Consider the following 72,089-nt stretch of genomic DNA (forward strand, 5'->3'; position numbering starts at 1 on the left):
TTCTATGCTGTACACGCTATGTAATACTCAAAGATGATGTAACACTTCACTAGGTTGCATTTACTCCATATTCCAATTCTATACACGGGAAGATTTTTTATGTTTGTATCAAAATCATGAATACAATTCAAATCAAGGACAATTAGGGTTGGGCAATTAATGCTGGCATAATGATGCTCACATCCATAGCTTTTTTTTTAAAAGAAATCCTACTTCTGATTTCATCACAAGTAGTAAGGAGAGGATATGCCTTACCACTTACAACTTTAAAATCTCAACTCTCACACCCATGGGGAAAATTTAGCCTGTGGTGAGGCACCTCCTCATCAGCAGGGAGGGAAAACCAGAAGATTCACTTCAGGCAGCTCTTCCACACCTTATACTCAGCATTAGTGAGTGAGGAGGCCTGGCAATAAGCCTTCCATCTGTCCTCTTGGCTGAAGAAATTGCGTGGAGTAGGAGCTATGAGAAAAAATGGTTTGTCTCAATTAATAAAAGCTAATAAAAAGCAGAATGGTGACAACTGTTGCACATAAAGTGTATGCCCTCTGCATTCAGAATTCAATTTGCTGATTGAAATTTAAATGTAGATCCAGGGCTTTGATTCATTACAGTTCGTGTGACAGGATGGGTATGAGAAGGGGACAGAGAGAAGACTCACCCAAACTTCCAATCTTGTTTTCACTATTTGGTCTGGCATTTTCCGCCTGGGCATGTCATGTCAAGAAGGCAAAGATACAGACAGGGGTGAGACTGTTTCTCCATAAATAACCTGAGTGACATCAGGCCACATAAACCCAAAAGACAAGTGGATTACGTAGCTTAATATCAAGACGTGGCTTATTTATAGGTTGGCGACTGCGACCAAGTTCTGTATCATCACTGTTATTATATATATTTAACATTAGATTGATGCCTTTAAAAAGTAAAATATTATTTATTTTTAGCACAGCCAACAGGATGGCTGGTGTTTTAATAGGCTGGTGGAATTCTGTGTTGCAGACCATGCCAGCTGAGTGGAATGCTGGGCCTCATTCTGTGTCTGCTACCTTCCCTGTTCATGTCTGGTGTGCTGCAAAGCAGTTGCTTCAGCTGTCAGCTCCAGAATCTTTGGCTTCAGTTTTGCTGTAATTTGTCTTTCAGAGATGGAAAGAATGGTTGTGTACAGACATTTCTGAGCATTTTCAACACGAATACGAATGAAATATGTAAGAAAAGTACAAATAAAGAGATTTAGACATGTAGTAAGAGAGAGAGAAAGAGACAGAGCAATAGGTCAAGTCAAAGACAAGTTCTGCTAAGAATAAGAAAAAGTGAATTGGAAAAAGAGAAATAGCCGTGAGAATGAGAAAGGAAGAAAAACAGGATGGGACTGAGACAGAGAATGAGAGGAAAGGACATTAAGGATTTAAGATCAGGCTAGACTGATGACAAGTTAGAATAGAATGGAACAGAGAAGGGAAGTGTTGGTCAGTGCCAAGAGGGTCTGATAGTTCCAAAAGCAAGTGAAGCAAGATGGGTAAAGTAATGCAGTGACAAAATTGAGAATGACAGTGAAGAAGAAATATGATCAGCATTTGAAATGAAAAACAAGTTGAGGAAAAGGAATAGAGACAAGAGCAAAGCTGTCAAAACAAGCAAGACCCAGTGAGTGAGAAATAATAGCAAAAGTTATGGGCAGAAAAATATAGATTCAATCTAAGGGGTTATGAAGGTAGGAAACAATTCCTGAGACTTGTGCTGGACCGAAGGCAGCCGAAGGTCAGACAATAGATGTGTGAGGGCTTAAAATAGAACTTCCGATTGCAGATATTTGGTCATCAGATAGGTAGATAGCTATAAAGTCAGTGAGTGGTGAGAGCAATGGGGTTCAAGCACAAGCATTACCTTTTGGAAATAAAACGCACTTGTGTTGTGCCAAATGTTCCTTGCATTGTGGCACTGGTACATCGCGATAGTTCATGCAAAGACAATAACGAAGGATATTTTGCTATCTGTTCATTTCAACAAGAAGCTGAGCTCTTTCAGAAATCTCTCACATGTGTTTTTAGGCACTTGGCTTGGTGTCTGTTCTCCAGAGAGTACACACAAAAATAACAAGTGAAATCATGAGCAAAATATAAATAAAGCATGGCTTCTTTGCGTTCCATTGAAATGAATGAGTAATGAAACATCAGAAGAGCTGTCATTCCAATGGAATGACATCAGCGGCAAAATCCATCACTGTATTACCAGTGCATAACCCGCTTATACAGCCAGATGTTTGAATTCTATTGTTAACACTAAAGTGTTCATCTAATTTTGCTGTGATTAGTTTTACTTGTGGTCATCTGGATTGTGATGTAAAGCAATGGGTAGTTTAAGTGAGAGCAGCAGTGAGATTCTACATGTGAATCCGAGACATTTTGTGATCTAATTTTATTTTCCCCATGAGATCATTAATTCAAAATTTATGTTGTTTTGTCCCTCTAAAGTTGTTTTTATTTTGTGGGAGCAGAGAAAAGCATTTCAATCAGCATCAGATATGAACTATGTAGAACGGTCTCTCACTGGGACCATTTTAATTCATTTTTTGTTCACTTTTTTCCCCCATCCTCTCCAAGGGATATATTTCCACCAATTTATGCTGGCACTGACCTTTGCTAGCATTAAAAATGGAGCAAAATATTCTCAACTGAAGTTATGGACGCATAGCAGAATAACCACTCTTCATGAGTAAGCCTACGAAAATAAATGTTGCCAGGCTTTTTGAATATGGGTACTGCAATCAAACATGATCCTGCACAAACCTGGGAACTCATGACTCCACACATGCACTCTGCATAATCTAATCAGAAAGCATGCAACAGAGCACTGGGAGTGACATTGCCGGAGTGAGACACAACTAAAGTGTGTATATTTGGGAATTTGGAGCAAAGTGGAAATTGAACTGGTGAGTCTCTTTTAAGCTTTTTTTGAGATTAGTAGCCTCCTTCAAAGGTTACAAAGGTAGTGACTCAGTTGACTGAGTGACAGTTAACTGTCAATTACCTGAAGCTTGAATAGGGCCCCAAAAGATTCTGATCACTGTTGAAGCAAAACTAATGAGTGACTCATCTCAGCTCTCTATAAAAAAAGGACTGTTTCAAGTAGAGAAAGAGGTGCATGAGCAATTGGGAGAGAGCATGTCACCTGAGTGAAACACAGCCAGAATGAGTATGCTTGGGAAGTTGGAGCAGAGGGGAGAAAGGTGTCCTTTTCTTTTTTTTCACTTTCTAATTTTTTTCATCTTCAGAAAGTGGTCTTGTTCTGCTGAAGGAGTAGAAGCTACAAGGGAGAGAGCTAATTAATAGATAGTGGGTAAGTTGTTCTTCTAAGAGTTCTAGCTTTTCAAAACAAAACTTAAATAATTTTCTACTTGGAATGAATTTAATATAAGTCTTTTAACTAGGCTCAGCCCATATTTTGCATGGTGTGCAGCATGTGGGAATTTCTAGGTGCTCCTTGAGTTTGGATGACCACATTTACAAGAAGTACCACTGATTTGACCAGATTGAGAGCTGGACTTTGGAGTCTGAGCATCAGCTGGAGATACAGTGGTGTATCTGTGAGGTTGAGAGGTTCTTGGATAGCAGGTTTTTCAGATGGGTTCACCCCTCCAGCTTAAGGAAGTACAGTCTGGTAGGCTGGTAGAAGTAGGGAACCCTGGATGACTTGTGATATTGAGGCCCTGGTCAAGAAGAAGGAGGCACATGACATGAATAGGTAGCTGGGATCAAGTGGATTCCTTGGAGAGTACAGAGGGTGTAGGGTGGAGTTAAGAGAGAAATCAGAAGGGCAAAAAGGGGACATAAGATTGTTTTGGCAGATAAGGCAAAGGAGAATCCAAAGAGTTTTTACAAATACATAAAGGGCAAAAGAGTAACAAGGGAGAGAGTGCGTCCTCTTAAGGATGAATGTGCAGATCCACAAGAGATGAAAGAGATCCTAAATGAATAGATCTCACCAGTATTTACTGTTGAGAAAAGTGTGGATGTTCAGAACTTGGGGAAATAAATAGTGATGTCTTGAGGAGTATACATATTACAGAGAAGGAAGTACTGGAAGTCTTAAAGCGCATCAAGGTAGATGAATCCCCGGGACTTGATGAAGTGTATCCTAGGATGTAGTGGGAAGCTATGGAAGAAATTGTGGGTCCCCAGTAAAGATGTTTGAATCAGCGATATCACGGGTGAGGTGCCTGAAGATTGGAGAGTGCCTTTGTTTAAGAAAGGCTGCAGGGGAAAGCCTGGGAACTATAGGTCGGTGAGCCTCACATCTGTAGTGGGTAAGTTGTTGGAAGGTATTTTGAGAGACAGGATCTACAGACATTTAGAGATGCAAGGACTGATTAGAGGTAGTCAGCATGGCTTTGTGAGTGGAAAATCATGTCTCACAAATTTGAGTTTTTTGAAGAGGTAACCAAGAAGGTAGATGAAGGCAGTGCAATTGATGTTGTCTACATGGACTTTAGCAAGACCTCTGACAAGGTACCACCTGGTAGGTTGTTGCATAAGATTACATCTCATGGGATTCAGGGTGAGGTATCTAAATAGATACAAAATTGGCTTGATGACAGAAGACAGAGGATGGTTGTAGAGGGTTGTTTTTCAAACTGGAGGCCTGTGACCAGCGGTGTGCCTCAGGGATTGGTGCTAGGTCCACTTTATCTGTTATTTATATTAATGATTTGGATGAGAACATAGGAAGCATGGTTAGTAAGTTTGCAAATGACATCAAGATTTGGTGGTGTAGTGGACAGTGAAGAAAGACATCTAGGATTGCAACGGAATCTTGATCAATTGGGCCAGTGGGTTGATGAATGGCAGGTGGAGTTTAATTTAGATAAATGTGAGGTGATGCATTTTGGTAGATTGAACCAGAGCAGGACTTACTTAGTTAATGGTAGGGCGCTGGGGAGAATTATAGAACAAAGAGGTACATGTTCATAGCTCCTTGAAAGTGGAGTCACAGTTGGATACGGTGGTGAAGAAAGAATTCAGCATGCTGTCTGTGCTTTATATGCTCTGTCTGAGGCCAGAACTCTCCATTCACCTGACGAAGGGGGTAACCCCGAAAGCTAGTGAGTATATTATCAAATAAATAGGTTGGACTAAAACCTGGTGTTGTCAGACTTTTTACTGTGTTTACGCCAGTCCAACGCCGGCATACCCACATCATGGTTTTATTGGCCAGAACATTGAATACAAGAGTTGGGACATCTTGTTTAACTTGTACAAGACATTGGTAAGGCCACACTTGGAATACTATGTACAGTTCTGGTCACCCTATTATAGAAAGGATATTATTAAACTAGAAAGAGTGCAAAAAAGATTTACTAGAGTGCTACCAGGATTTGATGGTTTGAGTTATAAGGACAGACTGGGTGGACTGGGACATTTTTCCCTGGAGCTTAGGAGGCTGAGAGGCAATCTTACAAAGGTATATAAAATAATGAGGGGCATTGATTACCTAGATAGTCAATATCTTTTCTCAAAGGTAGGGGAGTCTAAAACTAGAGGGCATAGGTTTAAGGTGAGAGGGGACAGATACAACAGGGTGCAGAGGGGAAATTTGTTCACACAGAGGATGGTGAGTGTCTGGAACAAGCTGCCAGAGGTAGTAGTATAGGTGGGTACAATTTTGTCTTTTAAAAAGCATTTAGACAGTTACATGGGTAAGATGGGTGTAGAGGGAGGTGGGCCAAATGCGGGCAATTGGGACTAGATTAGAGGTTTAAAGAAACAGGGCGGCATGGACAAGTTGGGCCAAAGGGCCTGTTTCCATGCTGTAAACATCTATGACTCTTTGACTATGAATGGGTGACCAAGGTCTTATTTTCCACAAGATCCCAGAATCCCCTGTTCCACACTAACTTTACAATGCAGTGCCCAATGTAAGACCAATCTCCATTTAAAAGCCTTGTTTATTTTCACATTCGTGCTGGGTTCCAGCAAATGACATTTTCAGCAAGCAGTTAGATTTTAAACTAGTGAATCTATCTCAAATGTGGGAGATTTTGTTTGCACCCAGAGCCACAGGCAGGAAAGCACATGACATTTCATTGAGAGATTTCAGCCACAGTTCAACCAAACCTATCTGCAGCCATCCTCAGCACTAATTGGTGTTTAACTGATAGGCATCGTCTAGCTACCTCTTCAACAGTGGCTTGCAGTTGATGGGCACCACTGTCAATCCTCTGACATCACTTGGAGGCTGACTCCCTCCCACAACCAAGGTGGTCATGGTACTTCCATGATTTCCTATAAATTACCCCAATATACTCTATAAACTACCCCAATGCCCTTTGTAATTCAGCGCTGCCTCTGCTCACCTCCAGCTCTCCACCACTGGTCCCCGGCTCTCCACCACTGGTCCCCGGCTCTCCACCACTGGTCCCCGGCTCTCCACCACTGGTCCCCGGCTCTCCACCACTGGGCCCTGGCTCTCCACCACTGGCCTCCTGCTGTCACCCACTAGCCTCCTCATGGAAAATCAGAGAATTCTGACAGAATAGTCAATCAGAGCACAGAAAAGCAAACCAACCAGAATGCAAGAACAAAGAGGACAGTGAGAACCAAAGCACCAGGAAGGCAAGTGGATCGTTGACCTTTATTGCATGGGAATTGGCATACGGGATTAAATAAGTCTTGTTAGAATTGTACCTGGAGGAAATCCACAAAGACAGTGTGAGAATGTGCAAACTCCACACAGACAGTCAATCAAGGCCGGAATTGAACCCAGATCTCTGTAAGGCAGCAGTGCTAACCGCTGTGCCACTATGCCTCTCCAGCAGTATGTCTCCTGCTCTGACCAAGACCACAAGAAACTACCAAGGGTTGTGAAGGCAGTGCAGACCATCACACAAACCAGTCTCCCTTCCAATTACTCTGTCTACACTTCCCACTGCCTCAGAAAAGCAGCCAGCATAAAAAAGGACCCATGTACTCCCACCTTCTCCCATTGGGAAAAAGATATAGAAACCTGAAAGCATGTATCAACTGACCCAAGAACAGCTTCTTCCCTGCTGCCATCAGACTTTTAAATGGTGCTATCAGATATTAAGTTGATCTTTCTCCTCACCCTATCTGTAACTGCAACATTGTATTCTGCACCCTATCCATTCCTCCCCCCCATGTACTCTATGAATGGCATGCTCAAGAAACAATACTTTTTATTGTATCCCGATACATGTGACAATAAATCAAATCAAATCATATGTCCCAGCCATTAGTTGGCAGGCCGGGAAGCCTCTGATCAATGAAAACGAAGATCTCCAGACATGATCAGGAAATGCTTTGCTTGCAACATTTCTTCTCAAAGCTACTTCGATTTCACAATTATCCGAGGACAAAGAGGATAGTCAAGGGTAATATGAGCCCATTCAAAAACAGATAATGGCGATATTGATGATGAAAATAAAGAAATGACTGATACTTTGAATTATTACTGTGCATTGGTATTTACAGTGAGGACAAGGTTGGACATCCTAACCCAAGGCAGTTAGTAATGTATCAGGGATATTGAACTCATGTAAAATATCAGTGATGAAGAAAGTAATGCAACTAAATTGTAACAAGTCCCCTAGACAGATGTTTTTAAAGGAAGTAGGTGAGGACATTACACATGCTGTCTTTCGAAACTCTCTCATTTTGAGGACCATTTCTTTCAATTTGAAAATTGTGCATGTCACTCTACATTTTAAGGAAGGTGGAAGAGGGAAACAACAGCATAATCGACCAATTGCCCTAATCCTTGTTGTTAGCACATTACTAAAATCTACAGTTAAGGAGTGACTGAGCACATCGCAATTTTCAGTTGAGCAAGAGTGTGAATGGAAGGCCATACCTGACAAACCTGATTGAGGTGACTAAAATGGTTCTGGAAATGTCTACAGATACTGTTTATATGGATTTCCAAAAGGTATTTTCTGAAGTCCCATTTAAAAGATGATTAAGTATGACTTGATCGAAGTTTTCAAGACATAAGGGGGAGAAATAGGATGGATGGAGGGAAGTCATTTCTGATGGTTGGGACACAATTTAAAAATTGGAGTCATACATTTCAGGAATGAGGTTGGAAACCACTTCTATGTGCAAAGGGTGGTGGAAGCTTGGAAATCTCTTCTGCAAATGGCAGTTAATGCTAGGTCAATGCTTTATTTTGTAAACCAAATGTACAGATGGATATGAGGACAAGATTGATATGCAGAGCTAGGTTACAAAGCAGTTATGACCTTGATGAATAGTGGAACAGACTTGAAGATCTCACACTTCCATGTTCCTATTTCCTATGTAACTTTAGTTGGATTGTTATATAGGCATATTTGTTTAAAATTGTCAACCCAAGTTAAAACTTTCCTTCTGAAAAAAATGTTCTGTATGAGTTTCAATTGGCTTAAAAGATAAGAAGAGCATTAATAAAACATTTGATAAGCATAGAATTGGAAGTGAATGAGTCAGAGTTCACAAGCCTTTAAAAGTTCAAAGAGGCAGCGGATGACATAATTGTCCATGTGTCAAGATGTGAACATCATTCAGAAACTCAGAACTGAATGTCAAGAAGTGACCTTTAAAGCTTTGAAATACTCAGAGATCATGATCTAACCAAAATGAAAGTGACTGAAGCTGTTCCCTGAGTTTCATAAGGTTGGAATGGATGCGAGTGTGTCGCAGCAGCTTTGGGGTATAATTACGAAACTCCTCCTGCTTTAGCCTACAAAGCATGAAGAAACATTTTCTATCCCAGGTGAATAACCACAATGATATTGGTACATTAGGAATCATTTGATGGGGCAGAATATTCCTCTATCTTCAGCAATAGTTTAGCTATTTAAAATAAATACTGCTATTATGACTTTACTTCTTCATTCTACTATTTGTCATTAAATGACAGAACATGCAATCCTTTACTAGGAAGGTGAATATTTATCTCACTGAGAATGCTATTTTTGATACAGATTACTTCTAATTGAAGACCTGCACCTGAATGTTTCTAATTGGCCAGGAGTTGTATGTTTTATGCATTGCAGTTGTTACTGCATTTCCTTATTTTCAATGTGCTGGTACTGTTTGGAATATAGGAACATATGAGCCTTTGAGTCTTCAGTCTTTGAATGCCTTCGAATCATTTGCAGAATTCCTTTACCTTGTACACAATTACAATCAGAGGCTATTCTTGTTCATTCATGGATTTTAAAGCTATGAAGTTCCATTGAACTTTGAATTTTGATGGTACAGGACCCCCCATGTTAGGCGTTCATTGACACTTAACTGCTTATTATCATTATCATAGCTGACAGGCTGTCACAATAAATCAGATAGTTCCACTGCTCCACAACTGGCAACCTGCACTTACAGGAACAAAGGTTTTGTGCTTTTGAGCTCTGTTTCTTCAGTGAGATCATCCTAAGGACTGGGACAGACTTCATATTATTTCATGATATCATAATGTAATGGACTTCAGTTTATGCAATAATTGGAAACCAATGGTAACTACAAAGGTTTCAATACTGTTTATATGTAAGATATGATTTCACTTTGTTTCTAATCTGCAGAATAGAACTAAACTGAATTCATTTTCCTTAGCTTAAAGTAAATCAAGAACAAATGACGTGTAACTGGAGAACAGGAGATGAATGAGAGTTACACAGACCTGTCTTTGTACAAGACATTGGGACCCATTCTTTGTGGAGATTTTCAGTGCAGCATAAGCTTATGTGCCATGAGCTGGGGCCCTTAATCTTACTCAATCTTAAAGTGATGATCCTAAATCATATTAACTTTGCAATGAACATCAGTTATATTTTGTCTTTTTTTTACATTTGAAAATAAATTGGCTAATGTACCTCAACCTACATTCATCAACTAGAAAGAACTGATCTCAATCAGTAAGTCTTCACTTTTGTTTGAAGCCAGTAAGGGAACCATCCTTCCTGTGTTTGCATAGGTTCTACCAACCTTTAAATTATTGGTACAAAGGACAATGCAACTGTAACTCTCCATTCACCCCAATGTTCATAGGCCATCAGTACTGTGCTGATGGTTAGAATGTGAGGATTCAATTGAACACACCAGGGAGGTCTAGCGGTCACCATACATAAATGTCAAAACAATGCTATTCAATTTTAGTCCGTGGTATTGTGAGTCAAATCTGAAGGAGCAGACAGGGCCAAAACTGTATTGGCACACAGGTGCCAAGCGTAAGGCCAGCAATAAAATATTTGCACACTCCCCTTTCCCTAGCATATCATTCTTCTTCCAAATTCCCAGTACTTTGGAAAATACAGCACCTAGTTGTGCTCTTGGAGATGTGGATATCCACCACAGTCAAGACAGGAATCATCTTTTATTTCCCCAACCCTTTAAATTTGGTTAAGGAACAAAATTCCAGGCAGAAAAATGTTTCCATTCACTTTATCCCCACTGGTTAATTTTAGGCCAAAGATGAATTGTGTCAGGGAAATACATGGCATTGTTTTCTGTCTGGCCCCTGATCCATTCTTGATAATGAATGACCATAAGATTTCAGAACAGAAGTAGGCTGTTTGGCCCATTAAATCTTGGTATCAGGTGAAAACTGAAAAATGGCAGACTTGTTGCTGAAAAACCGTATTTTGCCATTTTTGTACAGGCTACGATTTTGATCAGGCTGTTATTTTCCAGCATGCCAACTGGAAACAGGAAAAAGCTGAATAAATGTATTTAAATTAGGGCTAATCATAGATTGAACAACACTGTTCCTTCCAGATCATTGTGAATTTGTACACTATGTTTCCAGTGTTCTTGTATTCTTTGCTTTCCGACTACAACTGTTCGGGATCTTACCATTCACACATCCTCTAGCAACATCTTGGGCTGGATTCTCCAAACTTGCCAGTCCCATGGCCTGTGAACAGAGATTTGGCTGAGTGCCAAATTCTCCGTTCTGGCTGGCGGCAGTGGAAGGACGTACAAGACCAGAGAACTCCAGCCCTTATCTTTCTTGTCCCATTACCACCTTGCTCCATGAAACCGTTTGTCATTTAATCTCTTCTGCCCCCGGTATCACAGACCTTCCCTTATATTCTTTTTATCCCACCTCCCCCTTTCTTTATTCTTGAAACCAATGGTACCTCCTTTTCCAGTTCTGATGGAAGCTCACAGACTGAAACGTTGAGTTGGAACCTTCCCATGCCTGTAATCTTTCTGGAAATTAGGTCAAAGTGGCTGCAGGCAATGCGCCTGACAGAGGAAAGCAGGTAGTCAAGTCATTAATTGGAGTAAGTAGCAGTTATTTATTAAAGAGTCTGATATTTCACTGAGGGTGCACGGGACCTCATATTGCAGCTTGCCTTCTCATGGGAAGCGAGTGCAGAACATTAGGGTGCAGTGAGATGTGCATGAAATTTTAATGATAAAATAAAGAAATCTTTATATCATCAGCCAGCAAAGGCTTGTAAATTTCCCTTCCCCTGCAGACTGACTGCCCTTCATTTTGGGGACTCTGATTGCCCCTTTGCCTGTGTAACACGGAGGCAGCTTGTCGAATGGCCACCCGCATAAATATTGTGCAAATACCACTGGGGTCAGGACAGAAAACAAGAGCGGGGATGCACTCCTGAGGGTGTTCAAGGCTCTGGTCAGCCCCATTTGGAGTATTGTGAGCAGTTTTGGACCCTGTATCTAAGGAAGGTTGTAACGGCCTTGGAAAGGGTCCAGAGGAGGTTCACAAGAATGATTCCTGGAATAAAGAGCTTGTTGTATGAGGAACAGTTTGAGGACTCTGGGTCTGTACTCATTGGAGTTTAGAAGAATGACGAGGGATCTTATTGAAACTTATAGGATACTGCAAGGCCTGGATAGAATGGATGTGGAGAGAATGTTTCCACTAGTAGGAAAAACTAGAACCAGAGGGCACAACCTCAGGCTAAAGGGTCAATCCTTTAAAACAGAGACAAGGAGGAATTTCTTCAGCCAGAGAGTGGTTAATCTATGGAACTCTTTGCCGCAGAAGGCTGTGGAGGCCAGGTTATTGAGTGTCTTTAAGATAAAGATAGATAGGTTCTTGATTAATAAGGGGATCGGGGTTATGGGGAAAAGGCAGGAGAATGGGGATGAGAAAAATATCAGCCATGATTGAATGGCAGAGTAGACTCGATGGGCCTAGTGGCCTAATTCTGCTCCTATGTCTTATGGTCTTATGGTCCTATGGACACCTGGACACTTTAAAGGGTAGACGATCGAACCTGTTAATTCTAGGCTGAATTTTTACAGAGGACTGGATGAGACTGACTGCTCATCCGTCCAGAAGAGAAGTCTGACAGAAACCAATCTCAATAAAAAGCTGAGGGTCAGACCTCTGCACTTCCATCCTGCCTCCAAGCCTTGCAATCCCAGCAGCACCAGAACTGAGTAGTGGGTGTTCTTGGGACCGTGAAAGGGCCTTGGAATGTGGAGAAAATACTGGGATTTTGGACATGGTGTAATCAGGGAAACTGGGAGTGAGGGGGTGAGAGGGTGATGTTTGAAGGAAAAACACACCCTTCCTTCCCACCCTTTCCCAAAATTTAGTGAAAAAAAACCGCTTGACCACTCTGGTCCGCCTTCCATAATGATATAAAAAGATATTACGCTGGATAAACTCAATGGGTACGGCAGCACCTATGGAGAGAAACAAAGTTAACATTTTAGATCTAAATGATTCTTCTGCCTGCCAGTGAATTATGACAGTGGAGGCAGACTTAGGCCATTAAGCGTCCAATAATTGGCAGCTTAAGGAATTCTGTGGGCATGCACCTATCCCTCCTTAATATGGAGACTAAGTCAGTTGGTGGACAGGAAGGCAGTGGGCTAGCCACCTGACATATCTTCTGTACTCCCCCTGCCTTCAAATACACCTGGCATGGACTGTAAAATCCAGCCCTCTGCCTCTCACTCCACAGATGCTTCCTGACCTGTTTAATAATTCCAGAATTTTCTTTTTTAATTCACTGTCAATGGTTGAGGTCCTTCTAACCTTCATGGTGCCCCTATGAGCACGGGCTAATGAAGCACACTTCTGTTTCTAAGTGCTACTTGCATTGCCCATTTCAATTCCTCAACCAAAAATGACAGTGACCTTTATATCAATGGGAACAGGGCAGTAAGTGCTGCCATGCTATTACAATCGTGCTCCTACCTATTCCTTTCTGGAAGAGGGATTGGAAGCAAGACATCTGATTCAACGAATTGGCAAAGTATGACAGTGATGACTAAATAGGTAGCACTGTACGCAGATGAGAAATAAATAGCTGAAGATTATGTACAATTTATGGTGAATTACAGTAGTTCTATAACCAATGGAAGGGCTATGAGTCACGAGAATGAACATTGGTGAGAAAGCTTATGAGGTAGCCTGCAGAGTTGAAAGATCATCAGTAACAAATTGATATAATACATTACAAAAATCATTTCAGTGACCAGGTAATTGGATCATTAGCTGAAAATTCACTGCAATGAGTAATCCTTATTTAATGTTATCATGTATACAAGAATTGGCTAGCAATGCCACATGTCTCACATGATATGTAGAATCCATTAGGTTATGCTGAAGTATTGGCTGTATTATATTTTCATTTGCGTCAGTGTATCTCTCCTGTGGTTAGTGTGCAACTAAATCATAGTAACAGAAGTTGGCAATGTAATGTTGATTTTTAAAAATTCAATATTTTAAAGAATACAAGACGTTGATGGAAATTTAGTTACACACTGCTAATTTGACATCAGTGGTTTCCTGATATTCATGAGCTGTTCAGATTTTCTTCTCCAGCTTTTTAACACAATGAAAGTTGTCTGATTGGATTAGGGCCTTCTCAATGCCTTCCAAATTTCAGCATTCTATATTTAATTTCATATCTGTGAACAATCAGTTCTAATCTTACTGCAGCAACTTGTCAGGTTTCTGGGCAGAGAAATTACCATTAAGATATTTTCTTTAATTTTCCCTGCCTCCAACTGTGGGTTGGCATTACTTTCTTCATGTGGAATTACTCTATCTGTTCATTTCTCCCCTCTTCCTTCCTAAATGCTGCCCCACTTTTCTCAGTCATTCAGAAGTTCAGAAAGATCTTTCCATCATGAGTTTCTAATTGCTGCTGGAGCTGAATATGGGCAAGTATCTAAGAAGAGGAGGCACAGTGGTTAGCACTACTGCCTCACACTGCCAGGGACCTGGGTTCGATTCCTGGCTTGGGTCATTGTGTGAACGGAGTCTGTATGTTCTCCCAGTGGTCTGTGTGGGTTTCCTTCGGGTGCTCTGGTTTCCTCCCACAGTCCCAAAGATGTGCTGGTTAGGTGCATTGGCCATGCTAAATTCTCCCTCAGATGAACCCAAACAGATGCTGGAGTGCGGCAACTGGAGAATTTTCACAGTGACTTCACTGCAGTGTGAATGTAAACCTCCTCATGACAGTAATAAAAACACTTTAACAATAACAAGCCTCAAATGACAGACAGCTAATCAGTGATCACAAGAAAAATAATGTTCAGAAAGACCATGTGGACCATCTTAAACATTCAAGTGATACCAATGTGACATTCATTTGAGTTATCGTGTCCAACATTCTGGGCGCTATTTTACCATTTTGATTCTAAGTTCTGGGCCAACTTGAAACTGGGAATGTTTCAGGTCCGACTTTTAGACTTGTTCTCAGGCACCTCCATTAGCATTCTGACTGAAAAATATCAGCAATTCTGAATCACGCTGTAGAAGCCTACGGACGGGGTTTAATGTGCCCAAAATCCAATTGGCACCTCCAACTACGCATGCACAGGAAAAAAGATACAATGCAGCTCCCATGCCACATTGCTCCTAGGCCGGATAATGCCTCCCCCTGACTGCCAAGACATTGCCCCACCCCCACAACATTACTGACCCCCTTATCCCCGCATCCCCTCAAAACCCAGATTGATCACAGGGCCTCACCGGCACCAACACCCACCCCGCCTCCCCCCCCCCCCCCACCCCGCCCCCGCACCCCACCGATCTCAAGCAAAGTGGCAGCAGACCTCCCTTCCCTCCCACTGATCACAAGCAGATCGGTGGTGGACCCCCCCACCCCCCCACCTCCCTGGCACTGATCTCAGGCAGAATGGCAGTGGACCCCGCCTTCCCGCTCAACATCCCCCCCCCCCTCCCCTCCCCACTACTGATCTCAAGCACAGAGCAGTCGAATGCTTGGCACTTATCTCCTCACTAATTAGACTTTTACTAACTAACTAACCAAATCCGACTTTTGAGAAGCATGTCTGTTTCGTGCCAATTTTGGATGGGTGAACATGGTGGTAAAAGGGGAAGTGCTGGTAGGGTTGGGTGTGCAGCCCATTAAGTCAATTTAAATGCATGCAAATGTCATCACTCCTGTTTTGGGCACAATCCCAATTGTGGCCATTTTCGGACATTGCTAAAGGGGGAATTGACACAGAGGCAGGCGCAGATCGCGCTCACTTGCCTCACATCTGACTTTACGAAGTTTTCGCACCCGAAAACAGGTGCAGCTTAATGGTAAAATCTTGCCTTCTGTGTGGAAAATCATTTTTTGTATTAATGGCTATTTAGGTGAAAAAGAGCTTTTGCCAACAGCCTTAAATTTTCTTTTTTATCATTTAGATAAACTGCACAGAGCACTCAAGATGCGAGTTCATCACTTTGCACATCACTTTTTAGTTAGGAATGGTGTAATATCATGTTTCTAATTGAGGTGCGACACATACAAAGCTATTCCTGGTCTATTCCACCTGTTATCATTTGATTGGGACCTTTGAAATGTTGACTAATATTCTGGTGGTGCTAGGGCTAGTAATGCAGAGACCCTTGGTCATCCTCTGGGGACCCAGGTTTGAATCCTACCACAGTAGATGGTGGAATTTAAACACAATAAAACATCTGGAATTAAAAATCTTAGGAAGACCATGAAACCATTATTGTAAAAACCCAACCGGTCACTCAATTCCTTCAGCGAAGGGAACCTGCTGCAATTACCTGGTTTGGTCTACATATGACTACAGACCTACAGCAATGTGGTTGACTCTTAAAAGGCCAAGCAAGTCATTCAGTTGTATTCAACCACTAAAAAGAAAACACAAAAGAATCAACATAGGCACAGGAAATGACAACGGCAAACCCAGCACTGTCAAGCCTGCAAAGTCCTCCTTACCAACTTCTGGAGGCTTGTGCCAAATTTGGGAGAGATCTGTCTCACAGACTAGTCAAGCAGCAGTCTGATATAGTGGCACTCATAGAATCAAGCCTTAGAGATAATGTTCCAGACACCACCATCACCTCATCCTCGCCAGCCACCGATGCTTCTGTGCATGACTGTATTGATAGAAGTGACCACTGCAGAGTCCTTGTAGAAACTAAGTCTCGACTTCACACTGAGCATACCTATCACTGTGTTTGGTGGCACTACCGCCGTGCTAAAATGGGATAGACTTTGAATAGATCTAGCAACTCAAGTTTCCATGACACACTGTGGGTCATCAGCAGCAGAACTGTACTCAACCATAGTCCATAATCTCATGGCCCGGCATACCTCCCACTCTACCATTACCACCAAAACAGCGTATCAACCCTGACTCAATGTAGAGTACAGGATGGCATGCCAGGAGCAACGCCTAGCATACCTAAAAATAAGGTGACAACCTGGTGAAGCTATAACACAGGACTTCTTGTGTGCCAAACAACAGAAGCAGTAACGAGTTAAGCAATCCCACAAACAACAAATCAAATCTAGGTTCTGCAGCCCAGCTATATTCAGTCATGAATGGTAGTGGACAATTAAACAACTTACTAGAGGAGGAGGCTCCACCAATATCCCCATCCTCAAAGATGGAAAAGGCCTACACATCTTTGCAAAAGACAAGGCTAAACCATTCTCAACAACCTTCAACCAACAATGATGAGTTGATTATCCATCTAGGCCTCTTCCAGTGATCCCCTGCATCACAGATGCCAATCTTCAGCCAATTTGATTCACTCCACACGGTATCAAGAAACAGCTGAAGGCAGTGGGCACTGCAAAGGCTATAGACCCTGACAATAGTCCCGAAGATTTGTACTCCAGAACTCGACATGCACCTAGCCAAGCTGTTCCAGCACAGCTTCAATACTGGTATCTACCCAACAATGTGGAAAACTGCTCAGATATGTCCTGTACGTAAGGTACTGAACAAATCCAACCTGACTAATTACTGCCCTATCAGTCAATGCTCGAACATAATAGAGAAATGGAAGGGGTTATAACACTATCAAACAGCATTTACACAGCAATAACCCGCTCATGATGCTCAGCTCTTGACCTCATTGCAGCCTTGGTTCAAACATGGACAATTGAGCTGAATGCCAGAGGTGAGATTAGAGTGACTGCCCTTAGATAGCAAGGCAACATTTGACCAAGTATGGTATCAAAGAGCCCGAATAAAACCGAAGTCAATGGGAATTGGAAAACTCTCCACTGGTTAAAATCAAAGAAAAAAGAGACTGAAAAACAAAGAAAAGTACAGCATAGGAACAGGCCCTTTGGCCCTCCAAGCCTGCACTGATCATGATGCCCTAACTAAAAAAAAAACCTCTGCCCTTGCTTGGTCTGTATGTCTCTATTTTCTCCCTATTCATGTAGCCATTCAGATGCCTCTTGGATGTTACTAACATGCTTACTTCCACCACATCCTCTGGCAGCACGTTCCAGGCACTCACCATCCTCTGCATGGAAAAGTTCCCCCGCACATCTCCCTTAAACTTTCCACCTCTCACCTTGAACATGTGCCCCTTTGAAATTGACACTTCCACCCTTAGAAAGAGCCTCTGACTATTCACACTGTCTATGCTCCTCATAACTTCGTATACCTCCATCAGGTTTCCCCTCAGCCTTCAACTTTCCAGTGAAAACAATCGTAGTTTGTTCAACCTGTCTTCATAGCCAACACCCTTGAAACCAGGCAACATCCTGGTGAACCTTCTTTGCACTCTCTCCAAAGCTTCCACGTCCTTCTGCTCGTGTGGTGACCAGAACTGCACACAATGTTCCAAATGTGGCCTAATCAAGGTTCAGACAACTGCAATATGATTTCCAAACTCCTGTACTCAATGACCCAGCTAATTAAGGTGAGCATGCCTCCTTAATCATCTTGGCACCTCTGTTGCCACTTTTATAGAACAGTGGACCTGCACACCCAGTTCCCTCTGTATGTTAATGCTCCTAAAAGTTCTGCCATTTACAGTATAATTCACACCTAAATTTAATGCTCCAAAATGCATCACCTCCCATTAGTCTGGATTAAACTCCATGTGCCATTTCTGCGCCCAAATCTCCAATCTATCTATATCCTGTTGTACCCTCTGACAATCCTTGGCACTATCAGCAACTCCACCAATCTTCGTGTCTCCACAAACTTACTAATCAAACCACCCACATTTTCCTCCATAAGTCAAACCTTTCTTCCTACCCTTCTGCTGCCATAGATATCACCCTCTACAAATTCCTGACCCCCCCCCCCCCCCGCCCCCCCCAACTCCCTAACCTACAACCATTCATGGATGGGGGTGGGTCAGCGTGAAGTGTGTTGGTTTCATACTGACTTTGCTTTGGGGAGGTGGGGGGGTTTACATTAAGCCTAATGTCTCAGATTAGGTGATTAAACGCCACTAAATCCATTTTGAATGCATAATCTAGATTGATACTTGGTGTAGTACTGAAGAAATGTTACTTTTTCAAAGTGTTATCTATTTGAAATGACCTGTCTGCCAGCGCAGATGAATGTGAAGGATCCCATGGCACTTATTGGTTTGATGGTCAATATCCTGCCCTCAGCCAATACCATGGAAACAATTTACCTAGTCATGGATTTACTTGTGATTCTGGCTCTTTACATTTATATTGGCTGGCAAAATTTGTCGACATAGAAATAGTTACTGTACTTCAAATAAAATCAGTTGTCTTTGAAATGTTTTGAAGATCCCCAAGGATGCACAAAAATGTGCACAAATACAAGACTTTTTTTTAATTTCTTCTACCTTTTTAGTATCCTTCAGTCATTCATTCCTGAAATTTAAATTGAATCTCTGTGGTTTTGAGGACATGAAGGAGGCACAAGTATTATTTTTTTTTGAGAGTAGCTTCAAACAGGATTTGCGCAATATGACTAATGGCTGGCAAATGTAATGAACCAGTTAGTCTTGCTTTAGCCATGGACAAGTTTCCAGAGACCATAAAGAAACAACATTAATTCACAAAAGCATATTTGACTAATTTAACTTGAATTTTTCAAGGCAATCACAGGATGCATAGAGAGGGAATCAGGTCACGATGAATAAGGATTTCACCTATTTGATAAGGTGGTATATAAGAGAATTGTGATGAAAATTAGTCCACTTGGCATTCCAAGTTGTGCAGCTGCAAAGGTAGAGAGATCGCTATGGGAGATTAGGGATACATGAATATTTTTAGGATTGATGGTGTGTGAGTACAAGTGTGTCCAGGGATTTGCACTGGGATTTCTTTTGTTTTCCATTTATATAAATGATTTGAACATAGGCACAAGAAAAATGAAATCAATGTTTGCTGATAATACAATTTTCTGTATATATCTTCTCTTGGGAAGCAGATGACAGTGACAAGGCAGTATTTATTGCTCATTTCTAGTTGCCCTCAGTGCATTAAGAGCCAAGGAGATAATATGGGACTGGAGATGCAGAGAAGTCAAACCAGGGATGGGTGATAGGTCCATCCCAAAAGGAGTATGTAATGAAATAATTGGATTTTTACAACAACCTGACAGAGGGGGTACAGAGGAGGTTGCCTGGGATGGAACATTTAAGCTGGAAGATGAGATGAGTTAAGTTTGGATAGTTCTCTTTCGAGCAGAGAAAGCTGAGGTTGAACATGATTGAAGAGTATGGATAAGGTGAACAGGGAGTAGCTGCTCCCTTCGGTTGAGGGGTCAATCACAAGGGAGAATAGTTTTAGGATAAGGGGCAGGAGATTCAGAGGGGATTTGAGAAAAAAAATCACCCACAGGAATCTGGAATGCACTGCCCGGGAAGGTGGTGGTGGAGGCCAGAAACCTTACAACCATTGAAAAATATTTGGATGACCGCTTGAAACATTATTGTTCAAAGATATGGTACAAAGGCAGGAAAATAGGATTAGCGCACCTTTAACGGTAGTTATTGTCAGTACAGACTCGATGGGTCGAAGGAACTTTTCTGCGCTGTATGACTCTACGACTATCTGTAACAGCTTTCTTCTTCTTCTGGTACCAGACCAGAAAAGGTCTGAGTAAATAAATTAAATTTCAATATTAATTGCTGTGGTCATTTAAATTCTGGAATGGAACAGGTGGCATGGTGGTACACTGGTTAGCACTGCTGCCTCACAGCGCCAGGGACCCAGGTTCAATTCAGGCCTCGGGTCACTGTCTGTGTGGAGTTTGCACATTCTCCCCATCTCTGCGTGGGTTTCCTCCAGGTGCTCCGGTTTCCTCCCAGTCCAAGGATGTGCTGGTTAGGTTGATTGGCCATAATAAATTGCCCCTTAGGGTCAGGGGACTAGAAGGGTAAATATATGAGGTTACAGGGATAGGATCTGGGTGGGATTGTTGTCAGTGCAGGCTTGATGGCCCAAAGGCCTCCTTCTGCACTGTAGATTCTATGATTCAGGTTCCAGGCAGACTTTTGTTTCATCTTTTGCCATTTTGTGCTTAGGGAGTTCTTAGAATAATTAAGGAGGTTCTGCCCAGTATGCGTCCTGTCAGGGCAAAATGAATCTCTACACACCGAGAGCAGACACAAGTTTTATGACGGACTTTGTGGAGACCCCAACTAATGTTCAAGTATTCACACATGGATTAATTCATTTGTGCAGCATGGACAATCTTCAGCCTAGAATGGCCTGGGGGCCCCAGATGCTGAGATGTTGAGAGTTTCTTTACTTACTGACCGGCATATCAGGACAGCTACAGACCATTGTAGTCACAATATACTTGTCTGAATTATGAAAGTAACTTCAATCCTAAGATTTAGGATTTGATCACTGGCTTCAGGATAAAATAAACAGAGGTTCAGCTTTGTTATCTTTGTGCCAACAGAGAATGGAGTCCCAGGAATTTCAGGGCCAATTGTGTACAAGTTTCTTTAAGGCAATAATCCTTCAAATGACAATTTAATGGAGGCTTCACCATGTTTTTCTTTCAAATGGCAGTTAACTTTCAGTAATCTTGCCCCTTCTGTCTAACACGTTCTTAAGCCTTCACCTATGAGCACATTACAAGACATTGAAGAGTGAAATTCTGTACGCTTGCAATATATACAGATGAAGTAGTTGACTGCATCCCAGGCCATTAAGGACAGAAATACAATGGATGCTGCTATCCATGGGCAAATGTGAAGTTTTTGATCTTCTTCCTCTTCCATTTCTTCAGCTGCCCCTTGGCTAAGAATCCCCATACCACTTCATTCAAGCCTTTTTCAAGCTATAAAATTACATTTCCTCTTCTTATGAACAGATGGTACCTCCAGAGCTTTGTTGATATTTCTTGCAAACAGTTAGGGAAGGAACACCACTAAAATGAAAGCCACAATAATCCCAAGCTTGGTCACTTTCTGACTGCATGGCAAAGAGAGAAGAGTGAAGTTGAAATAGGAAGAAATCAGTTGCATTGGCTATGATGTTGAAACATCTACAAGGACATCTGTTTGTGAATCTTGGTAAGGGGGTAGAATTGTGAGGGTGAGGGAGGTGGAGGAAGGGAGTATGTGGGGTTGGAGGCCTGGATGGAAGACCTCTAGAGGAAATGAAGCAGTGACAGTCTAAGAAATGATGGGTTGATTTTCGGTGAAATTGTCATGGTCCAGCAGAAGGGAAAAGAACATGTCAAGAGTTGACATTCAGTCTCCAGAAGGTTGGTTGGCTGCAACTAAACAACACCACTCTTACTGGCAGGTTTTATGACATTTTGGATTGAACCAGAATGCTTCAGGTTCAGAGGGAAGTGGGGTAGAATGGAGTAGAAAAATTAAGATGGTGGATAGATCCTAATGAAAAGATTAATTGGAGCGGAGATGGGAAGGTACCCCCTGCTACCTCCCACCCAATTAAATGCACCCCTACCACCAAACCTGCCATGGGGGTTGAGGGTGCAAGATCCTGTCCAGAATCTCCCTACAGCAGCTGGAAATCTCAGCAATTAATGAACAATTTAAAGGCCTAAGATCCATTTTGAGACCCATATTGCAAACAGCAATCACATTAAATTCCCATTGAATCAGTTTATTTATAATTATGTTATGTGATGAATATTATATTCAGCCATAGGCAATACCCCACTAAAGAAGAAAAATAGCAGTGAAGACAGTGTGAAGAAATCTGATATCTTCACAGGTTGTTTTTGTGGTACTTTGTGAATTGTGAAGAATTACTTTGAAAAAGCATTTGAGGACTTAATTGTTTAATTTTCTGCAGGTTACTCATTCCTTATTGGTACTTACTACAACAGTTGATGATGAATAACTTAAAAGATTCATGGTTATTTGAGGCATTAATAATTATTGGCAATAGGCAAGTGACACTTTAAATGTGTTATGTCCTAAGGTGTGATAGAAACATAGCTGATCATGCACTTTCAGTATCCCACGCCCATTTTATCTCGATACCTCCTGATCCCTTTCATCACAAGGGCCACCTCTAGCTTCCTCTTGAACATATCTAATGAACTGGCCCCAACAGCTTTCTGTGGTAGAGAATTCCACAAGTCTGAGTGAAGAAATTCTTCCTCATCAAAATCCTAAATGGCCCCTTATTCTTAGACTGTGATCCCTAACTCTGCACTTCCCCAACATCGGGAACATTCTTCCCACATCGAGCCTGTCCAGTCCCAGCAGAATTTTATATGTTTCTATGACATCCCCTCATTCTTCTAAATTCCAGTGAGTATAAGCCCAGTTGATCCAGTCTTTCCTCATATGTCAGTCCTGCCATTCCAGGAATCAACTTTCGCTGGATTCCCTTAGCAGAAAGAATGACCTTCCTCAAACCAGGAGATAAAACTGAACACAATACTCAAGGATTGGCCTCACCAAGGCTCTTCATAGCTGCAGTTTTGATACTTTGAGGTGTCATGCCTTTGGTGTTTCTGAAGTTACAATTTCTCAGCTCTGATGCTATAGATGGGTGCTAAATGCAGGACTTTTAATTATATGGGTACAATGATATAAACATAAATTTTATTGGGATGATACGATGGTACAATAGTTAGCACTGCTACCTCACAGTATCAGGGGACTTGGGTTTGATTCCCGGCTTAGGTCAATATCTGTGTGGAGTCTGCATGTTCTCCCAGTGCCTGCATGGGTTTCTTCCAGGTGCTCTGGCTTCCTCCCACAGTCCGAAAGATGTGCTAGTTAGATACGTTGGTCATGCTATTTCTTTCTCAGTGTACTCAGTGAACAGGCGCTGGAGTGTGGTGACCAGGGGATTTACACAGTAACTTCATTGCAGTGTTAATGTAGGCCTACTTGTGACACGAATAAATAAACTTTAAAAAAACATAAACCACTGCAGTGCAAAAGGAGGCCAATCATCCTATCAAGTCTGCACCGACTTTCCCAAAGAGAATCTTACCCAGGCCATTCCCACCCCCCATACCTCCCATTCACTGCCCTATCCCTGGTTCAGCATGTTTTTAAAAGACTTATTGCAATCCAAATCAGTGTGAGTAATATTTTTATACTTGCTTTTGTTAATGGACATTTTTTTCCTGTGATCATTTTATGAAAAGATTCACTGGCATTATCATAAACAAATGAGTAAGTGTTTATCAAGGTTCTTATTTTATATTGTTAAAAGGATTATTAACTGATTGCAACTTTCATTTTGCCATTGTAAACAAAGGTTTATTTTATAGAAAAATTGTGATTAAATGATGATGAACAAGTAGGTAACTTTTTGGTTTTGTTCTAACATGTAATATCACATGGGCAAGATCTTTTTAAATTAATTCCACCACAATTTTCTTCGTCTGTACAGCATCTGTTCAGCAATGACCTGGTAAGCAAATAGTAATATTAACCCTGCTAACATATATATTGCTCAGAAATGCCAATGTGATTGGCATTATCTGTCATTAAATCAGTAAAAGCTCATTTAATGCTGCAATAGCATGTAGTTCCAAAGCAAGTATTAATGCCAAAAATTAAACTACTCTACCCTTGCTTATAGTATTGCAATTCAGAACAAGGAAGCAATCTGAATAACAAAGCCTTTGATTTTTCTTGAGCATTATAGCTGTGTCAATCAGAATTATACACCATTATTCTGGTAAGGTTGTGTGTTGAATGGCAGAATCTGTTGGAACAGATCTAATTGTAACCACACCGATTTATAGTTTGCTATGTGTTCAAGTTAGTGTGTGTACTGGTTATGTGTTAAGAGACACAGCAGATTTTTTTTTTTGGATTTGGCATTCATTGGTTGGGTATTATAATTTGCCCATGGTCCTCACTCAGTTATTGATGGAAATATTTCTCCAACAGTTGATTGCAAAATCTGTACTGTAACTTGGGTTTTTGGTTGCTAAAGTTGAACATTCTTCTTAGCATTTAGTTCATACCAACAGTTTTCATTTCTCCTGTATAAGGTTAATATTAAAGAGCTGGAGGGAACCCTTGAAATTCCAGGTGTGACGTCTTCCTAAAAACCGAATGTCAGTCAGAACTGAAAGTAAAGGGACTAAGGGTCATCCAGACTCAAAATGTTGGCTCTATTCTCTCTCTACTAATGCTGTCACACCTGCTGAGTTTCTCCAACATTTTCTGTTTTTGTTTCTGATTCCAACATCTGTAGTATTTTGCCCTTATACAAATAGTGGTGCTGATCAATATTTGTTTTCCTTTGATGCCCTGATATGGTTATTTCTTAAATCAGGACCAAGTACTTATGCATAACACACTTAGAGGGAATGTGATGGCCTGGTGGTATTATCGATAAACTATTAATCTCAGAAACTCAGCTAATGTTCTGAGGACCCTGGTTTGAATCCTGCCATAGCAGGTGGGGGAATTTGAATTCAGCAAAAAACTTCTGGAATTAAGAATCTACTGATGAGTGTGAAACCATTGTTGATTTTTTGGAAAACCCATCTGATTCACAAATAACCTTGAGGGAAGAAAATCTGCCATCCTTCCCGGCCTGGCCTTCAAATGACTCCAAAGCCACAGCAATGTGGTTGACTCTCAACTGCCCTCCAAGGACAACTAGGGATGGGCAATAAATGCTGGCCAGCCAGTGGCACCCATGTCCCATGAATGAATTAAAAATAAATGCCATTTTAAAGTTTTTGACTGTTATACCAATGCATTTAATGTGATATTATCCATTATCATCCAGATTGTTTGTCTTAGCTTTTTAAACTGGACATGAATTTCTGCATATCTGTCCAAACTCAAATGGTTGAGTTTCCATTTCACATTTGCCGAGCCCTGTATTTAGCAATGCCTTTAATTCTCTTATACTCTCAGATAAAAATGCATAATATTCTTAAGGGTATGCCAATAAAATTGGTCAACTTTCTGTACTCCATGGTGGAGAAGAACATTTTTTTGTTGATCTGTCTATTAAAGGAGTTAACAGGTGATTGTACCTGACTTTCAGACTTCCAAAAATGGGTGAGATGAAGTATGTGCGTCTCTGCAAGTGTAACAAGATAACAGTAAAATAGGAATTATTGTTGGTGCAAATTAGTCCATAGTCTAGCCATAAAACATATCTGGAGATATGTTTTATGGATGGCAGCAACTAATGTTGCCAGAATGCAGATTATCAAAGTAGTTCTGCTATTTAGCTTAAAGTTGACATGAAATCAGAAAATCAAAATGATTAGGTAATATGAAACTGGGCTTCAATTCTTTCATTTGTCATGGTCTTCTTGCTGCATGTCAAAAATATGTGTGCAATTCAGTCAACTTTCCTGAATCTTTTACTGAAAGCCTTTAAATGGACAGTCCACTCATAAATAAATGTTGTCTCAGTCTGTTTAGTGTCCTATACCATAGTCAAAGGAACTGGCAGTAAGTACAACAGGGAATAGTGTAGATAAATGGACTTCTGAGTACTACTGACTGCATGGATTAAAAGTGTGAAATGAAAACTTTGTATTATGAGTTACATTTTCCACCATCTGGGATAACATGCATGAACAAGAATTTAGTCAAGTGTAAAACAAGGTACATTATGTATATATCTACTTTTTATTTTTGAAGACATGGCTGTTAATGAGGATTAAACATCATGTAATGCTTAATTCTTGTCAGCATTTGTTTCACATATGCAAAAGAAGTTTAACTCGCAAATAAGATTCCCAGCATCCTGCACACTTATGTGAATGCAGATCAGAGAATCATGCTAAGTAACTATGATACCCAATTCACAATGCTTTTGATTTTTCCAGCCATTAGTTTTTAGCTGAAATGATAAAAGCATGGTTCAGGAAGCTTATATGATCCACTTTTAATTTGGAAATTAACTGGCAATGAAAGCACACAGTGATTATAATGATCCAAAGCATAGAAGGAAATAACAGAAGAGCAATATTCTATTTTAAATGCATTCGTCTTGAGATTGGGCTGTCCAGATCCTGTTTATTTGGGCACTAAACAGCGTCTTTAGCTTTCAAAATGACAGACAGGAAGCGGACACTTGTATAAGTTGAAAAGTGTGTTTCTCATCATCTTGCTGAGGGTAAAAGAATTGATATGCTTGAAATAGTTCTTACATTATTTGCATCTGAAAATGAAGGGCTAATGCATGTCCCCTCCCACCCCTCATCCACTACAAGATTGGTTTGCCATAAGCTATATTGTATCTCAGAGCTATGTAGTTTATATTTGTGCAACAGGTTTTATTCACAGTGTTTTGAAGTATCTGCTCCAGCTTCCAGCTCCTGCTTGGCTAGTTGTGGTTCGTCTATTTCTCTGATTCCATGCCCAGGCTTAACTTAGTGAACCCAGCACAGTGAACAATAGAATAGTCAATGGATAATCAAACACACAACAATTGAACCATTGGATACAATACCAGCCATTGCCTGTAATAATGAAATTCAGATCTGTGTGTGGCCTTATTAAACTTCAACCAAAATGTTAAAGTTTTAAAATATATATGTAGCTAATTATTGAGGAGCAAGGAGCATGAGCGATCTTCACGATGCTATGTAAAATGGGGCAATGTGCTCCACAACCCCGGGTAGAGAGGGATATGGGCCAAATGTGGGCAATTGGGATTAGTTTAGGTTTTTAAAAAAAGGGACAGCATGAACAAGTTGGGCCGAAGGGCTTGTTTCCATGCTGTAAATCTCTATGACTCTATTTATTAAATGCCATCACACTACTCAATGCATGATTTTTGCTGGATTGTTTTCTTTCCATAAATAACCAAAGGAGAACACTAGACAGTTGATTTCAGTTCACACAATTTCAATAGAAAGTCATAAGCTACACAATAAATATTCCTTAGCAACTACAATGCCAAGAATGAACAGAGGGCCTAAACCAGCCAGCTAAAATCTATCTAGTTCTCATAGCCATAACAACAGAATCATGGTCCACTTATACATCACTGGCCAGTGTGCTCAGCATGGATGTAAACTGAAGCAGTACATAAGTTTATTTTTAGTAAGCGTGACACATTGAAAGATGAGAAAGAGATTTTGAGATGATGGCTGATCGCAGCTGGAAAGTCCAGGTCCCACACCCACACCAGGCCTCAACAGGTTATCTGCTTTAAAAACATGTGCTTCTTTAAGAAAGTATTCCACTGCTGTGAATAGAAATTTGGCTGAGCGCCGGCAATAGGGCCAGAGAATTCCAACCTATGTCTTTTCTTGTTATAAGGACAAATTCACTCACTTCAAATTTCCTAAGATTTACTGAAAAATCTAAATGATTTATGGGCACACAGCCAATCTTTCCTTTCGGGTTTCTTTTTATTTTTCTACAGTTTCTTTTTCAAAACATGATTGAACATATAGAAGACGATTCTCCCATCCCACTTTGCTAATTTTTTAACACATGGGCCGGGAGATTCTCATATCGGCTGATACGTGGGATTTGCACGAGCATTCCCATCCTGATATCCACTGATGGAATCACACTGACAATCAGCGTAATGGACATTTGCATGCGTTTACATACCTGACCATCTGATTAGCAGATCCGCAACAATCTCTGCCCTCGTTAGCATCTCCCACCTCTCTGGCGTGATGTCAGTCTGGCACAGTTTACAGCTGCTGTAAGGAGATGGGGTGGCAGCTCCGGACAGGAGTAAGTTTGAGGAGCTGCAGCCCCCGGAGTGCTGAGAGGTTGGAGATAGGGCCTGGAGATTTGCTGCTCGCTGTGGGGAACTGCCTGGAGGTCTTCCGGTGCTGTGCAATGCCCTGTGGAGTGGGGTGGGACCCTTAACAGAGTGCTGACCAACCTGCTCCCTGCAGCCACTGTGCTGCTTCCCTGTGTGCATGGCAGCACAGCACTATTCATGAGCAAGGCAGCAGTGAGGCAGCATGTGTGAATTAGGAGGGGGAGAGGGGGAGGGAAGGGGAAGCCAGCGATGTCCGGGTCATTGGGGGATGGGCAGGCCAGCAATGCCCTTTGGGTGGGGTGGGGGAAGCAGCGGGTGAGAGGATAGCGATATCTGTGAGGGATGGAGGGGGAGGGGTGAGAGGCCAGTGATGTCCATGGGTGGTGGTGTGAGAGGGGGGTGGGGGTGGTGGGGAGGAAGGGAGGCCAGCGATGTCCGTAGAGCAGGGGCAGGGGAACATGAGAGGCCAGTGGTGAGGCAGCACTGTCTGTAAGGGGTTGAGGCCAGCAATGCTGGGAGGTCTTTTCAGCAATCTCCCAAAGATATGCATATGCACTGGATTCCGCTCATCATGCTGATTTCAGCTTCCTCAGCGTGTATAGGCCTCACCCTGGTTTTTAATGATAGCCACGATAGTGGCCTCTGCAGTGCAGAGTGTGGAAGATTCATTTGGGAAACTCATTGAAGAATCCAGTGTGATTTACTCCAGTTTTCATGCAAATTTGACACTCAGATTTTTTGGGGGAGAATTCCAGCCATGAATTATTTTAAGGATCACAACGGAAAAATCAGCCTCCTGTAGAAAAAAAGTTTTCTTGTAAACATCAGCAGATATTTTTGCTTTTATTTCAGCGATTGGAAAGAAGAAAAAAAATCAGCATCCCAATTTTGACTCTGGGTTGTGAGAGTTAGAAACTCACCCACTGTTCCAGGCATAAGGCCTATTAAGTCACATCGAGTAATGGAAAGTCAGCTGCCCACCTAGACCAGGTTCTTTTTTATTCATTCATGGGACACGGACATTGCTGGCTGGCCAGCATTTATTGCCCATTCCTAGTTGCCCTTGAGAAGGTGATGGTGAGCTGCCTTCTTGAGTTGCTGCAGCCCACATTCTGTGAGTTGACTCACAATGCCTTTAGGAAATAAATTCCAAGATTTTAACCCAGTGACTGTGAAGGAAAAGTGATATATTTCCAAGTCAGGATGGTAAGTGGCTTGGAGAGGAACTTGCAGGCATTGGTCTTCCTTTATATCTGCTACGTTTGTCCTTCTAGATGGAAGTGGTCGTGGGTTGGAAGGTGCCGTCTAAGGATCTTTGGTGAATTACTGAAGTGCATTTTATAGATAGTATACACTGCTGCTACTGAGTGTTGGTGGTGGAGGGATTGTAAATGTGGTGCCAATCAAGCTGTTGCTTTGTCCTTGATGGTGTCAAGCTTCTTGAGTGTTTTTGGAGCTGCACCCATCCAGGCAAGGGGGGGGTATTCCATCACACCCTTGATTTGTGCCTTATAGATGGTGGATAGGCTTTGGGATCAGGAGCTGAGTTACTCATCACAGTATTCCTAGCCTCTGACCTACTCTTGTCACCATTGTGGTAATGTGATGAGTTCAGTTGAGTTTCTGTTCGATGGTAACACCAAGGGTGTTGACAGTGGGGGATTCTGTGATGGTAACACCATTGAATGTCAAGGGACAGTGGTTAGAGTGTCTCTTATTAGTGAAAGTCATTGCCTGGCATTAGTGTAGCGCGGATGTTACTTGCCATTTGTCAGTCCAAGCCTGGATATTGTGCAGATCTTGTTGCATTTGAACATGGGCTACTTCAGTATCTGAGGAATCATGAAAGGTGCTGAACATTGTGCAATCATTGGCGAGCATCCCCATGTATAACCTTATGATGGAGGGAAGGTCATTGATGAAACAGCTGAAGATTGTTGGGCCTAGGACACTACCCTGAGGGACTCCTGCAGAGATGTCCTGGAGCTGAAATAACTGACCCTCCACAACCACAGCCACCATTCTATGTATCAGGTATGACTCCAACCAGCAGAGAGTTTGTCTCCTTTGTACCCATTGATTTCAGTTTTGCACAAGCTCCTTGATGCCAAACTTGGTCAAATGTGGCCTTGATTCCAAGAGCTGTCATTCTCACCTCACCTCTGGAATTCAGCTCTTTTGTCCATATTTGAACTAAGGCTGTAATGAGGTCAGGAGCTGAGTGACCCTGGTGAAACCCAAACTGAGCGTCACTGAGCAGGTTATTGCTGAGCAGATGCTGCTTGATAGGACAGTTGATGATCCGTCCCATCACTTTACTGATGATTGAGAGTGGACTATTTGGGGGGTAATTGGCCAGGTTGGATTTGTCCTGCTTTTTGTGTACAGAACATACCTGGACAATTTTCCACATTTTTGGGTAGGTGCCAGCGTTGTAATTGTACTGAAAGAGCTTGGCTAGGAGACCGGCAAGTTCTGGACCACAAATCTTCAGTACAATTGCTGGAATATTATCATGGCCCATCACCTCTGCTGTATTCAATACCTCCAACTGTTTCTTGATATCACATGGAGTGAATCAAATTGGCTGGAGATGGCATCTGAGATGCTGGGGACCACTGGAGGAGGCTGAGATGGATCATACACTCGGCACTTCTGGCTGAGGATTGCTGTGAATACTTCAGCCTTATCTGTGCAGCAGGATTAGCTGCCGTGGCCATTCCAGGGTTGCCTCATGAATGGAAAGTGGGCAAGGAACAACTTGAGAGACCAAAGTTTTTCTTGTGGGGCCTCCTGATTTATAACGTGTTTACCCTGAGAATTCCAGTCAGGTCAACAGAGTCTGTCATGGTTGGCCATGAGTATCACCCCTCAGAAATCCTTACATTTACCCAATGCACAAAGGTATTTGGGGCTATAAGATGGGAAAGATCCAAAGATGTGCAGGTTAGGTGGATTGGCCATGGTAAAATTGCCCCTTAGTGTGTCCCAAAATGTGTAGGATTATATGGATTAGCCATGGTGGCTATGTGGGATTATGGGGATAGAATGGGGGAGAGGGCCTGGTTAAGAAGCTCCATTGGAGAGTCAGTGCAGACCAATGGGCCAAATGGCCTCTTTATCCAATATATGAATTTATAACCTCCACTCTCATCTTCACCACTGCCTTTTCTAAAAGCACGGAACATTTTGCTGAGGATACCATTGTCTTAGATCACCTCATAGTCTGATTTCCCAAAACGTATCATCAGGAATGCATTACCATAGCTGTCCTTGGACAGCTTGAATTATTGGACATTATTAACCACACAGAATATATACCTATGAGGGATCTTTAATATTGGCAATGCTTTTTGAAGTTATTCATTGGTGAATGGCTCAATATTTATTATCCCGGGCAAATGATATTCCTCTGGTTCCTTTCTGATAGTGAGGGAATGTAATTTGAGGTTTCCCCATTCTAGAGTCAGTGATAGCTGGCAATAAATAAATATTCTCTCTACAACATTTTCATCTAGATTTTGAGCTGAATCCAGCTTAGTGACTCACAAGATGTTTTTGAAAAAAAAATTGTAACCTTATTGACATGCTATTCAGAATGTGTTCTGAAGAACTGGAAGAGAATTGAATCAGGTACAACGAAACCTATGCCAGCAAGATAGTGAGTAGTGCTGAAGACTAAAATTAAATTAAATAAGCCAAAACAGCTGACAAATAAAACCTTGTACCCTTAAAATTAATAACGAATTTATGTTTTAATTTGAACTAATTATTGTCTCTCTTGGCTGTTCTTACTTGTTTTGAGATATTTTGCTGCATCAGATTATTTTGTAATATTCTGACATATTCTCATGAATTTTGGCTTGATGAGAAGCTGCTCCAGAATAAAGTATCAATGTAGTTAGTGTCAGGATGGTCCTTATGTAGTGACACTTCAAAAGTAATGCAGCAGTGTACTAAACATAACATCCTATCAACGTCTTAGTGCCAATCAGATAAATTGGCTAGCTCTATGTTTTTCAATTGCTCAATCTGATAGCATAGAAACTTTGCCCAGGTTACACCTGTCATTTCCAAATGCTAAACTCCCAAGATCATAGTCAATGGCTGATCAACAAGATGCTCCATTGTGTGAGGCAGCAAAGCTGGTAATGGTGGGGTGAGCACTTTGCTACAAACAAGCAGGAGGAGAGAAAGCAAATAGTCATACATTTACACCCATTGATGTTTGTACTAGCAACTGATTCGGAATGATTTTACTAAATTGCTTGGCCATCCTTTCAAGATGAGATTGCTATATCGTGCAGGGTAAGTTTCATAAATAATTTACAAAGTAAGGCACAACATCAAAAATGTAACTTTGTTGAAATAATCTATAACAATATGAAGACATGCATGATTTTGTCAAGGGCAGGTCGTGCCTTACGAGCCTAGTTGAGTTCTTCGAAAATGTGACTGAACACATTGACGAAGGAAGTGCAGTGGACGTGGTGTACATGGGCTTCAGCAAGGCGTTTGATAAGGTCCCCCATGCAAGTCTTCTTGAGAAGGTGAGAGGGCATGGGATCCAAGGGGCTTTGGCCTTGTGGATCAAGAACTGGCTTGCCTGCAGAAGGCAGACAGTGGTTGTGGATGGGTCTTTTTCTGCATGGAGGTCAGTCACCAGTGGAGTGCCCCAGGGATCTGTTCTAGGACCCTTGCTGTTTGTCATTTTCATAAATGACCTGGATGAGGAAGTGGAGGGATGGGTAAGTAAGTTCGCTGATGACACGAAGGTCGGTGGTGTTGTGGATAGTCTGGAAGGATGTCAGAAGTTGCAGCAGGACATAAATAGGATGCAGGACTGGGCGGAGAAGTGGCAGATGGACTTCAACGCGGATAAATGTGTAGTCATCCATTTTGGCAGGACCAATGGGATGAACGAGTACACTATCAAGGGCAGGAGTCTTAGTAGTGTTGAAGAGCAGAAGGATCTTGGGGTCCGGGTCCACAGGACTCTTAAATCGGCCTCGCAGGTGGAGGATGTGGTCAAGAAGGCGTATGGTGTACTGGCCTTCATTAATTGAGAGATTGAGTTTAGGAATCGGGAGGTAATGCTGCAACTTTATAAGACCCTTGTCAGGCCTCACTTGGAGTACTGTGTGCAGTTCTGGTCGCCTCACTATAGGAAGGACGTAGAAGCTATTGAAAGGGTACAGAGGAGATTTACAAGGATGTTGCCTGGACTGGGAGGCATGCCTTATGAAGTTAGGTTGAGGGAGCTGGGACTCTTCTCCCTGGAGAGATGAAGGTTGAGAGGTGACCTGATAGAAGTTTATAAAATGTTGAGAGGATTAGATAGGGTGGATTCTCAGAGGCTATTTCCCTGGGTTGAAATGGTCGCTACGAGAGGACACAGATTTAAGGTGCAGGGAGGCAAGTACAGAAGTGATGTTAGGGGTAAGTTTTTCACTCAGAGGGTGGTGAGTGAATGGAATCGGCTGCCGTCAGTAGTGGTGGAAGCGAACTCGCTGGGGTCTTTTAAAAGACTTCTGGATGAGTATATGGGATTTAATGGGATTGGGGGTTATAGATAGGTCTATGGATTGGTAGGTGTTGATGTGATCGGTGCAACTCGTGGACCGAATGGCCTGTTTGTGCTGTAGTGTTCTATGTTCTATGTTCTAATATGAAGATAATTGAAAGTCTGAGCCAAGTTTAAAGAATGGAATGTAGATCAGAGGGTGATATTCTAGAAAATATTAACTCAACCGAGACATGGTTTGCTGCTTAGAAGGGGAGCTAATGATTCTCTGGTTTGAATATCTTATTCCTCCAAGTGATGCAATCGGCACCAACCTGCCAACCATTAAACATTTTCCCTTCAACAATTCTTCTAAGGTGAGCAGGAGAAGGATCCAACAAGTTCAAGACGACTGTGAGAAGTAAGTTTTCTTGTCCAAGATCTTCAAAGACAACAATGTGTCATAGTGTGTTTACAATGTAACTTCACTTTACAAGGCTTTGCAATACACTTTTTTTTAAATTCATTGTGATAAAGGAGCACAGTTCTGAAATATTTAATTTTGTTGTTTCATATTATTTTGACGAATCAACACATTAATTATAATTTTAAATGAACACAAAGGGGAACAATTAATTCATGTAGTACGTCTGCTCACAGAGCTTTGTAGATTTATGTTGACTCCCTGGGGGCTGCAAGTGTTATGGACAACTATCTTGGCTGCACTCACCATTAAATTTCTCTCCCAATGCTGTACAGTTCCTTAAAGTTAAATACAATTATTTCTTGTGAGGTGTTCTAATGGGGATACACTAGTATAGTTGTTATGTAATTGGACGAGTAATCAAGAAGCTTGAACTATTGACCTGGAGACATGTTTCTATTACCATAGGGGGAATTTAAATTCAATTAATTAAGTTAAAAAAAATAATTGGGACAGTAAGCTAGTGGCAATAATGATAATCATGAAACTACTGCTTTGTCATTAAAAAAAATCTGGTTCAGTAATATCCTTTAGGGAAGGAAATCAACCATCATCACCCCTGTTTGTGACTCCAGACCCACATCAATGTTGTTGATACCTAACTGCTCTCTGAATGGCCCAGAAAGCCACACAGTTGCATCAAACTTAGATGGCTGGATGAGTCAACTAAGAATAATAAAAGATGGACCACCTGGCATTGACCTAAGCACCTCGCAATACAAAACTCAAACCAGCCATTATTTCAAAAGCCTCCTTAAGAATTGGCTGCAGAAACTCACGGAAGCTTCTTACAGCACCTCCCAAATAACAATCTCTAATTCCTAGATAGACAAGAACAACAGGTAGAAGGAAACACCATTACTGGCTATTCATACCCAAGTTAGAACCATTCTAATGGAAACATATCCCCATCCCTTCATCATTACTGGATTGAAATCCTGGAGATCCCTACCAACAAGCATCGTGAGAGTACCTTAATCACATGGACAGTAGCTTGCTACCATCTTCCCAAGGGCAATTTGTGATGGGTAGGAAATGCTGACTTATATCCCATGAACAAATAAAAAAAAAACCCTTCTCTATCGTATATATACGGGTCATTCCTTTGTAATGAACAATTAGTGTTAGCAAAACCAGAAAATACTGGAAAATCTCAGCAGGTCTGACATTATCTGTGGAACATTTCAAGTCTGAATGACCCTTCATCAGAGCTAAAGACAAATAACATAGGTTGAGCTTTATACTGTAAAGGTGGGAGGGGGGGGTTGTGTAATTGGCTAAGATGTCATACCTAAAAGGACAAAGGGAACATAAATGGTGGTCATAAAGGCTGAGAATGGTGCTAGTAGTGTTTGTTAAAAAATCGGAATGTATAAATGGCAGAACAAAGGGCAACCTGAGGAATGTAAATTTTTCCAGCATTTTCTGCTTTTATTTCAGATTCCAGCATCCGCAGTGCTTTGCTTTTAAGTTAGTTTTAGCATTTGTCATGACAATATCATTGGTCAACAAAGGTCATTACTAATTTGGTGCTAAGACTTCAGCTTGTTTACCAATACATCCTGGAAAGAATTATGAGTATAGTTGAAGGTCTGATTTCCCTTAACCTCTGAGTTGAGTACATTTGCTTCATACATAATCTCCTTGGAAAAAAGCTAATATCCTCAGGAAAAAATATTGATTGCCAATCCTTTGTCACAGAATGTCACACACAAGGTAATGAATAATAAAGACAGGTTCAGTTTTACCTGTACAATGAGATGTGTTACAATAGGCAGAGCCATGCTTCCCTGTTGTGAGATTAGAAGAAGAAATTAGTTATAGCTCTTGGGGCCAAAATGGTCAAGGGATATGGGGAGGAGGGTGAGATCAGGATATTGAATTTGTGAATTAGACATGATCAAAATAAATGGTGTAGCAGGCTCAAGAGGCCGAATGGCCTACTCCTTCTTCTAGATGATACATTTCTATGTTCAAACAGAATCACAGAATCTACAGTGCAGAAGGAGGCCATTCAGCCCATCAAGTCTGCTCCCACCACAATCCCACCCAGGCCCTTTCCCCACAACTTCATGCATTTTACCTTAACTGGTCCCCGTGACATTAAGGGGCAATTTAGCATGGCCAATCCACCTGATCCGCAGATTTTTGGACTCTGGGAGGAAACCGGAGCACCCAGAGGAAAACCGTGCGGACACAGGGAGAATGTGCAAACTCCACACAGGCAGTGACCCAAGCCAGAAATCGAAGCCACGTCCCAGGTGCTTTGAGGCAGCAGTGCTAACTATTGTGCCACCATGCCATACTGACAGAGGAGCGGAAGGTCCAGCGTGTCAGGAATGGAGTTGACAGGGTGTCGCCAGAAAACACACCTGGTCTGCGATTCCTAATTGCACATGGGGGAAAGAACAGAAGTGTGTCCGCTTGAAAAATAGTGCTCCTGATGGTATGAGAGTGTTCATCACCTCCAGGACACAATGAATTTTCAAAGCGAGGCCAGAGTGCATGGAAGTCAGGAATGCACCTGCTGCCAATTGCTGTCCTTATGAGTTCCTTTAAGAGCCTGCGAATAAGTCTGGGAGGACCAGAAAACAATTTCCAATTCATAAATCTCTGAAACTGAACAGTCAAGGGAAGTTCAGCGCACAGCTGTCAGGTTCAGTGCAGGGAAAAATTCAGTGATTCTTTATACAATGGGAAATTTTTGGCACGAGGGAATTTTATAAGGGATCAGCACTGTATCTTCCATTTGGCTGTTCAGCCACTTTTGTGCTCGGTGAGGCTGCTGGCCCTCCGATGTGCTGCTTCATCTCCTCTGAAAGACGTTACTATGGCTGCCATCTGCTTTTGCTTCTTGTGTTCTACAGACAACGGCCATTAATGGGACACCGATCTCACCTTTGACCCAATTACAGCATCTTTATTTGATTATTGTGTTGTGTGCCCAAGGCAGGTTTGGAAGCTGGAAATTATGAGGGAATGTGTTTCTCAAACTTACATTGAAAATTAGACCCACTATTTCAACTTCATTCCTGACACACTGGAAAATGAAAGTATGAAACAATGAAGGAAAAGCTACAACCCCAGCACAGTTTAAAGTAGCCAGCTGGCCTGTCTTTTCAGCTATGTCGGGGTCGAATAAGGCTTGTGCAGTATCTAACGTTGCATTAATAGTCTTTACCTCTGGGCATATATTTGGGTTTTTCTCCAAATAGATTGCAGTTGATTTGGAAAGAGTTACACACCAACATCTGTTTTCCCACATGGATAATAGACTCATTTGGCCTATTTGTTCCACAGGCAATGAGATGGGCCTGGTAGATCTGAGAGACAAAGTGGCATTTCTGCATGTTTTCTATCAGGAAAGAATTGGAACATGAAGCCTAAATGCCCAAAGTCTAAATGTTGATGCCAGCTTCTGTCCATTTAAAGAATGGAACATTCTTTTTCCAAATTGGAGGGCAAATCTTGTTCGCAAGGATCCCTCAGCAGAGCTAGTGATAGATATGTGAGCAGAAAACCTTGCACCATACCAGTTATATGGTTTTGGCTCGCATGCAAGTTGATAAAGTATAACAATTATACTGAAATGAAATGTAATGATAATATAATTAATGGCAATCAAACATTCCATTTGAACTAATAACACTACGTAAACTTGAATATCTACGGCTTTTACATTTTTAGATTACTTGTGATAATCTTCAAGACTGTAATATAATTGCATTTTCAGATTCATTATCAGCATCTAGCAAGTCATTAACAAATGTAGAGATAAAGACCTTGGTAGCAGTGATGGAAAGTTTCTCAGCAGAGGTTGAAATGTTGAACATAAACATAAGAAAGAAGTGCGGGAATAGGCTATTTAGACCCACAAGTCTTTCTGCGATTTAACAAGATCATGGCTGAATTTCAACCTCAATTCCATTTTCCCATTCAATCCCCACATTTTTTGAGTCCCTTGCGGTCCAAAAATCTATTGACTTCTGCCTTAAATATACTCAATGACTGAGCAACCACAGTTCTTTCAGGAAGGGAAGTTGAAAGATTTATAATGCTTTGAGTGAAGAAATTTTTCCTTACTTGCCCTGTCAAGCCCTTTCAGAATGTTTTATGTTTCAATGAGATTTGTTTTTCTTAAGTCCAGAGAGTATAGTGCAATTGTCTTCAATCTCTCCCTACAGGACCACTCCTTGATCTCATGAATCAATAAAGTGATTCTTTGTTACACTATGTCTAAGGAAAATATATCCTTCCTTAGATACGGACACTAAAACTATTCAGAGTTTTTCAGGTTGGTCTCACCAAAACCTTGTACAGGGAGAAATGGTGGTCTGGTGGTTATGACTGCACTAGTAACCTAAAGGCCCAGGCTATTGCTCTGGGGACATGGGTTTAAATCCCACCAATTTCTGAATATTGACATCGAATCCATTTAAATAATACTCTTTTTTTCAACAAGGTAATGCAGCTGAAGGACGGTGAAGTCCCTTCCAAGTAGCTAGCCATTACCTGTCTCAGAATGATAACACTCTTTGACAAAAGAAAATGCTTTGAAGGGCAGCCCCTCATCTGGCCATGGCTGGAGTTTTTTAGTATAATGCTGAAGACCTTTGCGGTTTGCTAAATTACTAAGTCCCTCCCACTGTACATTTGCCTCCTCCAGCAATCCAGCTTTAAATACAGGGCAGAATTCTCCCATTTTGAGACTAAATGCACTGGCAGGGGGTGGGAATATAGAGTGTTTCCTGCTACGAAGTCTGCCGGGAAAGCAGTCCATGTTTAAATGCAAAGATCTGGACAATATCCAGGCTTGGGTTAACAAGTGGCAAGTAATATTCATCATTATATCATTATCATTATGATAGCCAAGTTCCACACTCGTGAGGATGGCCTCAACCGGGATCATGGGTTCATGTCACACAACCTGTAACCTCCATGACTTGCCTGGATTTGCAAAATCTCACTACTGTCCTGTCTGGAGACAATACACATCTCTAACTTGTACTTAATGCTCTCTCCTCTTCCATTGTCTGTACCTTTAAGACTTGATTAGCTGTAAAGACTCGCATTTCAATCATTATTGTGTAAATTGAGTTTGTACCTTTATATGCCCTATTTGTGAAAAGATCTCCTACTCACCTGATGAAGGAGCAGCAAGCGCTCCAAAAGCCAGTGGCTTTTGCTACCGAATAATCCTGTTGGACTTCAATCTGTTGTAAGACTTCTTACTGCAGTTCAAGAAGGCAGCTCACCATTACCTTCTCAAGGACAACTAAGGATGGGTAATAAATATGGACCAGCCAGCGATGCCCATATCCCATGAATGAATTAAAAAAAAGTCAAAGCTTCCATCCCCGTCCTCATTAATTATGCAGCCGAGTGTTTATCGCTGCATTTGGTGGTGGGGCTGACCAGGAGAATGCAGAGTCTGCCACCTTGTCAGGAGCAATATTGAAAAGGTGCCCAACATCACTGACCCATCATTCTCCAGAAGTTCTCTAAGACTGCAAGATGGACATCTTGAGAAAGAAGATAGATCCCCAGGCACATTCTGAAGCTGGAAGACAGATCTTCTCCAGATCACAGAGGTCAGAATGTTACAGCTGTTCATGCCAGTGGGATTTTCCCATCCCTCTGCAGTGAGCGGAGATTAGTTGGGCGTCAAATTCTCCAACTTCATTGCAGCGGGACCGTGGCATAAGCAGCCAGTAAGATCACACCCTGAATCTGGAAGGTTGCTTTGCAGATGCATTCTTGACCCACTGCTGTGCTGTTCCAGGATCCAGCATTGTGGGCTGCCTCCATTTTGAATTCCAAAAGCAACCTCAGGCATTGTTCAGATGAATCCTGACATATGCAAGCCATGTTGTTTCAAGCAGGTTTCACACCAATGTGTTTTCCTGTCAGCATCCCAGAGAATTTGGCATAGGGGAATCAGGCCTTCATCTGCATTTCCATTAATGGGATGTAAATGAGGTTCATGCCAGCCTGTGGCGAGTTCTCTGACTCACCGTGGTGGGCGCAAGTGGAGAATTCCATTGTAAATTCATGCCGGCATGAATCTAATTTTTAGGCTGTTCATAAAATTTGCACCCCGCCACCATTGAACCCACAGATGGGGGCTTGGGAGAATTTCACCTACAGCAAGCGACTGCTCTGCTCTTGGGATAGAGGAAATCCATTTAGAAAATTCCTCGAGGTTATCTTTCTAAATTTCTTCCATTGGCGCCCATTTCAGTCATGGAGAGAATTCCTGACTTCACCAGAAATTTGTTCCAGGAAACACAGAAGGAATATAATATTTCGGAAACTGACCCAGTGACACTTTCTGCAATTTCTGAGCAATCACACCTCACCAACAAAGCCACCTCCACTGACTTGGGAAAATTTCACCTTTGTGTCTTCCTCATTGCTTACTTTTCCATCTACTTTTGTGTTAATAAAGTTGAATACTAATTAATTTTTATTGATATAGAATTAATATAGAAGGTTCACTAGGCTGATACCAGAGATGAGGGGGTTAGCCTATGAAGAGAAACTGAATAGACTGGGTCTGTACTCGTTAGAGTTTAGAAGGCTGAGGGGGGATCTTATAGAGACATATAAGATAATGAAGGAGATGGATAGGGTAGAGGTAGGGAGATTCTTCCTGCTAAGAAAGGATAGCAGGACTAGAGGGCACAGCCTCAAGATAAGGGGGGGGGGGGTGCAGTTTAGATCGGAGTTGAGGAGGAACTTCTTCACTCAAAGGGTGGTGAATCTCTGGAATTCTCTGCCCATTGAAGTGGTGGAGGCTGCCTCGTTGAATATATTTATGTCACGGGTAGATAGGTTTCTGATAGACAAGGGAATTAAGGGTTATGGGAGAAAGTGGGAAAGTGGAACTGATCCACTTCAGATCAGCCATGATCTTATTGAATGGCGGGGCAGGCTCGAAGGGCTAGATGGCCTACTCCTCCTATTTTTTATGTTCTTATGTAAATAACTGAGGTCCTAAAATTGACCCTTGCAGGAAACCAGTGCTAATAGGCTGCTAGCTTGAAAATTACTCTTTTATTCCTATTCTATTTTCTGTTCTTTAGTCAAAGCTTTATCTACACAATTATTTTATCTCCAAATTCATGAGCCATCAGATTGTATAACAATCTTTTGTTTAACACTTTATTGAATGAGTATTGAAAATCCCAATATATTATACCAACTGGTTCTCCTTTCTCTACTCTGTTATCTAAATCCTCAAAAGTTTATAATAGATTTATTTCACACATTTTCACTTATAAAACATTTTGATCATGTCCAACCCCATTATAATTTTCTAAATGCCATTCTGCTATTTCTTTATTAATCAATTCCACCACTTTCCTGATGAATGATGTACCGCAGAACCATAGAATCCCAACAGTGCAGAAAGAGGCTGTCTGCACCAATTGTCTGGTAGTGCATTCCACCCAGGCCCTCCCCTCCACCCTATCTCATGCAGTGATCATGGCTACTCCCCTAACCTACACAATTTTGGACACTAAGGAATAATTTAGCATGGCCAATCTACCTAACCTGAAGGGGGGCAGCCCAGTAGCACAGTGGTGCTTCACAGTGCCAGGAACCCGGGTTAATTCCTGGCTTGGGTCATTGTCTGTGTGGAGTTTGCACTTTCTCCCCATGTCTGCATGAGTTTCCTCCAGGTGCTCCAGTTTCCTCCCACAGTCTGAAAGATATGCTGGTTAGGTGCATTGACTCGAACAGGCACCAGACTGTGGCGACTAGGGGAATTTCACAGTAACTTAATTGCAATGTTAATGTAAGCCTCACTTGTGACTAATAATTTAACTTTAACTTTTAACACCTTTGGAGTGCGGGAGGAAACCAGAACGCCCAGAGAAAACCCACACAGACACAGGGAGAACATGCAGACTACACACAGATAATTACCTATGGCCAGAATCAAATGCAAGTTTCTGGCACTGTGAGTCAGCAGTATTAAATATTGTGCCACCATGCTGCCCTTATATAACTGGAGTCACTGGTTTTCTCTCTCCCAAAGTTCTTGAATAATGGGGTTACATTTCCTAAATTTCAGTCCACTGGAACAGTTCCAGAATCTTGGGAATTTTGGAAGAATACAAGCAGTGCAGGCACTCCATCAGCAGCCACCTCTTCTAAGGGCTGTGGGGTCCGGATCCTGAGACTTTGTCAGCTTTTAATCCCAGTAGTTTATTTTCCCTTACTAATATTAATTACTATAACTTCCTCACCCTCAAGACACCTTTCGTTTCATATTATTTCTGGGAGATTTTTTGTGTTTTTCATTGTGAACACAGACATAAACAAGGGGATATTAATTTGCCAGGATGAGTGGGTGTTAATGCCTACAGGGGTTTAAAAAATATAAAAATGCCAGTGTGTCAGGAAGCTGTCAGTAACTTGCCGCGTGCCACATATAACCGGAGAGTATTCATGAGCTTGCGGGAAACCCCTGTGGGGCAGGTAGGTCTGCTTTTAACATACACTGAAAGCCAATTAAGTGCATCTTGAACAATGAAAGCTGGATTTAGCTGCCCGTGTGTGTAGGTTTCCTGGGCTTCCTGTAGCTCACCCACTTAAACAAGGCCAGAGGGCACCCAGTATTGACGGGGCTAAGCAATTGACAGGCTGAAAAGCCTTTAAATACAGGGATCTGACAGCTGCTTTGCTTAGGTGAAAGGTATTTGCCTGTTTGGAGAGTGCACTTTCAATGCTTTGGCTGTGATTTCCAAGACTGGAGGTCATTCCTGTTGCTTTGGAGTTTTTTTGACTTTGATACATACCTACAGACTATCAGCCTTCAGATCAGCATGGGAGCACCCTGTGCAGCTCCACCTTGTACGACTGAAACTAAATACACCTCTCATTGCTTAGGGATGTAAAACAAATTCGAAAATCTGTTTTCAAGCCCTTGGCTGGCAACTCATTATGATTGATCTACAAGTTACACTGGGAGCTTTTGCTTTACATGGCAAAAGGAATGGTGAAAACTAGAAAAGGAGACAAGTAATGAATCAACTGAAAGTGAGTCACTGGTGTAATCTGCAGTTTGTACTCTTTGTCCTGGAGCAAAAACTACACAAGCTCAAATCTTGATGAGGAACAAGAAAAGCAGCATCAACACCACCAATGTCAATAGGAGCGGAACTAGTGGCAGCAGCCATCTTCTCAATCACCTGTCATTCCACAGTGAGGAGACAAGACCATAAGACCAAAAAATATAGGAGCTGAATTAATCATTCAGCCCATCGAGTCTGCTCTACCTTTTAATCATGGCTGATATGTTTTTCAATCCATTCTCCCACCCTTCCCCCATGACCTTTGATCCCCTAATCAATCAACAACCTATCATCTCTGTCTTAAATACACTCAGCCTTGTGTACTAATGCATTCCACAGATTCACTAGCCTCTGGCTGAAGAAAGATCTCCTCATCTTGGTTCTAAAGATTCATCCCTTCACTCTGAGGCTGTGCCTCAGATCCTAGTCTCTCCTATTAACAGAAACATCTTCTTCATGTCCATTGAGGCCCTTCAGTATTCCATAAGGATGTGGTCTGTATAGTCCATGTAATCCATTTTTAGAAACTTCCAAAAGGTTGGGCAACTTGCAGTTCCAGATGTCAGGTGGCTTGTGGCAACCATCTTTAATTGGTGTCTTTGTTTTACCAGTTGAAGTTGCCTATTTAGAAGAGTTCCATACAAGAGTCCAGCAGGTGAAACTGAAATTTAATATTTGATATCCACACATCTCTGCAGCATTGTAGTAATGTTTATTCATTTATGGGATGTGGGCATTGCTGGCTAGATCAGCATTCATTGCCCATGCTTAGTTGCCATTGAGAAGGTACTGGTGAGCTGCCTTCTTGACCCGTTACAGTCCTTAAAGTATAGGTACTCCCACAGTGCTGTTAGGGAGGGAGTTCCAGAAATTTGATCCAGTTACAGCCAAGGAACAGTGAAATATTTCCAAGTGAGGATGATGAGTGGCTGGATGGGAAATTCCATGTGATGGTATTTCCATGCATCTGTTTCCCTTGTCATTCTTAACAGTAGTAATTGTGGGTTTGGGAGGTGCTGCCTCAGAAACCTTGGTAAATTCCTACGGTGCGCCTTGTAGATAGTACACATAGCTGCCATTGTTCATTGGTGGTGGAAGGACTGAATATTTGTGGAATGAGTAGCAATCAAGCAGGCTGCTCTGGCTGGATGGTGGCAAGCTTTTTGAGTGTTGTTGGAGCTGCACTCATCCAGGCAAGTGAAGAATATTCCATTACAATCTTGACATGTACCTTGTAGAATGTGGACTGGTTTTGGGGAGTCAGGAGATGAGTTACTTACCCCAGGACTCCTAGTGTTTGACCTGCTCTGGTAGTTAGAATATTTATGTAGTATTCCAGTTCAGTTTCTTATCAATGGTAACCCTCAGGAAGTTGATAGTGGGGTATTCAGCGATGGTCATGCCATTGAATGTCAAGGGTGATGGTTAGATCCTCTCTTGTTGCAGAAGGTCGTTGCCTGGCACTTGTGTGGTGCAAATATTACTTGTCAACCCAAACATAGATATTATCCAGGTCCTATTGTGTTTGGGTGTGAACAGATTCAAAATCCGAGGAGTCGTGAATGATACTGAACATCATGCAGTCAATGGCAAACATTCCCATTTCTGACCTTATGATGGAAGGAAGATCATTGATAAAGCAGCTGAAAATTGTTGGGCCTAGGAAACAACCCTGAGGAACTCCTGCAGCGATGTCCTGGAGTTGTGATGATTGAAATCCAACCACCACAATCTTCTTTTGTGCCAGGTACGATTCCACTCAGCAAAGAGTGTTCCCCTGATTCCCATTGGCTCCTGTTTTGCTAGGGTTCCTTGATTCCATTATTGGTCAAATGCTGCCTTCTTGTCCAGGGCAGTCGTGTATGTGTGTATGCATGTCGTAACTGCTGAGACATATGTTTGCATTTTTAATGATTATTATCTTTACCTGAGGATGCTTTTACCACAATAAAAACCAATCCCTTACACTCAAAAGAACCCAACTGACTGAGTTATTTGCAATCAGCACATGAATAATTCAGTGCACATATTGAATTAGCACATTCATCCATACAAATTTCAAAAAACTCTGTTATGCTGAACAGTGGCGTGGGGAGAAGAAGATTCCTTGCCTCCTTCCTCATCTGGTCTTTACAATGAGTGTTGGAGGCAAAAAAAAATCCTCCTCCCCCTTTGCACCAAATTCTCATTGTTACCAAACTCCCAACATTTTCCCTCTGTTAATGCTGCACTCTGTTTCTGAACGTCCTATATTAGTAGATATGATTTACCTTTATCCATCTTTTTTGAGCCACACTCAATTTACAAGTGCTCACTCAATTTGTTGCTTGCATATAGGAGCCCCTATTCAGGCAATCACTTGCTGTTAACTGCCACTGATGCTAACTTCTGTCAATTGTAGATTGATTGATATTTATTTGACTCTTATATTTCCAAGATAATTCAAAAAGCTAAACTAAAATTCAATTTGAGACGACTTACCCACTACTTAGCAAAGAGTTCCATTCTCTCCAAATTCCCAACTTTTACACTGTTTATAGTGCACTTCATCTCTGACCACTCTATAGGACATAATTTCAGTTGCAACAATGAAACTGATGTGGAGATGCTGGCGTTTGATTGGGGTGGGCACAGTAAAAACACTCACAACATCAGGTCAAAGTCCAACAGGTTTATTTAGAATCACGAGCTTTTGGAGCATTGCTCTCCTTCAGATGAGTGGGCCTGTGAGACTTCTAACATCGAAATTATGAAGGAGAGGAGTATAGATTACGCCCCAACCTCCATAGGAAGTTTGTGCTTAGCAATTTTACAAATGGATGCCAAAAAGCTCCATCAGAAACCTGCAGAATACACTACCTTTAATTCCTTTGTGCAATGTGAAAGCTACCTAATAATTTGCAATTAGTGTGTTGGATAACTTTAACTGATAACCCCAACACAAGCAAAAGATTGAAACATTGGTAGCTGGTCCTGTTCAGAAAATTTGAGTATGTAGGAATAACTTGTTGAATTTAGCAAAAAGACAAACCTAAGAGCACAGCAAGGTCGCCACTTGTTCCTGCTGACCTTTTCACCGAAGTTAGTATAACAAATAATTTTAGCCCTTGAATGCATTTATGCATATCAGTTTGTGAAATCCATTCATCACCTTTCGGTTTGCCTTTTGTGGCTTACATTAAGGTTGAAGCATCCTTACTACTTTGTTAGTACGGGCCTCAATCTACGCTGGACAGAGTGAGTTGCAAACATTTGTCTGAACCGAAAGGGAGGGAATAGCTAACAGCAGGTAGTGTTGCTTCATTTTATTTTCCCTATGTTATTTATTTGTCTGAGTTACTTGCAGATTTAAGTGGATGGGGACAGCTGAGCATCTGAGTAACCTGACAGTTATTGCAGGCAGAGGGAGAAGGTTATAGCATTTCCCCAGCAGTGCTTCAGACCTCAGCTCCTTACTGTAGTGTATGGCAGAACTCAAGTAAATATAAATACTTGTAAAAATTTAGGTTTAAAAGTGCACACTATCGTGAAATTGATAACATTTTTATTTCAAAGAGGGAAAGAAAGGAAGCTGTAAAACACAGCCAAATAAATACTTTATCAGCAAACAAATCATTGCACTACCATGATATATTTTAGATCAATTATCTAATTGTCCGTTACGGCAGAGAGCTTCAACCATCAACTGCCCTCTGCTAGAATCATGGACCTGCTTCCCAACATGCAAGGCTGGTGATTGGATATTATTGGTAGCAATCATTCAGAAAATCAGTTCTTCACTTAATCCATATCACTGAACTCCAGGGGAGTCATTTTGACTTTGGATGATACTGAGAAACAAGGAATATTAGATCATCAGTCTGTTGTGCATCTCTCCTCATTTTTATTTCCATTAACTATCATCCAAATTCAAAATCATCTCCCTTATATTTAAAAATCAGTATAGGTGAGTTACACAAGCCTTATAAGACCATAAGATAGAGGAGCAGAATTAGGCCACGCTGCTTCACCATTCAATCATGGCTGATTTTTTTCTCATCCCCATTCTTCTGCCTTTTCCCAATAACCCCTGATCTTCTTATCAATGAAGAACCTATCTATCTCTATCTTAAAGACACTCAATGATCTGGCCTCCACCACCTTCTGAGACAAAGAGCTCGACAGATTCACCACTCTCTGAGGAGAAATGAGGATTCCTCCTCATCTCTGTTTTAAACGATCGTCCCTTTAGCCTAAGGTTGCGCCCTCTGATTCTAGATTTTCTTACTAGCAGATGGCCTCGCAGTATCCTGTAAGTTTCAATAAGATCCCCCCACATCCTTCTAAACTCCAACAAGTACAGATCCAGAGTCCTCAACCGTTCCTCATATGACAAGCTCATCATTCCAGGGAACATTCTTGGGAATCTGCTCTGGACCCTTTCCAAGGCCAGCATATCCTTCCTTAGATATGTAGTCCAAAACTGTTCACAATCCTCCAAATGGGGTCTGATCAGAGACTTATACAGCCTTATAACATTGAATCTGCCAACTGAACCTGCATGTTAAACTTAAGAGAATCTTGAACAATGGCTCCCAAGTCCCTTTGAGTTTCTGATTTCCTAAGCATTTTCCCATTTGGAAAATAGTCTATACCTTCATTCCTCCTTCCACAGTGCATAACCTCACACTTTTCCGCATTGTATTCTATCTGCCAATTCTTTGCCAATTCTCCTAACTTGTTCAAGTCCTTCTGGAGCACCCCCCCTCCCTGCCCCCCACCACTTCCTCAGTACTATCTGTCCCTCTACAAATCTTCGCATCATCTGCAAACTTAGCAACAGTGCCTTCAGTTCCTTCCTCCAAATCGTTAATGTATATTGTGAAAAGTTGTGGTCCCAGCACTGAGCCCTGAGGCACACCACTAGTCACTCGCTGCCATGCTGAGAAAGATTCCTTTATCCCCACTCTCTGCCTTCTGCCAATCAACCAATCCTCTATCCATGCCAGGATCTTACCCTTAACACCATGAGCATTTAACTTTTTTAACCGTCTCCTATGCGGCACCTTATCAAAGGCCTTCTGGAAATCTAAATAAACTGCATCTACTGGCTCTCCCTTATTTAACTTCCTTGTTACCTCCTCAAAGAACTCTATCTGATCTGTCAGACATGACCTCCCCTTGATAAAGCTGTGCTGACTCAATCCTACTTTATCATACACTTCCAAGTACTCTGCAATCTCAGCTTTAATAATGGACTCTAAAATTTTACCAATGACGAAAATCAGGCTAACCGGCCTATAATTTCCCATCTCTGCCTCCCTCCCTTCTTAAACAGGAGTGTTACATTCGCTACTTTCCAATCCTCTGATACCCTTCCTGCCTCCAGTGATTCCTGAAAGATCACCACCGATGCCTCCACAATTTCCTCAGCTATCTCTTTTAGAACCCTGGGGCGTAGTCCATCCGGTCCAGGTGATTAATCAACCTTCACATCTTTCAATTTTCCCAGAACCTTCTCCTTAGTGATGGCCACCACACTCAACTGTGCCCCCTGACTCTGCTGGAGCTCTGGCATCTCACTGGTATCTTCCACCATGAAACATTCACGGAACCATTCACTCAACCATGATATACTTAATCTAAATCATATTAATCAATTCTTTGTTGTATGGTTCCAACCATGGTTGGAATATGTCACTCTTGTTCATCAAAACCTTTTGAACTCCTTCCCTGGCAATAGTCACAAGTGTCTGAAGAAAGTTTGGCTTCTAACTGGGTATACACATGCCCAGAAAACACAATTCAACTCCTTCCCTGGCAATTGTCCTAAATTTTTTTCACTTCTTTTAGTGTATATTCATAATAAATTAATGACAGTTGTGAATTAATGCTATATGGTATCCTTTCTAAGTGATAAAGAAACAAAAGTCTCTTCTGAGGAGAAAATGAAGTGTCAATGTATTATTTTTAATTTCCTTCAGAGGCTATATTTCACTCCTTGTCTGAAGTGCAGCCCTTTGCTTTAAAAGTTATTTATGATCTGGCAACACGGTTGTGAATGTGTGCAATTGTCAAACAGGTGATGCTGTGCACTGCAATTTCCATGATGCAACCATCAAGATCAGCCAATCATGACACACCTGTAATACTGATGCCTTAATGCTACTTGAATAGTTAACAAATCACTTAATCAGAACCGACAAAGGAAAGAGCCATGAATCAAGCTGCGGTCTGTGCGATATTGCGAAATGGCAGACTGGAAATGAAGAAAGCCCAATTTACCCAAATGCAGATGGTATGTTTGAATTCTTAAAGCATATTTCTCAATAATGCACTGACTTCTCTTTAACCTTTGACCTTTTGAGACATTTTGATAGATAAATTCCATGTGACACTTTCTGGATTAGCAGAAAGGGAACAAACAGAATTTTAACAAAAAAAGCACTTTGCAGCATTCAACCAGTTCCACAACCCAAATAAGTATTATAGATAATTTTTTAAATCTTCTTGAACACATCTATACTCATGTCTTCTAAGCGTACAATTTATAAATAAGTTAACCTAAAAAATATTCTGTTATAAAGATCAACTTGAGAATTTGCGAATCGGTCAAATCTTGATGGCTGCAATAATCTATTAGAAATAAGACCAATTCTCAACTCTTTTTTCCCCCAATTCAGCTAATTTGACATCAATATAAACAAGGCATTAATAATCTTTGGTCCCTTAATTCAGGGCAGACTGATTTTAATTCATTTCACTTGCTATATGTAAACAAAGTTTAAAAGCTTCCCTATTAACCATGTGCTGCTATCATATATGCGCAATTGAGAAGCGTACTGTGTTCATTCCAAATAAACCTCCTGTCTCCCCAGCTGTCAGACATTGTTACGACCATCAATCAGGGGCTGGAAGTGGCCAACAACTGTGTGGCCCTACAGAAGTGAGAAGAAGATAATGCTAACATGCTTTGTCTCACTCTGCTGCCACAGGCTGTCATTAATGGACTAGCAGCAGGCTGCAACAGCATGGGGCAAATTTCAAGGAGACTGGGTGTGACAGTGGTACAGATAAAAAGCAGTTGTATTGGTGCCTGTTCCAAGTCACCAGTAGTGACAGGAGAAACAAGAGAGCTGCCTTCTTCACTAAAGGATGTGTGTTTGTGTTGTTGCAGAGAATCTGTCTTAAATATGCTATTCCTTGGATAGAAGAGCAGAAGACTGAAATTTGGCATGGTACTTAACATGGGCTTACAATAGCCTATTAAATCAGGTCTGTAGATATGGTGCTAATAAAAGTTCTGGGATTTATGTAGAATATACAAGCTGAACTTGTGGCACGAGTGAATTTTGCCTGATGGATTTTGCACTGCACTGCTTGCACACAGATGGAATCTGCCCGGGTTTTTGGCTGTCCTGGAATTTAAACACAGTGCTCCTAGCATGCTTTGTATTACGCACTGGGAGGTTGGGAATTCTTGGGCAGAAGCAGAAATCTGCAGATGCTCCTTAAAGCAGCTCCTTCCTTTCTGGTTGTGGCAAAATCTGAAATTATGCATAGTGCTGTACAGGTGCAGACAGCTAATGTTGAGGTGGTACAAAGGACCACCAGCATCAGGCAAATTGTTTCGAATGGCAATGTTCACCAGTAAAGTTGATACAGAATCAAATGGAGCAGATAAACAGGCAATCCCATTCAAGAACAAAATGGGAAGAAAAATGGAAGCCTGACCTCAACATAAGGTCCGACTACTTCTTGTTGCTGCATCCCTACAAGTCGGTTTGCTCCAACCTTTATATTCTTTTGAGTTAACTGAATAATGGGTGGCATAGTAGTATAGTGGTTAGCACTGCTGCCTCACAGCGCCAGGGACCCAGATTCAATTCCAACCTTAGGTGATTCTGTGGAGTTTGCACATTCTCCTCATGTGCATGGGTTTCCTCCTGGTGCTCCAGTTTCCTCCCACAGCCCAAAGATATGCAGGTTAGGTAGATTGGTGATACTAAATTGCCCCGTGATGTCCCAAGACATGTAAGTTACATGGATTAGCCATGGTAAATGTGTGGGGTTATAGGAATAGGATGGGCAAGAGGGCCTAGGAAAGATGCTCTGTCAGAGATTCAGTACAGGCTCAATGGGCCAAATGACCACTTTCTGCACTATAGGGATTCTATGAATAAACTAAATTCATAAAATAAGGAACAAAATAAAATGCAACCCCTTAAAGGGAAACTGCATCAAGATAAACAAAATCAAAAAGGAAATATAAAGCATCAAAACAAAATGTGATCAAAGGAGTCAATAAAATACCGCAGTCCCTGTGGTGCCCAGTGGGCAGAGAAGACCTCAGTTGTGCTGGCAGACACCATATTCTGTCTTTCCAAGGCTGAGAGTGTAGCTGTGGACTCCACCCACTTATGTGGACAATTTTGCAGGACATTCTGCCAATTAGAGAACACATTCAAATTCCAACTACAGCAAAAATACACCCCTGGTAAAATCCAAAATGAATGCATTTGTAAGAGATTCAGCGCACAGAAGCTAGGCAGCTTTTCTCCTCATCACTGTACTAATGGAAAACCAGGATTTAGTGCAGAGCATGCTCAAAGACAATAATTTTCCACCTCCTGGAATTCTGACACAGGGCTTTTATTTCATAGAATCCCTACAGTGCAGAAGGAGGCCATTCGGCCCATCAAACCTGCACCGGCGACAATTCCACCCAGGCCCAATCCTCCGAACCCCATGTATTTACCCTGATAATCCCTCTGCCACTCAGGGGTAATTTAGCATAGCCAATCCACCCAACGTGCACATCTTTGGACTGTTGGGAGGAAATTGTGGCACCCACGCAGATACAGGGAGAACTTTCAAACTCCACACAGTCACCCGAGGCCGGAATTGAACGTGGGTCCTTGATGCTGTGAGGCAGCTGTGCTAATCATTGTGCCACTTGCGCCACCCCAGAGCCATGGAGATAGATTTTCTTTCCAACCCAGCTGCTGGGGCAGGCAAGCCAGCATGTATCAGTGCTGTTCAGCAGCCTGGATAAATGTGAAGGGTTCATGGCTGACAGGGAATCTGGCTGGAAAACCACCCAACAAAATCAAAAAAATGATCATTGACATAAAGGAGTGATGAGCTAGTATTGTGGCCAAACCCCATGTAACATGGAAAAAGCTGAAAGGGAATAGGAAAGAGGCTAGATCTCCTTTCTGGAGGCAGGAAAGGAATGTTTCCGGGTCATTCACGTGCCCTTAATGGGGGTGGGGTAATAGTTTTCATGGGGTGCCCACTTAATTGACCCGGGACCAGTTTGATGGCAATTTACTGGCCTTGGGGTTGGGAAGGGAGGTGGGATTATTGAAATGCAGACCTCTTTTAAACAGATCATACCCAGCCATTCCATTACAGTGGTTTTACTGCTTTATCTTCAGTGTGAAAGATGTCTCAGGTGAAGTAGTAGCATCACAAGTTAGCTCTTTCCCCACTGGTAGGTCTCTCGCTGAAATTATGATCTTTGTTATTCTATGTCTTCCTGACATTAATGAGTTGTTCATAGATCAGAGTGGGAATCTTGGATTTATCCTCCTTTGCCCCAGTGAAAAATACCAGCACTCTGAACAGTGTTGGGAAATTGACACATTGGCCAGTGCTATTATTTTGTCCTCCACCACCATTCTTGCACCCTGCTGCGGTACCCAAACAACGAGTCCATGGCATGCTTTAATGCGCTTTTTATTCTTTCAAAGGATGTAAGCGTTGCTGAGAAGGCCAGCATCAGATGTCCATCCCCAATTGTTCGTGAGAATGTGATGGTGATGCATAATTTTCTTGAACTACTGCAAACTATCTGCTGTCTGTAATTATTTGATTGAGAAATCAAAATCATGGGTTACCTCCTCTCATACAAGACACGCATAATTTTATATAAAAAAAACAGATGATAATCAGTGAAGTGCCTCATAAAATGCTTCAGAAAAATTCAGGCATATGGTTTAAGAGAAAACAACAAGGATAGAAAGTTAGTTGATCAACTGGATATAGTATTCAGCTAGATGTGAATTGCTCAGGAGTGAGGGCGAGAAAAGACCGGCAGGGATTATTGCTGGATATGGTTTTGATTTTGGAACATGCATTTGGGAATGGGGAACAGAATCTTCAAATTTATTTATGACACCAAATTGGCAGGCTTAGCAAACAGCGAAGAGGTGTGTAAAAACCTTCAGGGAGTTATAGACTGAAATGAACTGACAGATACAATTGAATATGGATAATCGTGACACGATACATCTTGGGAGCATTAGCAAGGAATGGGAACATCTTCATTAGCTGTCCCTTGGCTCAAGGATGATGTCCAGTCAGAGTCAGCTGTTTTGTCATGGGTCTTCAAATACAAATGAACAGGACCATGCAATTATTGGAAAGACACCATGCGCAATTTAACCTAAGTGTTGGGTCTTGCTTCATTAAGTGCCAGTCAGTGACTGGCCAGAGATGGTCCTTCCCTGGGATCCTGAGGGTGCAAATCCCAGATGATGGCACCATTTCACAAATGAAATAGTGGCTGCTGTTGATAATGCACCCAGCTGAGGCACATGATCACTGAAGGATCCGGGCCGCAGGTAAATGATGGTGGGGTTGGGGGGGGAATGTACCCTGACATGGTTTACTTTATGGTTTTCTTGCATGACGAGTCCTCCGGTCACTGCCTGCAAGTTTCCCTCAGAGTCAGTCATGATCCTGACTTGAAAATATATCACAATTTCTTCCCCATCACTGGATCAAGATCCTGGAACTCCCTCCCCAACGACACTGGATGTGTATCTATATCACAGGGGCTGCATTGGTTCAAGAAGGCAGCTCGCCACCACCTTCTCAAGGGCAATTAGGAGTGGACAGTCAACACTGGCCTAGCCAGCACTGCTCATCTAAGAGTAAAAAAAAAGTTTGCTATGGTGTGGCCTTTAAACACAGTAAGATGTCTCACAACACCAGGTTAAAATCCAACAGGTTCATTTGGTAGCAAATACATTACTGTGTCTTACTGTGTTTATCCCACTCCAATGTCAGCATCTCCATATTGTGGCCTTTAAAGACAGAAATGAGAAACTGGCACTAATACTGACTGAAAGCTTGAACAGGAGCAAGGGCAATCTTTCAATGCAGCTATAATCAGCTGGCTTCCCACTGGTTGGCCATTGACTTTATTCAGTGTTTCTAAATGGCAGGAGCAGGAGTCAGCAGGAGGCAATAACTTAGGTTCAAATCCCATCACAGCAGATGTTGAAAATTGAATTCTATAAATACTCTGGAATGAGAAGTCTCATGATGACCAGGAAACTATTGTCAATTGTCAGAGAAACCCATCTGGTTCATCAGTGTCCTTTATGAAAGGAAATCCTTACCTGGTCAGGCCTACATGTGACTCAGGACCCATAGCAATGTGGGTCTTAAATGCCCTCTGAAATGGCTTAACAAGCCACTCACTACAAGGGTAATTTGGGGGCAGGGGGCTAACAAATGCTGGCTCAGCCAACGATACCCACATCCCATGAATGAATAAGTAAAAGATACATCTTTAGGTTGGACTCCTGCACCCTGTCAAAAAACATGAAAATCACTCCTGGCTCTTCAAATCCATAATTTGAGTTTTTCGACAGATTGCACAAACACTCCCAAATGATCAATGCAATGGCACATATATTAAAAGGGGTATTAGCTTTTATGCAGCAACAAGCACACTTTTAGCCTCTTTAGAACAGAAGATTACCTTGTGATCACCCTGGGTTAATGCAGTCAGATTACATTGGAAGATTGCATTCAGTTTGGATCAAGCTGATTTTGACTGAATGTGATCTCTCAGCAATACATTCACCTCTACCCTGACCCTGTCCATATGTCAAATAGGATTACCTTATCAAACTACCTCATGCGGCATTGTGTTTCTCCAGGAGACAGTGTTTGCCACAGTTACTTTTAACTGCTATCAGAGCGTAGATCCTTGGATCAGAGTAAGTTAACCCATGCCATTTAGATAGCAAATCTCATTGTAGAATCGATGTACTGTGATTTTTCATCTTGCGTGTGTAAATAGCATCAGTCTGTACTCGGAAATGGGCCAGATGCCCAGCAGTTCATGCATGTTATATATAAACATTTTTACATTTTTAAAATGTATTTCAAAATGATTTTACTATAAATGTAATATGCACTGTTTGACATTGGGAAATGAGCCTAAAACTCAATTGGATGTTCCATGCAGTGGCCTTTAATAGAAAAGGGAAAAGAGTGGTCTCTGGGAATACACATCAAGTGTAATACGCATTATATGTAGAAAATTATGATAAATTAACAATAACTCTGATTATTCAACTGCACTGGAAGTGCCAAGGGGATTTACTTTGCAGTTTTGAAGAAAATATATGTTTTCATAGGTTCTATTTGGTAACATTGATGTAAAGGTTAGAAAGAAGGATGAATGCTTCTAAAGTTTCATTTTCTGCCAAATCTATTCTGTGTACTTACCTGCAGATTGTATTGCAGATACAATATTTTACCTCAAGCAGCATGCCAAATCTTTCACATAGCGACCAGTTCACATTACCTCAGTGCTGACACCCCTACCGACTGTCTCTGAGCTCAGTATCAATGTCCAAGGCAACCAGCAATGTCATTGAGACCTTGCACCAATTCACCGGCCCAAGGCCAGCTCCTGTGCTCCCACCATCTGGAAAGAGATGTATCACTCAGTTGCTCGCACCTCTGGAGATCACAGCTCTGGAGGGCAGGATTGGAACCTTTGTCAGGTGTCCAAATCTGAGATTCAGGTCAAATGACTGTGCTTACCTGAATATGTTGCATTTTTTCACATTTTTTGTAAGAGTACAGGCTCTGAAGTATTCTCAATTTTAAAAAAAGCATTAATAAAATTCAAACCCTGAGAAATTAAAACATCACTTCCATACTGAGTAACCGAGGAACAGTTGGTCCCAAAATGGAAAGTTCAGAAGGAAAAGTGCCACTTTCATCATGCTCCATCCTTAAACACTTCTCAACGACAGCCGCTATTCATTGCATTCTCTAAAGAAAGGTCCAGTAGTCATTTCTATTCAGATCTTTGCTATTCAGAGACTGAAAGCTTTTCCTGTTACAGCAGCCATGCACATTCACAGCATGTCAGTGAGCCCCAAGACAATGAAGAAGTTAACACAAATGTCTTTTGCATACCGTTTGCAAAGAAATAAATTCTGTACCAAAGTTCCCTGAGACAATTTATATTGAAACTAAGCATTGAATTTCAATGACAATTCATTACTCTCTTTAATTACACAAATTCTAAAGCATTTAAATAAAGTTGTTGGAAAGAGAATATAATGTTCTATATTGAACTGATAAAAACACAAATGCCAGATCGATTGATAAATATTATAAGAGATGTACAAATTGTAAAAACTGTCACCTTCAGCACATTGTTGTGTTCCCAATGTATGTGATGATTGAGAGCAACACCGCAGCTTTAAAATGGCAACCTGTGCTGTCACTTAATCAGTTGAAAGAACAAAGTAATGCACTAAGACAGATCTGTGGCCTGTGCTAAGTTAGCTGACCTCAGCTGGGAAATGAGATGATGCAATATTGGCTTCAATCTTCCTAGGTAGGGACAAGGAGAAAACAATGTGTGCCAACCCCTTTGGCAAATGAGGGAAGATGATGAAAAGTGAGGGGAAAGGACAGATGAATCCTTAATCCTGGGAAAGGCTTGATGCTGACCTCTTAAAGTTTCTAATGGGCACTTAATACAATGGGCCTTCCCCAACAGAGGTGACTTGGGACACCCACATATTCTCCAGTCTTGAAGACTTGAATTCTTGAAGATGTTCCATAATTTAATAATCTAGTTGATTTTTTTTCCCCAGCCATATCATCCAAAATGAACATTTATGTAACAGAGGAGGAAAGAAATGGAAGAGGAGTATTAAGATCTTCTGCTGGATCCTGTATTTGATGGCACTGTTGTAAACTTTACCTCTTAAATCTACATGTCAGAAATCTCAGCTGCTCAGCAGTTGACTACTCTGCTTTAGATGATAGCAGGAGCACAAAGAAATGGAAATATGTTATCTTATAGTCTCATCTCCCACTTACCAAGGAATAGCCCAGAAAGGAGAATTAGTTTTCTGGAAAGAATAAAGTTTATTTATCAGTCACAAGTAAGATTTACATTAACACTGCAATGAAGTTACTGTGAAATTCCCTTAGTGGCCACACTCTGGCACCTGTTGGAGTCAATGCACCTAACCAGCACGTTTTTCAGACTGTGGGAGGAGATTGGAATACTTGGAGGAAACCCACATAGGCATGGGGAGAATGTGCAAACTCCACACAGATAGTGACCCAAGCCAGGAATCGAACCCCGGTCTCTGGCACTGTGAGGCAGCAGTGCTAACCACTATGCTATCGTGCTTAGAAACAAATTTGCTGTAGCCAGAGGGAAAAATAATGCCCTTCCCTCCCTCTCTACACATCCCAGACACTCATCCCATGAAGATGTAATTCCAGTCTGAAGATTTAATCAAGAATCTTGAAAAGTCTTTAAGGTGGGGAACCTGTGTGAGCCCCAAGTCTCCTCTGCTGTGGAAGGCACACCATCCAAGTGTCCATCAGGACTTTTAAGTGGTCAACATTCAGCCTTTCCTAGGATTAAGAATCCTTGGCAGAAATCTCACCAGCAGTTTGCCATTGCCTTTAGAGCCAAGGGGAGCAGTAGGCAGTTGCTGGAAATGCACCCACCAGAGGCCCATGATCAATGAGAGACCCCAGGACAAAGATGTATAAGAATGAGATAAGGGGTAATGAGGCGGGGGTTGCAAGAGATGGAGGTAAGAGAGTTGACAACAAGGACACAGTGGTGGCTCTCAACAGGGCACTTCTCCCAGCCTCCTTCCTCTTCTCAGATCCCTTCATCAGGCACTGCTTATTTTTGAACTAGGGCCCACCTGGAAGGCTGCAAGCAAACCCAACAAGTTTGAGCTTTTCAGCCTCCCTATGTGGCAATTCCACCTTGCCAACTCACCACTACTTGAATACTACCAGCATTAGATGAGACCCTTAGGTGGGCATTAATTGCCCAATTCATTAAGGGCCTCAGTTAACATCCAAACAGGAAGGCTGTCCATGAGCTACAATTACCATGGCGGGCAGGACAGAAAAACTCCCCTCTATATGTATGACATTGCTACTGTTGGTTTGAAACACTTCTGTGCTCAACTGAGTTGGACCTTGGAACATGACGGTTGCTAAATTAATTGAAATGCAGCTAGATTAAAAAGATAACTCTTAGTAGTGCTGAGGAGCAGAAGGACCTTGGGGTCCGGGTCCGTAACTCTTAAATTGGCCTCGCAGGTGGAGAATGTGGTCAAGAAGGCGTATGGTGTACTGGCCTTCAGTAATTGAGAGATTGAGTTTAGGAGTCGGGAGGTAATGCTGCAACTTTTTAAGACCCTTGTCAGACCCCACTTGGAGTACTGTGCGCAGTTCTGGTCACCTCACTACAAGGAGGATGTGGAAGCTATTGAGAGAGTGCAGAGGAGATTTACAAGGATGTTGCCTGGATTGGGAGGCATACATTATGAGGATAGGTTGAGGGAGCTAGGTCTCTTCTCCCTGGAGAGACAAAGATTGAGAGGCGACCTGATAGAGGTTTATAAAATGTTGAGAGGTATCGATAGGGTGGATTCTCGGAGGCTATTTCCCAGGGCTGAAATGGTCGCTATGAGAGGTTTAAGGTGCTGGGGAGCAAGTACAGAGGAGATGTTAGGGGAAGTTTTTCGCTCAGAGGGTGGTGAGTGAGTGGAATCGGCTGCCATTGGTGGTGGTAGAGGCGAACTCACTGGGGTCTTTTAAGAGACTTCTGGATGAGTATATGGGATTTAATGGGATTGAGAGTTATAGATAGGCCTGGTAGGTATGGAAATGATCGGCGCAACTTGTGGGCCGAAGGGCCTGTTTGTGCTGTAGTTTTCTATGTTCTATGTTCTATAATGGCATATGGTGATTTTCTTGAGCTCAAGCTAAAATCCAGCCAAATAAAAAGTATTTTTTTAAAGATGAAATTGAAATGGTATCAGCACTTCACCAAACTGTGTAGTGATGGAGACACTACAGGTGTACCTAGTGGTACAATATGGGAGGTTGACAATTCTTATCCATTATTCACCACATAATTGATTTTACTCCCACAATATGGGAGGATCGAGAGCAAAATGCACATTAACTGCTGAAAGGGAATTAAGGATAATCAGAGACAGAGTTGAGGCATAATTTTGAATTTGAATGTGAGGCCAGTCACATTAAATGTCTCTGCATGTGGACTGAATGCAATGGAGGGAAAAATAAATGTATCAAAGAGGCAGAAACTGAAGTAGTTGTACACTTACACAACTATGCATTCAAAACAAAGTTTGAAATTTGTTACAATGAATTCTCTACATCTAACACTTTTACAATAAAATTTTGATCCAAAATTACTTACTTCTATCAATTCAAGACATGTTCATTTATTTAATTTCTGGTTTATTTAATAGATAGTCCTTCATACCTTCATTCTGAATTAATGATGCCATCCTCACGGCCGAGACTCTCTTGGGTGGAGGTGGAATGCAGCGTACCTAGAATGGTGCCAAAGATCTGTCACCAAGTTCTCCGTACTATTATAGCCACAGCAATGTATCTCCAAGCCTACTGCCAGAAAATCCAGAACAAACATTTTAAATGGAGATTGGGTTTTGAATGAATGGATTCTGATTGCTCAGGGAGTGTGTCGTACACACGCTGAGTAGTTGAAGTTGGTGTTAAAGCCAAGACCCTGAAAAATGCTGCATTCTCCCACCCAGCCTCCACCCAGGACCAAATTGCAGCTAATACTCAGTGGACTGATATTCCTGTGACCCAAAACCAGTGAACTGCCTGGGGTCTTGACACCCACAACATGCCGGATTCAAATAAGACCTCGGCCTTAAAAAAACTGCAGCCCTATTGCTGCCTGAACAGTCAGTCAGTCGATTGGAGCACTCCCCTGCTTGGCCACCTAAAAGTCTAGCCCCATGAGATTGTGCCTCTGCTACAAAAAAAGTTAAAAATATGATCTGTTTGTTCAACCTCCATTTTCATTAACATAACAATTATGTGCAGCCTATTCTCACACAGCCTCTGCCAGCTACATTCAGGGTTGTGACCCTTAATTATTCTCCATAATGAGATTTTCTTTCACCTTTTGAGGCAACAGTTTCATTTGCCAATCTACCAATTACTGGTTGTGCTTTCCATTCCCATCACTCTGTCTTCACTTTGAGACAAAAAAAAAGCCAAGCGGACTTATCTCTTCACTGAAGTCATTACGGTGCTAAATTAAGTGGGTTTCTCAAAATAATCTCCCTTTAAAACTGTAGCTTGAAGTTTCATCACTTTGACCATTCAGACTAAATGAACTGAAACGCTTCAGTAGATTTGTGAAGCATATTATATTACAATATGAATCTCCAGAATGGTTCAACCATTTCCTTTAAAGCATGTCGAAATTGGTTCTGATAAATACCATCAGAAAATCAACATGCTGGAGTTGTCACAACCGATTACATATGATCACTGTTTGATATTTTAATCTGTAGTGCATTGCTTCTTTATCATAAACACATTTGAAATTGTCCGACATAATACACTCCAAAACTGCAGTCATTTCAAAAGGCAACAACTGTATATATCTCAGCAGCTCTTTGTTTGGGAAATCACCTATTTTGATGATTTGTCCTTTTAAATGTATGCGATCTGGAATGTTGGCTATCCTTTTCATTTCATAGATTTTTCTATTTTTGTTTTGATCATTTTTTTTTCTATTGTCCTATTTCTATTATTGCTTAAATAGGGACACATTAGAAATGAAAAGACTTGAAATATGCAAGTCAGGTAATTCTTATTACACCGACAATAATTAAGAAGGAAGATCCCTAACACACACAAATGTCAATTAGATGTTATCCTGGAGAAAGAGGCAATGAGGAATAAGCTTGATTTGAAATCAATTCAAAAGGGACTGGCTCAGTTTTAAGATCCTTCCTTAATGATAAAAAATTCTGCTATTCTACATCAGGATTTTAAGTTTAAAAAATCAGTGTCTTTTCACACATTTGAGCATTTCACTTGCTAACATTTAAAAATTACCTATTTTTGTTTATTAACAGATCAAAACTCAGTCAACAAAAGTCTTCTAGAACAATTTCCCTTGCATCACACAGGTTAAAGCTTTTTCTCATGACTAATGACACTGCTCTGGTTCTGCGAGTGGAAAACTTAGCTAACTAACACTACTGAGGTGTCAGATCATTATTCATTTCACACTTGGACTGTTCACTGAGGTAAATCTGGCTTTTGAACTTACTAGTACATACAGGGCTTTGTTATACAATTCTCCTCAGTCCCAGTACTTGCGCTGCCATTCTGGCAATGTATATAAAACTGGGCATTATTCTTCAATTTGAACATTTCAGTGTAGAAATAATATAATGATTTTAAACCTATATGCTTTCCAAACACAGCAAATTCTAAGCAACAAACAAGTGAAGGTATTGTCCCTTTTTGACCTTTCGATTCTTCCCAGAAATACAATCTAACTGTTAGAACTGACAGTCATCTTCAGTATCTATCAGTCTCCTGTAGTGAGACGCATAATGACACTAATGTTCGAAGCCTCAATTAAATATGGACATCCATTAAGATAGTATCATGACCTGATAAGGGTCCTATCTGCTGATAATGAAACTGCCTGTGAGGTAATGTAGTTTCCAGAAGCACGCTTACACATGGAAGTAAAACCTCACCTTCCTTTACTTCAGAAATATTGCATTATTATTTCTAGCTGTTGGATTCATCTCGATGAAAGTGTTTAGCAGAAGCTGCTAGAAGAACAGCTTGTAGAAAATCTTCCAATTTCAATCGCGTCATGTGACATAATAATTATTAGGTTTTGGGAGTCAAGCATTAATAGCACTCTGACACCACAGGAAGCAGAAATAGTAATGGACTAGTATATATAGTGCTTTTAGACTGCATTAGACAAAGAATTTAAGGAGCTGAGACTAAGGTAGAATTTTTTTAAAAAACGTGAACTGCATAACAGCAGTAGCATTCCATAGTCATTAATCTATACATCTCATACTCATTATAAGACTTTCAGTTCCAACCCTTTCTCAATTATGAGGATATTGAATCTTGGTTGTTGAATTTTTCATGTTTCATTTTATATTACATTATAAGACATTTGTTATGTTCCACAGTTCATTAAAGCACCCAAATTGCTTGGGTCCAAAGTGTAATTTTATACTCAGTGGGTATTACATAGAACATTACAGTTTAGCTCATGTAAGGGTTAAGGTGACATAGATAAGCATTAACTTTTCACTGTATCATCAACCACACAATAACTTGCCAACTTGCACAAGCCACAGCTTTTCTTTGTGGACTGATCTTGAAATCTAGGTCTACGCCTCCTACCATGTCTTATATTGAAGTCATAACCATTTGCAGCATTTCCATTTAACTTTAATATTTACACATTCTGCTTTTCTACTTTATGATTTTATACTGGCTTCTTAATACAATATTAAACTGTTCAATTGCTGTTATTCATTTTTCATTTTTCCTTCCTCATTGCCTTAAAGTGCTGACTTATACTGGGGTCTGCATTGACCATATTCAGTAACATGCCGAAGTGGCCATTCTCCAAGTTAGACAATGTATGTCGATGGACTATTCCACCCTGGGCTGAGTGGGAAGTAATCCCCATCTCAAAAGACGCCTTCCAAAAGGGAGTCACTGTAATAGAAACCTAGGCTGATTTTTTAAAGTTTTTAAGTGTCACAAGTGGGCTTAATTAACTCTGCAATGGAGTTACTGTGAAAGTACCTTAGTTGCTACACTCCAGTGCCTGTTTGGGTACACTGAGGAAGAATTTAGCAAGGCCGATGCACCTAACCAGCACGTCTTTTGGACTCTAGGAGGAAACTGGAGCACCCAGAGGAACCCCATGTGTACATGGGGAGAACATGTAGACTCCGCGCAGTCAGTGACCCCAGCCGGAAATCGAACCCAGGTCCCTGGCACTGTGAAGCAGCAGTATTAACTACTGTGCCACCAAGTCACCTTTTTTTTAACCTTTTTAAGATCAGGGTTAGAGCCATAGAATTTCTATAGGACAGAGAAGGCTATTCAGTCCATTAAGACTGCATCAACACTCTGAAAGAGCATCTTACTCAGGCCTACTCTTGCCCTATCCCTGCAACCCAGTGTGTTTGCCTTGGCTATTCCACCTAAGCCTACATATCTTGGATGCAGTGAAGTTACTGTGAAAGTCCCCTAGTCACCACGCTCCAGCAACTGTTTAGGTACACTGAGGGACAATTTAGCATGGCCAATCCATCCAACCAGGACAGCTTTGGACTGTGGGAGAAAACTGGAGCACCTGAAGGAAGCCCACACAGATACGGGGAGAATGTGTAATCTCCACACAACTCGTCACCCAAGGCCGGAATCAAACCTGGGTCCCTGGAGCTCTGAGGTAGCAGTGCTAACCAGTATGCCACAATGCCAAATATAGCCTGTTTTGCACTATAGCACCAGATCTTCAATTAGTTTAGCATAGGTTGTGGATGAGCTCCCAGGGGACTTCCTGTGTCTCAGGTTGATATGGAAGTTGAGCACTTATCCTCTGAACTGGCAGAGGGCCTCTCAGTGCATTTATTTAGGAGTTGTTTTGAACCAATTTTTACTCATTCACATTGTAAAATATAATGTATGATACGTACATAGAAACAATGTGATATTGCCTGATTAGCTTTCAAGATCACTTTTCACTTTGTGCTTTATAAGATTTGAGGTGTTCCTTATTCATGGAATCAAAATATCTCTTCCTTTCTTTTTGATATTTTTACCCAAGGTATTTAGAGTGGGCAAGCTGTGCAGCATAATATTGAAAGAGAAGGCGTCAATGAAATTTTCTTCTCCTGCTTATTAATTACCAAGAGGAGGTGTATGTAAGTAAACATGTGGAATAAAAGAAAATGTGCTTGTCTGGGGCTTGCTAAGGACTAATTACAAACCCAGTGTGATACGGTTGTGCTGTTTTGAAATGGAGATAATCAAAATCATGGAATCATATTTAGATTGGGTAAGTCATCTGGAGAGAGGTCAAGATCAGCACAGCTCATGTTTACTGTTATAAACAATAAAACCAGGGGTAGAGATGTAAGTCCCCAATTATAATCTAACTCCCGCAGGTATCACAACCCAACCTGATGTCCATTGGCATCTCTGATCCAACCCATCTACAACTGGCAGCACTGACTGTCATTTGTCATTCAGGAGCATATATTTCTCAGTGTGAATGTTTTAAAAATGTCGCACTGGAGGGTGCCTGATCCCTGTGGAACTGGATCACACATTCAGGGAAGGAAAAACAAAAACTGAAGAAAAGGAGTTCACGAGCGATTTCAATGATACCTGCAAATAGCCATATTTTCATTTCAGGATTGTTATAAGCACTGCAACAACTTGCACTGCATATGATGTGATAAATATTAAACCACGCATGTTTCATTTATCCCACTTGAAATTGGCTCTTATTACATTTTTACATATTCTAATTTGTTTCCTAGAGGTTAGCTAATTTTGTTCAATTAAAAATAGCATTATTTACTGGCTCATTACTGAATAAATACCTGCAATTTCATATAACAGTGGTAAAATATAATCAGTTTCATGTTGATATGGTAACACCATATTTTACTCATGTTTAAATGGCATTTTGGAATTAAGAAATAAAATAAAGATCTTGGGACAGGATTCTCTGGCCTCCCCGCAGTATCTTCCTTGTGGCAGAATGTGGGTGCGCTATTGACGCCAATGGGATTTCCCACTGACTGCCAGGCAATCCATAGTGGGGGTGCACCAGCAAGAACAGCCAAAAAGTTCCAGCCCTTGTTTATCAAAAGATTTCTTAAACGTCAGACATTTAAATACAGTTCCATATTTGTTGTAAATCCCTATTTGGAAACTAAAGAATCACAAATTAATCCCTTTAAGTCCTTAGTTGAAATGTCAATGAGATCATCTATGAGAACCTTCATAGCTCAGCTAATTTCCTAATTTTGTTCACTTGGAAATGTTTTGTACACTCTCCGTTAATGTTTATCATTTACATGCACTAGGTGACTTGTTAACAGCTTGAGAAATGTATAAGCAGAACTATGATCAAAGCAAACAGTGAGGCCATGGCATAGTAGTATTGTCACTGGACTAGTAATCCAGAGACCTGGAGTAATGTTCGGGGGTCCTGTGTTTGAATCCCACCATAGCAGATGGTATCGGCGAAATCCAAATTCAGTAAAAATCTGAAATGAAAAGTGCAATGATGATCATGAAACCATTGTTGTTAAAAATCCACCTGTTTCACTAATGTTGTCCTTTAGGGAAAGAAATCTGTCATCCTTACTGGTCTTGCCTCCGTATGACTCCAGATCCATGGCAATGTGGTTGATTGTTAACTGCCCTCTGAAATGCCACTCAGTTCAGAGGCAATTAGAGATGGGCAATAAATACTCCCAGTGATGCCCACATCCAATGAATTAAAGGCTGATTGGCTGATAAAGTGCCACTTCTGCTGAAATCAAGATCTAGAATACAAACTTACTGTTTTGATTGGTAGTGGTTAAGTTACCGTTTAATATTATTGGTGATTTCTTAGCAAAAAAGGAAAATATTAACTTAGCATATTTTTAAAAACCTAGTTGGCATTGTGCTTGAAGGTGGATCTTAAATGCTCATGAGAAAATGCAAATTAAATCCAGTACCCACAAATCAGCTTTCTTGTGTCTGTTTCTTGAGTACAGTTATAAATACATTTATTGCTTATTTTGTTATGTTCAATAATGTTTATAGTTCTAGTGCTGCAATATCAGCCTTTCAGAAGTTAATTTTGCATTGATGCCATCTTACTTAGATTCCAGCAACCAGGCATCTGAAACTCATGTTCCAGCATTTTTTTGCTAAATCCCTTATTTTGGCAGTAGACTCAAATACTGGCAAAACACTGGGTATACAAGACTGCCATTGGGATAAAGAGAGCTGCATTTACGAGAGTAAATAGATCATGGATGACAGGCTCCTGGAATCCAAATTAAAACAGTACTAAAATAAAAGCAGCTATAATGAGATCAATGCCACAGTACAAATGTGAGTGCTGCTTTCATTCTAGGAACATAAGAATATAAGAACTAGAAGCAGGAATAGGCCATCTGGCTCCTCGAGCCTGCTCCACCGTTTGATAAGATCATGGCTAATCTTTTCGTGGACTCTGTTCCACTTACCCGCCCGTTCACCATTTTGCTTTCCGTCTTGTGATAAAATGACATCCTTCCTTTAAATCTTTTCAAAATTAATATATTTACTAGAATTTGCATCTATCACTATCATCATCTTTAGTCCTAATCATCCTTTATGTATAATGGAAATGTCACCCGTGTCTTTGTCACTTCCAGCCTGGTCTACGCGAATGCACTCTTGTCTGTCAATTCATTCGTCATCATCTGCAGACTAACTCATTCCGAACTCCGCTGACTGTATCTGATCCCAACAAATCCTCAAAAATATAATATTGAGGATGTTGGAAATCTGGAATAAAACCAGAAAATGCTGGGAAAATTCAGCAAGTCTGGCAGCATCTGTGGAGCGAGAAACAGTGTTAACTTTTAAAAATGTTAACCCTGGCCAGGATGTTTTCCTCCTTTTCGCAGGGGGCTGGTTTGGGGCAGGGACAGCAGAAAATACCGCAAGAAGCCCTTATGCCCAGTGGCATAAATGCAAGCACAATCGTCCCCTTGCCCGTCTGTGGGGGCCAGTTCCTGCCATTGGAGGTCATTATAATGCATTAACATATCATTATCAGGCCCATACACTTGGAATCATACCCTCTATGTCAAATAAAGCATCCACTGTGGCATGGTAATTGAGTAATTGAGAGAGGCGTCAGTGAATTTCGTTGCAGAATGTTTCCCAGGTCTGGCAGCCGTGACTTCCCAATCAATTCTGAAATCTGCTAACTGTATGCAAGGGGGGTCTTTAAACATGGCACCCAGATTATTGAAGCACTGAGGTGATGGCAGGGTAGGCAAATCACTGGCCATCTGCCCGCAATACGGAGTGGAACGTGTGCTGTTCATTTTTTTCTCTAAGTGGTGCACAACATGGCAGAAAAAACTGGCGTTACTGTCAACTACCCCTACTTTCAATCAGACTCTACTGATTTGTGGGACAATTCCACTTTGTGCTCCTCACTCCACAGAGGCTCCCAGAGCTGCACACCTGGACTTTCCATGGTGTGTTTTGCGGCACTGTTGACTGGAGGCAGGTTCATCCGGCCACACTGCTGTTAACGGAATTCCCATTGTTCACACCCACTGCCGTCAGGGAAGCAATGGCATAGGGCATGGCAGGACCAGGAGATCCCACCAGTAGGAATAACTGGAAAATCTCACCCGCTGAGATTTTTTCCAGCATTTTCTGTTTTTGCTGCAACAAATCCCGCTTGCACGGGCAAGCTTCGCTGATTTAAAACATCGATTTTAACTCTGCAGCTTTTAGCGGGTTTTTGACTGCAAAATCAGGCTGAGGCAATTTGACTCCAGGCCCCATTTACAGCACTGGATGAGAAGTGGTTGAGGGCTTGTGGAATACTAAATAATTCTTGGCTGCCTGTTATTTTGCAGATGGCTGTGGTAAAGGGGATTCAGGAATCATTGGTGGAGGCTGGAATTTTAATCTAGGGCCAGGTAGGCCTGAATTTTACTTCTGGGACTCGAAGGAACATTACTGCTCCTCATGGCTCCACAAAGAAAGTAAAATCCTAATTTTAAATGGGAAAGGCAGAGCTGCCCACCACTTAGACTGGCATTAAAATAGGAATCATGGTCAGATGATGTCTCTTTAAGGACCTCAGCAGCGCTGAGTAAACAAATCATTCATCTAATCAAAGAGCTACAGGATCTGGGTAAGCAAAACACTTGAAATGCTCGTGCAACTTGGTTACTGCTGAGTGGATATGGTTAAAATCTCCCATCCTCATACTGGATTTGGAATCATGTAACACATCAATCATAAATGGAAGTTTTTTGTTGTGCTAGGTGATTCAGAATAATAAATTTAGTAATATTGAATTACATTATAGTCACTAACAAAATTGCCGTTTAGAGATTTTGGACCGGATATTCAGGCCCTGCTAAGATTGACAATGAGAGGTGGATGAGGTACAAAAATACCGGTGACAACTGGCTCTCCCTGGAATGGCAGGTAGCCTATCAGCCTGGTTAACAGCCCTGTGAGAGGTAAGGTAAGTAAGTGAGCTGGCACTTTCCAGCTGGATGTCAGTTTCCTGACCCGACGGGAGGGGCAGATCACGGCCAGAGTTCCCTGGTCTCTCACAGCCCGCTCCTGCTGCTCAGCTAAATCTCCATTCACAGCAGTGGAACTGGATAATTGCAGCTGTGGGCAAGGTTGGAAAATTCCGGCCCAACTCTCTGGAGGCTAGAGCCCAGTGGCAAGAACAGTGGGCAGGCCAAAAAGCCCTCCCTGAATCTCTGGATGGGGCTAAAGTCAAAGGTTGTACTTTGGTTGGATTCTACCCATCCATTGAAGCAGTCCTCTGATGGAGGACAATGGGCCCAACAACTCGAAGGAGATGAACAGTGTACCAAGAAGTCACAAATAGAGTCAGCACAAACTTCAATGGGGCTGATCTTCATTTGGGAGATAGGGGGTCCCCATGACATGATCGGCATGAGGCCATTCATTTTAACTCTCAAAATTCATTAACATTTAAAGGTGGGTGAGCCCTTCTGATAATCTTTAGGGTAGGGTAGCCCAACTAGAACTGACCCTATTGTCCTGAAATAACAATCCAACTACTTCATTCTCACTTTTCAGTTCAGTTTCAGTTCTTGATAAAACTGAATTCAAATTCTCAAAATGCCATAGAGGGATTTGAATTCATGGTCTGTGAATTATTAGTCCTGTCCTCTGGATTAGTAGTCATTACATAACCATTCCACTGCCATACTCCAGGGACAAGAAACACAATATAGTCTTTTGTATTGTGCAAAACCAAAGGTTAATATATGGGGCATGGCTTTCCTATTAGTCGATAAAGCAGGCAATGTCTACAGAGCTATTGAATTCTTTTTTTCAATGCTGCATAAGCAGTAACTTCAGTTCTGTTTGCAGGCAGATGACATACAGTCATAGAACTGCTATTCATGCAATGCCAATATACCTACCAAATTATTACTGTGTGAAAGAATAGAGGAAACTCAATCAACTCCATTCCTGTCTTCAAAGCAGACTGAATGTAGTCTGAATGGTTCCTCAAAGTCATGCATTTCACTATTAACATTGAATAATGAGTGAAATAAATGATGGCAGTGCATTTATCACAGCAGAGATACAAGGATTGCCATGATGCTGATTGTTGATGAGCTGTGTAATAACCACTTCTCCTACCCTTCTCCTCTGTGTTTGCGATGTAACTTGGCATAACTTTTAAATTTGAAGACATACCTCTCAAGCTCTTAGTTTCAACTGCATTTTAGGCCACTTTAAATGGGACTTCTATTCCATCAATGGTCATTTTCCCTTCACTGCCACAGGCAATAGTGTCCAGACACGGATATACACAAGCCTTTACTCAAATCAGCATCCACCTAGTTTCCCACTCACTGTACTGCTTTCAGCCTGCTGGCCTGTACCAGACCTAACCCCAGGCATCAGGGAAAAGTTGCAGTCAGAAACAAAAGTCTCAATTGTGACTTCCAAGCAGCTACACATATATAGGCAGTGCACATACACAGTTGTGTCTATGTTATCACCAGCCTCTGGAATTCACTCCACAGTATAATGGAAGCTTGTTTCAAAGCTCCAGCACATTACAGAAGCATTCGAAACGGAAGTAGCTTTGCAAACTCAGTAAAAGATCAATATGGAGCACAATGGTCAAATATGTTGTTCATTTTTCAATGATTTGTCCCAAGTTTATGAATATATGTGTGATATCATTTTCAATTTGATAATGGTCCATTGCTGAGAGGAGATAGAAAGGAATAGACATCAGACATGTCTCAGCAGTGCCTTTACTAATTAACTCACACTAGGACTAGAACATTGAGTTAGACATTAGGTGGCAAAATTGCTCAACCCTTCCAGCATAGTCCAATAGAACTGTGCAGAAAGGCCAGAAAATTAGCTGATGTTGTCACTGTGCTTCAAAAAGTGGCTAGATGTAAGAACTCAACTCGTTCCAAGGTTTGAATTTGCAGCAAGCTCTTGTGAAGGTCCATGTCAGAGTTGTAAAGTGCATCAACATTATCATTGCCTCACCCAGTTGTCCATCAGCCATGTGTGCAACATATCAGCAATACCAGAACTAATTCAGCAACATCATACTCACAGAGCACATCCTCATATTCCAGGTGCATGCTTGACTGATTAAGTAGGCCTTGGTGCCCAATTTGCAAGGAAGGTGCCATATTGCAAAATATTCAAATTTTTGATTCCTCATTAGGCATCTTAGTTTTTCTATCAACTGTATTTAAGTTGGCCCAATGCCAGAATTAGTCATCTTTTTCACTTGTTAATTCATTCGGTGCTGCTTGTCATTTGAAAGCAAGTGCCCTTCTGGTCTTTTGAAGTTTTAATTTTACATGCCAAACAGTAATGCAGTGGACAGGGTTATGCAATCCCACAGCCAACAGATCAGATCTAAGCTTTGTGCTCCCATCATAGTCAGTCAGGAATGGTGGCGGACAATTAAAAAAAATAAGAACTGGAGAAGGAGCACCACAAATATCCCCATCCTCAATGATGGGGGAACCCATCAATGCAAAGGACAAAGCTGAAGCATTTGAAACCATCTTCAGTCAGAAGGGCTGAGTGTATGACCAATTGCACCCTCCTCCTGAAGTTGCCAACATCACATATGCCAGTCTCCAGTCAATTCCATTCATTCCAAGTGATATCAAAAAATGCAAAGGTTCTAGATATTGGCAACATTTCAGCAGTAGTTTTGAAGTTTTGTGTCCCAGAACAAACCGCACCACTTGCCAAGATTTTGCAGTACAGCAACAACACTGACATTTACCTGACAATTTGGAAAATTGCTCAGGTATGTCCTTCCACAAAAAGCAGGATAATCCTATCCTAGCCAATTATCACCTCACCTGCCTACTCTCGATCATCCACAATGCGATGGATTATGTCATTGACAGTGCTATCAGGTGGCACTTACACAGCAATAACCTGCTTACTAACAATTTGGTACCTGCCAGAGCCAATCAGCTCCTGACCTCATTATAGCCTTGGTCCAAACATGGACAAAGGAGCTGAGCTGAAGAAATAAAAATCAGAATGACTGCCCTTGACATCAAGACAGCATTTGACTGTGTGGCTTCAAGGAGACCTAACAAAACCGGTATTAATAGGAATACGGAGGGAAACACTCCACTGGTTGGAGTCCTACCCAGTACAAAGCATGATGGTTGTAATTGTTGGAGGTCAATCATC

Source organism: Carcharhinus amblyrhynchos, chromosome 5, assembly GCF_965287045.1.
Source record: "Carcharhinus amblyrhynchos chromosome 5, sCarAmb.v2.hapA, whole genome shotgun sequence".
Classification (NCBI taxonomy): Eukaryota; Metazoa; Chordata; class Chondrichthyes; order Carcharhiniformes; family Carcharhinidae; genus Carcharhinus; species Carcharhinus amblyrhynchos.